The sequence below is a fragment of the Callorhinus ursinus genome, unplaced genomic scaffold, assembly GCF_003265705.2.
Source record: "Callorhinus ursinus isolate GAN/ISIS: 27379988/994484 unplaced genomic scaffold, GSC_fseal_2.0 scaffold9, whole genome shotgun sequence".
In the NCBI taxonomy this organism is placed as follows: domain Eukaryota; kingdom Metazoa; phylum Chordata; class Mammalia; order Carnivora; family Otariidae; genus Callorhinus; species Callorhinus ursinus.
The window spans coordinates 41048684-41120772 of record NW_027397071.1 but is presented as its reverse complement, the minus strand read 5'-3'; the positions used below and the strand labels follow the sequence as shown (position 1 = coordinate 41120772).

At 35.5% G+C, this 72089-nt stretch overlaps 1 protein-coding gene and 1 pseudogene across 1 annotated transcript; both read left to right on the top strand.

Annotated features, from left to right (window-relative positions):
* The first annotated feature begins 30444 nt into the window (after window positions 1–30444).
* On the top strand, window positions 30445–32246 carry LOC112824058 (ATP synthase F(1) complex subunit alpha, mitochondrial pseudogene; annotated as a pseudogene).
* A 26292-nt stretch (window positions 32247–58538) lies between these two features.
* On the top strand, window positions 58539–59172 carry LOC112823971 (large ribosomal subunit protein uL11). The gene has a single exon (XM_025871846.2). It carries the CDS (start codon window positions 58613–58615, stop codon window positions 59108–59110), a length of 498 nt encoding a protein of 165 aa, XP_025727631.1. The 5' UTR covers window positions 58539–58612; the 3' UTR covers window positions 59111–59172.
* The last annotated feature ends 12917 nt before the right edge of the window (window positions 59173–72089 follow it).

The window sequence follows — 72089 nt, the reverse complement described above, 5'->3', positions numbered from 1 at the left end:
CAAAGAGTAATGGGCAGTCATGTGCAGGAAGAGGAATATCCATATTGGTTTGACTCATATGACTTTGCTTTATGAAGTTATACATTATCATAGTAGTTGGCAAAAAAAAAAGGATTACAGTATAACTACTACATTTAAATAAATGAGTTGTTTCATTATGTACTGAATGAAAAATTAATCCAACAGGAATTGTATTTCTTTTAATGTTTTTCTGATGGTCTTTGATTTGATAAAGGTATACTCTACCAGTTAATGTGAAATCAGAATGCTCACTACTCCAAGAAGCACACCTGTCATTCTCATTTGCACATTTAAACACTTGCACATTTACTCTAAATAGAGGCAGTCGGTTCCAAATATTGTAAATGGCAGAATAAATTACAGATGTTTTGGGGATTGAATTCTAAATTTGCTTGATTTAAACTTACAAAATCAGACTAAAAACTACATCTATGCACTTTGATATTTAATTATCTAAAAGCATAGAAACATTATCATCTTGAAAGTGTTTTATTATAAAAATTCATATAAGTAATGTATGTTTTTAAATTACAAAGCTCTCTTCTAATCTTGTTTTCATAATGAAATTTATTTAAGTCTAATATAAGCATAATGTAGAGTAATGTGTCTTCTGTACCACAAAATGAATGTGGAGGATAAATTCATTATTTCTTCTTCAGCAGATCTCTTTTTAATCTCAGAGCTATAGACAGAATAATTTTTTTTCTCTGACTATACTGATGAGGATTCCAAACTAATTTTCAATAAAACGAGAAGTCTTTAAAAATATGGTTTTATCATATTCAGCCTCCACAACTTCCCAAGTGTACTCCCTTTTAATCCCCGTCTTAATTTTAATATGCTATTGTTTGCCCTGCATTATCAAATATGAGATAGTAGACATATGTATTCAAACTCTCTGAAGGTAATTTTGTAAATAATCTTTATTTGATACTTTTTATCCAGTATTCCTAGTTTTTGCATTTTGTAAATCAACTTTTTTTTATAAATGGAACAAGAATTTTATATGTAAAAACTCCTATTTGATTAAGTTTAAACTTAGTGACTTTGCAATGTAATCTCTCTTTAGTGGGACCAGTCCTTTTCAATCAATGGTCTAGAAATTGGATTAAAAATAGTCCATATGGCAATGTAAGTATTTGTGGAGGAGGTAAATAGTTGCATATGTTTTAGAGAATTGATGCAGACAAAATCAGTTGCAAATCTAAAATAAAAAGTTTATGTCTTACAAAATGTTTATTTATATTTATTTAGCATTTTAATTTATTTACATTTATTTAGGGATTGCAATTTCTGGAATTTTAACAATATGAGTATTTTTGTTTTGTTCTGTTCATTGTGATTTGATTCTCTTTATCACAAATCCTGCAATAGGTGGTTTCCAGTTAATTAGGAAATTAACACATGGAGTTTTAGACTTGCATTTTGAAAATTCTATCTAGAGTGAGACTGAAATTGAAGTGTACTTTATTCCTTTGCTTGATACAGGGGCTTCCTACTTTGTCTGAGTCTTTAGGAATGCATAGGCCTACAACCAGATATGCTTCATAAGCATATTTAATCTGATACAAGACTAAATCTCATATGTATTGCCAATGAAAATTTGTATATCCATTGTTCTTACCTTCCCACACTTCTGAATTTTTCAGTAGAAACATATTCTAAAAAATACAAATTCTAGGGATGCCTGGGTAGCTCAGTCAGTTAAGCGTCTGATTTTGGCTCAGGTCATGATCCCAGAGTCCTGGGATCGAGTCCCACATCAGGCTCCTTGCTCAGCCTGCTTCTCACTCTGCCTGCCACTCCCCCTGCTTTTGTGCATGTTCTCTCTCTCTGACAAATAAATAAAATCTTAAAAAAACAAATACAAAATACAATGACTGTATAAGAAGTCATTATTTAAGATTGATTGATTAACCTATATAATTTTCTTTCAAAAAAAGGAATTTAAGGAAAAAAAATCCATTCTCTCTCCTTGATCCTTGAGAAAAATATTAGGTACTTATTACTAGATATTTTATAAAATCAATTGATAATTTATGGAAAATATGTAATTTTAAAATTATATATCAATATGCTTCATGGTGTGTGCTCTTAAAATATACAGTTCAATGAGTTTTGATAAATATATCCAGTTATGAGTTCATATCACATTAAAACAAAATATTTTTATTACCTCCAAAAGCTAACTTATGTCTCTTTGTATGGTCAGTCCTTTCTCCATCCCCACAGTCCCTGGTAATTGGTCACTTGGTTTTGCCCCTAGGATTTTGTTGTTGTTGTTGTCTTTTGACTTTTCTATAGGATCACATAAACAGAATTATACAATGTATAGCTTTAACATAATGTTTTTGAGATGCATGAATATATATATTATTTATTAAATATCTTATTGATATTCATTTGAATTGCTTTCAGTTTGGGTTCTAATGAATAAAGCTAGTTTGAGCATTATATACAAGTCTTTCTGTAGACATAGGTTTTCACTTTTTTGGATAAAAACCAGAAGTGGACATGGTGGGTTGAATGGTAAGTTATTTATTTAACTTTATAAGAAACTTCTGAACTGTTTTCCAAAGTTGCTGTGTCATTTTGCATTGCCATTAGAAATGGGTGAGAGTTCCAATTACTCCATATCCTCAACAGGTATTTTGGTATCTTCAAACTTTTTAATTTAAAATCATTCTAGAAGGGATATAGTGACATTGCATTTGTATTTCCTTAGTGATTAATGATATTGAGCACCTATCCATATTCTTATTTCTTAGCTCTGTATCTTATTTGAACTAGTTTTTGCTCAATTTCATTCTTAGTATTAGAGTGGCTTGTCTTATTACTGACTTTTAATGATTCTTTCTATATTCTGGAGGAAACCAGTCCTTTACCAGGCATGTGTTTTGCAAACTAAAGTGTATAGCTTATCTTCTTTGTTAGTTTTTTAAAAGAAGGTTTTGATTTTGATGATGTTCATCCAATCTATTTTTTTTTCTGATTCAGTATGTTTTGTGTTTTAGTCTAATAAATTGTTGTCTAACCCAAGGTCATAAACATTTAACATACGATTTATTCGTAATATTTTATAGTTTTTGTTTTTTCCATTCATGGCTATCATCCATTTTCAGTTGTTATATATGATTTATGATTTATGTAAAAGTTAAGATTCATTATTTCCTTTTGAGATTTTATGTGCAAATTTTCCAACATAGGATGAAAAGACTTCCATCATTGAATTACGTGACAAGTTATATTGAAAATAAAATAACCATTTATGTGTGGATCTATTTATGAGCTTTCTATTCTGTTGTTTTATCATTTTTAATCCATAAGTTAAAATCATGCCATCCTGACCTCTATACATTTATGATAGGTAAAAAATAAATAAATAAATCATGTGGTATGCATTCTCCCTTTCATTCTTTTTATGCATCATCTTAAATGGCAGAATACACTTAAACATCATAAATCCAAGAGAGTACTTAAAAAATACAGAGTACCATCAGCTATATAAAAATATTGAATATAATTAAGAATACAATGAACATAATATTGATGGTTTCAAAAGGAAAACTGTAAAGGGTTCTCTAGAGAAACACAATCAATAAAATATATAGAGAGAAAGAGATCTGGAAGTCAAGATAATGGAAAGTACCCAAGATGAACAGCAAAAAGAAAAAAGAATAAAAAGGGTGCCTGGGTGGCTGAGTTGGTTGGGCGACTGCCTTCAGCTCAGGTCATGATCCTGGAGTCCCGGGATCGAGTCCCGCATCGGGCTCCCTGCACGGCAGGGAGTCTGCTTCTCCCTCTGACTCTCTTCCCTCTCGTGCTATCTCTCATTCTCTCTCTCTCTCAAATAAATAAATAAAATCTTTAAAAAAAAAAAAGAATAAAGAATAAAAAAAGAAGATAGGTTAAGGAATCTCTTGGATAGTATCAACAGAACAAATATTGACAATACAGAGATTCCAGAAGAAGAAAGAAAGAAAGAAAGAGGCAGAAAATGTTTGAAGAAACAATAGCTGAAAACTTCCCTAAGCTGGGGAAGGAAACAGACATGCAGTTGAGGACGAATGGAAAGTTCCAAACAAGATGAATCCAAGAAGGTCCACACCACACCATATAATAATTAAAATGTCAAAGATTATAGATAAAGAGAGAATTTAAAAAACCGGTAAGACTGTTGAATCACAGACCTGTACGTCTGAAACAAATAATACATTATATGTTAAGGGGGAAAAAAAAAAGAAGATAGCAGGAAGGGAAAAATGAAGGGGGGAAATCAGAGGGGGAGACAAACCATGAGAGACGATGGACTCTGAGAAACAAACTGAGGGTTCTAGAGGGGAGGGGTGTGGGGGGATGGGTTAGCCTGGTGATGGGTATTAAAGAGGGTACGTATTGAATAGAGCGCTGGGTGTTATATGCAAACAATGAATCATGGAACACTACATCAAAAACTAATGATGCAATGTATGGTGATTAACATAATAAAATAAAAAAATAATAAAATAAAATAAAAACAGCAAGTGGGAAGCAACAAGTTTTACACAAGGGAAACCCCCAAAGCAATCAGCTGATTTTCCAGCAAAAGCCTGGCAGGTCAGAAGAAAGTGGCATAATATATTCAGAATGCTAGAGGGGGAAAAAACTTACAACCAATAATACTTTATCTGGAAAGTTTATTCAGAACTGAAGGAGAGACAAACAAGTCAAAGAAGAATTAAATGAGTTCATCACCACACTCAACTAGCCTAAGCAATGTTAAAGGGAAGTCTTTCAGTAAAAAACAATAGGCCATAAACAGAAGTAAGAAAATTATCAAAGGAAGTAATTTCATGAGTAAAAGCAAACATGCAGTTAAGATAATAGAACTATCACTTATAAAGCTACTATAAAGGTTAAAAAACAAAAGTAGTAAAATGTATTATATCGAAAAAAAATAATTAAGGGAACTCACAAAGAGACATGTTAGGCCACAAAGCAATAAATTTAAGAAGATAGAAATCATCAAGCATCTTTTCCAGCCACAATGCTGTGAAACTAAATATCTATTACAAGGAAAAACTAGATAAAAAACACACGGAAGCTAAACAACATGCCACTGAACAACCAATGGATCAATGAAGAAATCAAAGAAGAAATAAAAAAAAAATTACATGGAAACAACTGAAGTGAAAAAACAATAGGCCAAAATCCTTGAGACACAGTGAAAGCAGTTCTAAGACGGAAATTTATACCTGTACAGGCAACCTCAATGAACAACAACAAAAAACTCTCAAACAATCTAAACTTTCACCTTGAGGAACTGAAAATGGAACAAAGTTAGAGAAGAAAGAAAGATTAGAACAGAAATAAATGAAACAGGGAAGTAAAATAGATACATACATACATACTAATGAATAGCTAATTCTTTCAGGAGAAAATGAACAAAATTGATAAACCTTTAACCAGACTCATCAAGAAAAGAGAGAAGAACCAAGTAAATAAAATCAGATACAAAAGAGGAGAAATAACACCACAGAAATACAAAGGACTGTAAAAGACTACTACAAAAAATAATATGCCAATAAATTGAACAACATAGAAGAAATGGATAAATTCTTAGAAACATACAATCTTCTCAAACTATTCCAAAAATGAAGAGGAAGCAAAGCTTTCAAATGCATTTTACAAGGTCACCATTACCCTGATACCTAAACTACACACACACACACACACACACACACACACACACACACACACACAAGAAGCAAGCAAACAAGAAAACTACAAGCCAATATACCTGATAAACATAGATGCAAAAATTCAGTAAAGTTGCAGGATAAAGGATACAAAATTAATATACAGAAATATCTTGTGTTTCTATATACTAATAAGGAAGTAGTAGAGACAGAAATTAAGAAAACAGCTCTATTTATAATTGTACCAAAAAGAGTAACTAGGAATAAACTTAATAAAGGAAGTGAAAGATATGATCCGAAACTATAAAACATGGATGAAAGAAATTGAAGATGACACACACACACAAAATCTAATGATTTAATGTATGGTGATTAACATAACATAATAATAAAAAAATAGAAAGATATAACATCATCATGGATTAAAAGAAATATTTTTAAAATATCCATACTATCTAAAGCAATCTACAGATTCAATGCGATCCCTATCAAAACACTGATAGTATTTTTCAGGGCACCTGGGTTACTCAGTCAGTTAAGTGTCCAACTCTTGATGTTGGCTCAGGTCATGATCTCAGGGTCATGAGATCAAGCCCTGTGTCAGGCTTTGAGCTCAGTGTGGAATGTGCTTGAGATTCTCTCTCTCCCTCTCCTTCTGCCCCCCACCCTACTCACAAGTACACTCTAAAAATAAATAAATAAAATCTTTAAAAATTACCAATAGCATTTTTCACAGAACTAGAACAAATAATCCTCAAGTTTGTATGTATGGGACCACAAAATAACCTCAAATACTCAAAGCAATTTTTTTAGGTGCTTTTACTTATTTATGAAGAGAGAAAGAGACAGGGAGAGAGTGTGGGGTGGAGCAGAGGGGGAGGGACAAGCAGGCTCTGGGCTGAGTATGGAGCCTGACACAGGACTGATCCCTGAGATCATGATCTGAGCCCAAACCAAGAGTTGGAGCTTCACTGACTGAGCCACACAGGGGCTCCTAGCCAAAGCAATAAGAAAGAACAAGAGGTATCATAATCCCAAATTTCAAAACATACTAAGGTCGGATAATCAAAACAGTATGGTACTCGCACAAAAATAGACACACAGATCAATGGAACAGAATAGAGAGCCCAGAAATAAACCTACACTTTTATGGTCAATTTACAACAAAAGAGACAAAAAAATATAATGGGAAAAAGGCATTCTCTTCAACAAATGGTTTTAGGAATATTGGACAGCTACATGCAAAACAACGAAACTGGACCACTTTCTTATAAAAATAACCTCAAAAGAAATTAAGATCTGAAACAGTAAAACTCCTAGAAGGAAACATAGGCAGTAATCTGCTGGACATCAGCCTTAGCAACATTTTTTTATATAGGTCTCCTCAAGCAAGAGGATCAAAAGCAAAACTAAATTACTGGTATTACACCAAAATAGTGAGCTTTTGCATAGTGAAGGATACCATTAACAAAAAGAAATGGCAACCCATTTCCTAATATGCAAGAAAAGATTTATAAATGATATATCGAAAATGGTTAATATTCAAAATATATAAGGAAATTATACAACTCAACACCAAAAACCACGATTAGAAAATGGACCGATGACCTGATTAGTCTTTTCTTCCAAAAAAAGACATACAGATGTCCAACAGACACATAAAAGAATGCTTGACATTACTAATCATTAGGGAAATGCAAATCAAAAGTACAATGACATATCACCTCACACCCATCAAAATGCCTAGTATCAAAAAAGACAAGATATAAAAAGTATTGGTGAGGCTGTGGAGAAAAAGAAACCTTCAATTCACTGTTGGTAGGAATGTAAATTGGGGCAGTCACTATGGAAAACAGTATGGAGTTTCCTCACAAAAATTAATGGTAGGAATATCATATAATCCAGTAATTCTGCTACTGAGTATTTATCCAAAGAAAACAGAAACACTAATTCAAGAAGATATATGCCCTCCTTTGTTTATTCAGCATTATTTATAATAGCCAAGAAATGGAAGCAACCCAAGTGTCCATCAACAGATGGATAGATACAGATGTGGTATATATACACACACACACACACACACACACACACACATATATATATAAAATTTTTTCTAGGATATTGTCACTTGCATCTCATTAATTGAACTGGTTCATATGCCTATCTAATACTCAATGGAATGTTACTTAGCCACAAAAAAGAGAGAGAGAGAGAGAGAGAGAGATCTTGCCATTTGCAACAACATGGATTGAGAGAGGGCATTAATGCTAAGTGAAATAAGTCAAACAGGGAAAGACAAACACTATGATTTCACTTATACGTGGAATCTAAAAAAAAACCAAACCAACAGGCAAACACAAAAACCAGAAACAGGCTCATAAATAAAGAGAATTAACTGGTCATTGCAAGAGAAAAGGAAGTAGGGCAATGGGCAAAATGGGTGAAGAGCAGTGGGAAGTATAGGTCTCCAGTTATGGAATAAGTCATGGGATAAAATGTACAGCATAGGGAATATAGTCAATGGTATTGTAATAACATTGTATCATGAGAGATGTAACTACACTTGTGGTGAATACAGAATAACATACGGACTTATTAAATCACTATGTTGAGTACCTGAAATTAATGTAACATTGTGTTCCCACTATACCGCAATTAAAAAACAAACAAACTACTAAATCATAGTTTTCTGCTTAGGGTTGACTGACACCATGAGGCACTGGGTTGGGAGAATCTCTTTGGAGTTGTCCCTTAATAAAAGGAGGGCTTCAATGTTATCAAATGCATCTATGGGCTCAGTGGCATTTGGAAATGATAACTGTATTTAAACAACCAACCTTCCATTTTAGTTAGGATATTTTTAAATAAAGAACAAAATTAGAAAATAACCTAAAAAATACCCTACTAACTTTACTTATATAAAATTTAATTTTTTTCCATATAATAAGGTTTCAGAAGGCAGGAGTTTCCAGTTGTTCATTGATAACATGGGTATATTTATATTCATGATTCTTTTGGTTGATCCTCATGGTTAAAGGAGAGCTGCCAGTCATTTAAGAAGGATGGAAGGTAGAGAAGGGGGTTTCTCTTCTCAATACTATTAAGGTTCAAATATATGAAATAGCCAAAGTTCAAGCATCTAGAAAATGTCCATAATGGGACTGTTACAGAGACTAACTCAAAAAATTACTACAGAATAAAAAAAATTTTTTCTAGGATATTGTCATTTGCATCTCATTAATTGAACTGGTTCATATGCCTATCTAATTTAAGGCAATCACTAGCAGTTGCAGGTTGAGCTCCCCAGGGAGTAGTTGCTGAGATAGACATTAGTATGCAGGACTTTCATCAGGGAGTCCTCTTGAAATCAACACCTATGAAAAGGCAGTGAGAGGAAACAGGATTGGACAGAGGGTGAAGTTCGGCTTCAATCAGGAGCATGAAGGCCTCTTCCGACCCATAGGAAGCTTTGGAAATGGGGTAGCCTTTTCAGAGTTTCCGATGTTGGGGTGAAGTTTCTGGGTTTTCTTACATTCAAGCTACTTAAAGGTTAATATAGGCTGACACTGGGAAAAGACCTTACATTTGGTGAGTCATCTGTCTTGAATCAAACCAATCCTCAAAGAGGGCTGATAGTTGTGGGGTATCTACAGCACATTCGACAGCTGGGAGAATCAATCCTTCATTCCCAGAGATGGTTCTGAATTCTGCATCACAAAATTGAAAAAGAGAGATGGAATTACCATAAATGGATGAAAATATTTATGATTCTTGCTGAGTGGCTACAGGAGGGTACCACTCTCTTGAAGGTAAAAGTTCTCTGTCCCATACTTACTGCAATTCTGCAACTCAGAGAGAAATTTGTTCTTTGGTAGACAACAAATGTCTCTCTTTCTTGTCGCCCTTTACCCTACTCCACTCCCTCTTTTTCTCTTTCACTCTTTCTCATTTTTTAAAAAAGATTTTATTTATTTATTTGAGAGACAGACAGAGATAGCAAGAGAGAGCATGAGCAGGGAGAGGGAGAATCTGGCTCACTGCTGAGCAGGGAGCCTGATGTATGACTCGATCCCAGGACTTGGGATCATGACCTGAGCTGAAGGCAGATGTTTAACCAATTAAGCCACCCAAGCGCCCTCACTCTTTCTCATTTATCTATACCTAACACACTACATAGCCAGAAGCAGTAGCCTTTACCCGTAGAATAAAATCCTAGGAGCTGCTCAAAAATACTCTGCATGGAGTTTTGTGGTTGGTGGGCCCTGGGAGAAAAGCAGCCCAGAGCGGTAAGTAACCTAGGATATCTACTCATCCCAGGGTAAAAAACAATTATGAGAAGGAAAATTATATAATAACTCAAAATATTATTCTAATGTAGTAATTTTTTGAGTTAGTCTCTGTAACAATCCCATTATGGACATTTTCTCGATGCTTGAACTTTGGCTATTTCATATAGTTGAACCTTAATAAATTTTTATTAATCAGAAAACATAATACTGAATTGGTAGAATCATGGTAGAAATATACATTTACATCTCACAGTGTGTACTTAACACAACAGGTTGGAGTTCTCATTACCTGGCCCCTGTATTTATTATTGGCTTCCTTTGTATTACCTCTTCATTCCTCACAGTGTAAATTTAACGAAAACCTTCACATAATTACACATGCCATACTCTGTCTTGATTCTGTTCCATTCTTCATGTACATCAATCTTATTTTTTTCAATCTTGTTTTTGATGGAAAAAAAACAAATTGTGTCTGCTTATTACCATGTGGGGCAAAGTGTGGAGACATTAAAAGGACTTTCTAAAACCATTTATGTTTAATTTGTGGTGAATACTCTTTATGAAAGTCAACTGAGATATACAGCTATAAGCAGAGTAGGATGTATAAGTAATAGAAGGTAATCACTGAATTTTAATTGTTGAGGTTTAGTTTATTTTTGCTAAGTTTCAGGAACATACTGAAGAAAAATCATTCATAAATTAATGTATTTTTAAATTTTTTATGTATGTTAATCACCATACATCATTAGTTTTTGATGTAGTGTTCCACGATTCATTGTTTGTGCATAACACCCAGTGCTCCACGCAGAACGTGCCCTCTTTAATACCCATCACCAGGCTAACCCATCCCCCCACCCCCTCCCCTCTAGAACCCTCAGTTTGTTTCTCAGAGTCCATCGTCTCTCAGGGTTTGTCTCCCCCTCCGATTTCTCCCCCTTCATTTTTCCCTTCCTACTATCTTCTTCTTTTTCTTTTCTTTAACATATCATGTATTATTTGTTTCAGAGGTACAGGTCTGTGATTCAACAGTCTTACACAATTCTTAACCTCAGGAAATAAATCAATGTATTTTTAATGGATTCTAACTTTAAAATTTGTAGCAAATTCTTAATAACTCATAAATAACAGACAACACTGAATCTTCACATTAATCCCAAACATCCCTTTCTTATTAAACCTTGAGAGATAGCATACAATTTCCAAACAGAAAGCAATTTAGCCCTTTTTGTGCTTAGAATATTACCCATCACTTTGGATAGGCAGGTTTCCTTAATTGCTTTGTTGCAAAAACAATTTATGTGCTTTCTAAATGAGTTTAATTTTCTTTTAAGTTTTTCTTATAAAAACATGCAGCATAGTAAAATCAAATTATCCACATGGCAGACTCCATTCTCTCTTCTTCTATCAATAAAACTAAATCCCTTAAGACTCCATCACCAAGGCATATTGTATAGAAAGGCATATGTTGGTGGAAATTTTAAAAAAGGAAATTATTATTACCTGTATTATAAATCTCCCCCCCTCTTCACCTGAATAGTCATTGTAAATAAATAATTTCCTAAACCTAAATTGTAAAGATTATGGCCTGGAATACTGCTAAAGATAACAGAGATTATGGTGTATTTGTAAAGAATTTTCATAACTAACTTTAGAGAAATTTTAAAGTTCTATTTAGGATTTGAATGATTTTTAAAAATCATGGACATCTTTCAGCTAACCACAAAAATGTTTTAGTCTCATTTATTTTATACTGCAGCAGTGAGAACTGGGGAAGGAAACACTGAGTATGAGATAAAAAAAGAGATCTAAGATATTCAACTACTTGATTGAGCCACTTAAGAGGATAGTCATAGCATAAACTTTTAGTTAGGCTTTGTAACATAATTAAGTTAGGATTTAGGCAAACACTTTATATCTGATATATACCATGCTCAAAATTTCCAGCTGGAGATGAAAAACACTGCTTCTCCAGTTCACCAAGGGATAGCACTGTGCTTTTCTTTTCAGGAGAAGATGATAACTTTGGACACCACTGACAGAGCTTGTGTTTTAAGATGTTTTGTTCTCACATTACGTGTGTGAGTACGCCTGCATCTCTTGCTTTTATTTAGGAGCTATACAGACCTGTATTCCTTTCAAACTTTAAAGTCTCAAAGTGGGCTAAGATATGTAAAACCTTGATGTTGGCCTTTACTGGATAGATCTGAGGCTCTGTCTAAACAATTCCTTTCTCCCTCTTACTCCTCTAATATTGTATTTTTGTTTTGTTTTGTTTTAGGGCATCAAGTTGGAGTTCACAGCCCATTAATAAATCCTACTGCACTGTGCAATTGATTAAAGCAAACTTAGGAAATCTAACAAAAAAAAAATCTCATTATGATATTTACTAGTATTATTCTTATGTATGATCTTTATTTAACCAGTATGTTCAGATAGCTTTTGCTAAGATGACTGCGTAAAGCTGCCAGCACTAAAAGTAAGATTAGCTACAACATATAACCTCAACTGACCTTCACTCCTTGGGAATAGGAGGGCCAGCAATAAAAGCCACAGATTCCCATGGGGCTCCCATGTTTAGACAGAAGAGCTACAGACCAGGTGGGAAGAGTCATCACTTAATGGATACTGAAACAGATCCTAAAACAATCTCTGGAACTTCTGGAAGCAATGTTGGTAGACAGGTCAAAATGGCTCCTTGATCCATGGGCTGAAGAATGGATATTGTATTAGCAAGCATGAAAACAGCATGATTGCAGCTGATCTCCATCAGATCTCTCAGGTGACCAGGTGCATTGTAGATGAACAGTAATATTCTAATTTTTTTTTCCCCTAAGCAGTTCTCAACCATCAGCTTAAAATATTCAGTAAATCTCATTGTAAATAGATGTGCTGTAATGCAGGCTTCGTTGTTTCGTTGATAGAGCACAGCAAGAGTAGATTTAGCATAATTCTTAAGGACCCTGGGATTTTCAGAATGGTAAATGAGCATTGGCTTCAACTTAAAATTACCAGCTGTGTTAGTCCCTCACAAGAGAGTTAGCCTGTCATTTGAAGCCAGGCACTGACTTCTCTTTAGGTAAGAAAGTCCTAGATGGTATCTTCTTCAAGTAGAAGGCTGTCTAGACTGAAAAGCTATTGTTTAGTGAAACCATTTCCCTTAATGATCTTAGCTAGATCTTATGGATAACTGTTGCAGCTTCTCCATCAGCACTTGCTGCTTCACCTTGCACTTCTGGTTATGGAAACCACTTTAAAACAAAACCAAAACCAAAAAAACCTCATAAGCCAACCTCTGCTAGCTTCCAAGTTTTCCTCTGCAACTTCCTCACCTCTCTCAGGCTTCACAGATTTGCATAGAGTCGGGCTCTAGCTTAAGGGAATATTATGGCTGGTGTGATCTTCTAACCAGACCACTAAAACTTTCGTCATATCAGCAATAAGCCTGTTTCACTTGTTCCTCATTCATGTGTTCACTGGAGTAGCTCTTTCAATTTCCTTCAATAACTTTTCATTTGCATTCGTAACTTGTCGAACTGTTTGGCACAAGAGGCCTAGCTGGCCTTTGGCCTGTCTTGGCTTTTGACATGCCTTCCTCACCAAACTAAATCATTTCTAGCTTTTGGCTCAGAGTAAGAGATGTGTGACTCTTCCTTTCACTGGAACACTTAAGTGTAGGATTATTAATTGGCCTATTTTCAACATTGTTGTGACTCAGAGGCTGGAGGAGAGGGAGAGAGAAAGGGTTAAGTTGGGTTGGTGGAACAGCCAGAACACAGAGCATTTATTATGTTCACCATCTTTTATGGTTGCAGTTCATGATGCCCCATAACAATTACATCAGTAAAATCAAAGATCACAGACAACAGATCACCATGACAAATAATGAAATATTTGAAATACTGTGAGAATTACCAAAATGTGACATAAAATGAGCAAATGCTGCTGGAAAAATGGTACAGACTTACTCTATGTAGGGTTGCCAGAAACCTTCAATTTGTACAAAACATGGTATCTGAGAAGCACAATAAAGCAAAGTGCAATAAAACGAGTTATGCCCGTATTGCTGAGGCTTATTTTCAAATTTTTCTGTTACAAAGAAGTTGGTTAAATCCATGTGTTCATTCAAATACGAATTAAAACATCGCTATCAATGGGAAATTTCCCTACTTTTTGAAGTAAAAGTTTGATCATCTGAAATTTAATAATTATGATTCTTCATATTTATTCACACTAGCTTAATTTCAATAACATTCTTAACTTGAACACTTTTTTTTCTTACCCTTCATGAACTAAAATATTTGCTTTTCTGTGCCTGCTACTTTTCAAGTAAGATTTGTTGGCAAAAGTCAGACTGGGCATGGAAGTGGGGTTTTATTACTATAAATTCATGATAAATACCCTGTCTAAATTTCCAATCTTATACTTAAACTTTGTATCTTTCTTTACTTATGTAACAAACCTGGACTAACACAAACAACAATGAAAACAAAAACAAAACTTCATGATGATTGAAATACCACCTGACAGAAACCCACAAATGACTTTGCAATATGAGGGTTGCTCAAATTAGCGCAATCCATTCTCACTTCATCTGTATTTCCCCTTTATTTTTTAATATTTCCCCTTTTGTTTTTCTTAAAATTTTCTATTTTGCCCAAATTTTCAAACTTGCTGTCATAAATATTTTGTCTTCTAATTATTTTCTGGCTCTAGTATATCTACATTTATGTCTCCCCAGTTTTATTTCCGTATTTTCTATTTGAGCCTATTTCCCCCTTTTAAATAAAAATTAAGATTTTGAATATAGTCATTCCTCTATGGTAGGAATATAAGGGATATCATTCTTTTGTCCTGCCTCCTGAATTTCCCTCTCAGACAAGAAAAATTTTGTGCTTCATCTTGAAAGACTCCCTTTCTTAAAATTAGTGATCAGTGTGTGCCTGTTGATTTTACTTTACAATTGTTTTCAGTGGGAGAGAGAATACAGAGAAACAAAGACATGCTTTCTTCTCTCATTTGAAGGGCTTGCAACTAATTATTTTGAAACATCCCACCCACGCAGATTCATGAATCACGTTAAGCAGAATGTAATTTTATACATGTTAGCAATAGGTTTGAATTATATACATTCATTCAACACATTTATTGATCTTACATTTGACAAGCATTTTCCTGGATGCTGGGGTTACAAAATACAATCTTATACTTAAGTAACTTACCAAGTCTAAAGGCAAAAAACAAAACAAAACAAAACAAAAACTATATATATATATATAAACAAACAGCATAAAGAATGTTGGGTGCCATGACAGAGATTTTTCTGTGTATATCATTGGAACCCTGAAATCAGCAGGGAACGTCTAAACCAGCCTTGGAGTATCTAAACAAGAGGCTCTCTCTCACACAGACAACCGCATCACTTGGCATTAATGTGATATACATTATATATTTAATTAAATTAAGTTTCAGAATTATATCTGAAGTCAGACTGCTTACATCTGCTGTGTCCATGCTCTGTGCCCAAATTTTCTCATATATAAATTTTAAAAAATGGTAGTATTAATAAGTTGTTAAAATAGTAATAAAAAAATACATGGTATATGCTTAGAATAGGTCCTGGCACACAATAATCAATCAATAAATCTTAGTTGCCATTACTTTTAAAATCCTAGTTTGTGACTAAAAAGCAGTATTTGATTTTAGAAAACGTGAGAATAAGTACATTAGCAAAATATTTTTAAAATATTCCCTAAAATAATTACTGTGAAAAATATTTCTATTTATCTTCATTAGGATCATTATCCAGAGATTAAGAATTCCACATATCAGTGAGGTCATATGATATATGTCTTTCTCTGATTGACTTATTTCGCTCAGCATAACACCCTCCAGTTCCATCCACGTCGTTGCAAGAAGGAAGGGGGGGAAATCGGAGGGGGAGACGAACCATGAGAGATGATGGACTCTGAAAAACAAACTGAGGGTTCTAGAGGGGAGGAGGGTGGGGGCATGGGTTAGCCTGGTGATGGGTTTAAAGAGGGCACGCTCTGCATGGAACACTGGGTGTTATACACAAGCAATGAATCATGGAACATTACATCAAAAACTGATGATGTAATGTATGGTGATTAACATAACAATAAAAATTTTAAAAAAGATTTTCCAATATATTTTTGTTTGTGCCTTTATATGCATATACTTAAGACATGTGAATTATTTCATACACTAAGGAATCTTTTTTACTTATCAAGGTATTGCAAACATTTCAAATAATAAACATTTATAAAACTTTTTTTCTTAATGACTCATTAGCATGAAGGTTGAGTAGGTGTCCATGTCCAATGATTTATTAAGCACATCTTCTATTATAGGACACTTATGTTGATTCCTTATTTTCACTTATTAAAAAAGGCTATGATGAATACCATTGTCATTTAACTCATATATAGCTAACTACTGCCTTAGGATTCATTCTTAGAAGTTGGAATTGCTCTCTCAAATGTAATGTACCTTTACAAGTCTATAGAATATTACATTTCAGCTGTAAAATGAAACTCTACTATAAAATACATTCTAAATCTGCAATGAAAAGGTTATTATAAATGATTACTTGGAATTAAAAAGAAAGTGTAAATAAACAGCTAAAATGGATAAAGAATTTTCCTACATTTGCCATGGAACTAGCCATTATTCAACACTACATATCCATCAGCTTCTATAGAAAAAGTATGCAGAAAAACTCATGGAACTTGCAAAGGCCCGCTTCCCTTCTTGTATAAAGGAAACCTATTTGTATGAATCAGTATTTCTTTTGTGATTTTGTTTCATGAACTCTTTGCATAAATTTCAACTCCAGGCTTTTTGGTGGTGGTTGTGTTGGGGGAGGGAGAGGTTTTTTGTGAAAAGCCTTTCCCAAAGTGATGACAAAAGCACTTTTTATTTCTTTGTAGGAAATAGGAATATTTAGAAACAGTCTTCATTTCTTTGTTCACTGTTGAAAAAAAAAGCTTCATAAATTTCAATATACTTATGAAGCTTTATATTTTACACCTAAGTTACTAAGTTTAAAAAGTATTTTTAAAAAATTTCCTCTTAAGGAGTGCTACATCTTTTAATTTGGATGATAACTACAATATTTGATTTGCACTCATAAATATGTATGTGCTCAGGAAGTATCTGAAAAATAACATTTCAAAGCAACTAAACTCAAAATAGCACTTTTCCTCATCTGCATATTTGGCATGAACAATGGGTCACAGGCTTTCTCTCCTGATACTGTGCCAATCCTTGATCTCGGTATGGAGAACAGCCCTAATGAAGTTGGGACTAGGGGAATCTTCAGAGCTGTAGTTATTCTTCTTCCCCTAAATTGAGTACTTATGCCCTACCAAGAGCTATACTGAGTGATTTAAAGTTATCTGTTTTCATTCTCACAACAGCCCTGTGATTTTAGTATTTTATCTCCATTTTTCAGATAAGAAAAAGGAAAATCAAGGGTTGAGCTCAATTTTGAAATCTAGTATCTTGAGCTGGAAATCCTTGGATTTCCACTTCTAGCTTGCTGATTCTCATTTTCCTCCTTGACTTACTCCTAGACATTTTTTTTTTTTAATATCTTAGATAACATTCTCCAGCTGAGCACAATGTCACCATGTGTCTTTGCTGGCCATGGTGAAGACACCTTGGCCCCTCTAGCCAATGTAGTAGTCTAAGTTTTGCCTGTGTGATTCATTAAACCTTTATATATTTATAGATCATGCATTCTTTCCTAGAAAGAACAGATCACTTTTATGTCACCAGGCTCTCCTGCTCCACCCTGGGCACCAAGGAACCAGACCCCCTTGTACAAACTCCGAGCACCACGACAATGTCGGTAGCTGGCATCATGGAGACTTGTCACAGACCTCTGTACTCCTTTAACTGATTTTTATTTTTAAGTAGGCTCCACGCCCAGCACGGAGCCCAACAAGGGGCTTGAACTCACAACCTTGAGATCAAGACCTGCACTGAAATCTAGAGTCCCACGCTTAACCCACTGAGCCACCCACGTGCCCCACCTTTAACTGATTAACTGCCCTAAACCCTTTTAAAAATCTTTGGGCCAGGGGCGCCTGGGCGGCTCAGTTGGTTGAGCGACTGCCTTCGGCTCAGGTCATGATCCTGGAGTCCCGGGATCGAGTCCCACGTCGGGCTTCCTGTTCGGCGGGGAGTCTGCTTCTCCCTCTGACCCTCTGACCTTCTTCCCTCTCGTGCTTTCTCTCTCTCTTTCTCTCTCTCAAATAAATAAATAAAATCTTTAAAAAAAAAATCTTTGGGCCAGGGAGAAACCTTGGAGTTCAATTTGAATAAGAGTCCACCTTCTTCCCAGGTAGCCAGCCTCTTAAATAAAGCTCATACTCCTTTCCAATCAAAACTCATCTAAAAAAATCCACAAACACACAAAAAGATAAAACCTCATCTCTTGAATACTGACCTTTCAAGCTATGGGCAGCTATACTTGGATTTCGGTAATAATGATATCAACATTGGCTCCCCTGCCTTGATCTGCTATTTTTAATTTCTGTCTTTTTGAGTTTTCCTTTTATACCAAAATCAATACAATATTCTTTGTACTATACTGATATTTGGGGTTTCATAATTTCCCATTTTTTTTTAAATTTCCTGTTTAAGGATCTTTATAGAGAAGTACTTTTGTTTATAAGAAAGATTCTAAAAAGACTTTTAAGACTACAGATTATATGCCTTACATTTTATAAGGTTATAGCAAAATTATAGCAACTCACATTCCCAGACTGACCTATCAGAGAACCCAATTCTATACATTGTTGCCAGAATAAATGTCTTTGATGTGTTCTGTTTTAATTTAAAAGGTAGATGACTTTTCCTTGTTTTTTGATTGTACTTTCCTGTCACATAATTAGAGCTTTTCATTTGATTATTGACCATTCCTATTTCCTCTTTGTGAATAGACTACTTATAATCTTTGACATTGTTTTCCCATGGGCTTATCTTTTTTTAATCAAATATAGAACCCTATCAAATATTAAAGAGATATTAAATGAGCATTTATTATAACTATCATAACTACATCTTCTCAATCTATTGTCTTTCTATTTTGTTTGGGTATAATTGTCATACAGACATTCTAACTTGCATGTTGTCCAATCTATCAGTCTTTTTATGGTTTCTGGGTTTTTGTTCTGCTTAAAACATTCCCACCAGAGGGCATTCACACATTCTTCTACATTTTTTCTAAAATTCATATTATTTGAGATATTACCATTTGAATATATACACTAAACTGCTCATCCTGCAGAAAGCAACTTATAGCCACTTGTAGTCATGTAATTAAAACCTGCCTTCCTGTTCAAATCCCTTTTTCTATTTGGTCTTGTATGCAGCTCTCCCGGGAAGTATATCCTGAGATCATGCTTTTTTACCAAATGTAATCTCCAGTTCTTTTCTTCTAAACAAGAATGATGAAAAAAGAGGGAGCCATTAATTCAATTTGTGCAAATTCAAACCTTTTTTCTAAGTAGCTATAATAAAATTGGCATTTAGAATAAACATAATGACAATAAGTCTGCCTCCCTTCTATCTTATTGCCTTTGGGAGAGCTTTTCTTTAAGGATTCCCAAAAACAGATGTAAGCTTCATGTGCATGTGTACTTATCACATTATTCCTGAGCAATTCTTCTTATCTCCAAACAAAAATATATTTTAACATTCATTTTTGGATGTTTAACTCCACCCCCATCCATACATTTCAGTTGTATTTGTGTGAATTTCAGTTCTCTTTTCCCACCCTCTCCAACCTGGCTTATTGTCCAGGAGATGTTGTGTGAACTTCCTCATACATCTTTTCTCACTGATATTTCTCCTAGTCAAGCATTCAGGTCTTGTCCCATGATCCTGAATACTTTCTTACTGACCATTGCGAATACTGCTTTATCTTTTTTTTTTTTTTTTCAACTTTCTAAGTCAAGCAAGTCTCATTAAATATACTGAATTTTGCAAAATTTGTTTGGGTACCCACAAAAACAGAACTCTTCCATTCCTTCCTGGAAATGGGACAGTGACATTTTTCTTGCTCTTTGTTACTCCCTATCAACTTACAGTTCCCTCTTCTCCAGAAGATAATTAATGAAGCATGAGCCAGCTATCACCAATCAGTCACCCTATAAAAACATTTCTAACTCCAAAGTGAAAGAACACAGATCAAAATAACAATGAGACATATCAAACTGTTAAAAATATGTCTAAAATAGGGGCGCCTGGGTAGCTCAGTCGGTTAAGCGGCTGCCTTCGGCTCAGGTCATCATCCCAGGGTCCTGGGATCAAGCCCCACATCGGGCTCCCTGCGCGGCGGGGAGCCTGCTTCTCCCTCTCCCTCTGCCTGCCTCTCTGCCTACTTGTTCTCTCTCTGTATCTCTCTGCCAAATAAATAAATAAAATCTTTAAAAAAAAAAGAAATATATCTAAAATAAATGCTATAAGCAAGCAGTGACAGTATCAAAATAAGATCTCACTGGCAACCCCAGGAGCAAATAAACATTTTCAATTTTACATAATTTTTGTATAACAAAATAGGACATTTTTCCTTCTTTTGGCACCTCTTTCTTTGGAGAGGCAGATAAGAAAGGCAATAGAACAAATTACCAAACAGGGCTGGCTAGATCCCGAGTTCTATAAAAGATCAAGGGATTATTAAAGAGGAATGCCTGATGTTCCATTTTAGGATATTTGTTCCCCTAAGGCATAAATTCCAAAACCTCTCAAGGACAACTCTTAGCACTTACTGTGCATGCACTGCATGCCTAGCACAATTATAAATATTTATATAATGTCTTATTATAAATTAGTTATCTATGATAACTATTAATCATAACAATAGTTTTTAAAGATAGGTGTCATTATTGTGTCATCTTTACAGGTACTGATAATGAACAGAAAGTTTAAGTTATTTACTCAATGTCACACAGGTAGTAAGTATGGAGGTAAATTAGTGAAGTGAGTTGACTCCTGTAGCCCACGACATTAGCAGCATAACAAGCGTTTGTTCATTAAAGGGTGAGCTACACCAAAAAGTAGAGAAGTGTTTTTTAGTTGGGTGGGTGGGCACTGAATTCTACGGTGGATCAATCTGTAGCAAACCATGGAGCATACTGAGGATATTATGCATACGGTGGATCAATCTGTAGCAAACCACGGAGCATACTGAGGATATGATTTCTTCATTGTCACTTCCTTGGTCCAAGGTCCAAGACACCACCTTTTTCTCTATGGACTAGACAGCTGTCTGTACTTTCTCTCTGGTTTCTCCATTTCCACTCTTACATTTCCTTCTTTCCTTTAGTAATATAACCACAAGTTTTTGCTGGGTATGTGGACACACAATTCTAGTCAGTGAAATGTGAGAAGTAGAAGTAACGTGTGTTACCTTCATTTAAAAGAGAAATTGCTTACCCTTCATTTTCTTTCTTTTCATCCTCTGTTGGCTGAAATATTGATCTGATGCATGTGAACAGTGTCAGTGGAGGTAATGGAGATATTATAATAGAGATAATGGAGAATGACAACATCTACCTCCCTCTCTGAGAAATAAACTTTCATTTTATATGCTCTACTGAATTTGGTGATTCTCAATTACAGACATTATTCTCTACCCTAAGGAATGTATTTCCCTGAAATTCATTCACCTTAGTAAAGTGGCCAGAATAAACTTTTAAAATACCTTTCAGACATCTCTGTGCCTTAAAATCTTCCAGTAGCTTCTAATGTATTTTATTTGAAATGAAATTTTTTTTTTTTTTTTAACCACAGCTCACAAGGCTCTTCAAAGGAAGTACTTTCCTTTCTTTCTCTTACCTTACTCTTTCAACGTGGGCCATACTGGCCTTTTTTGCTGTTCCTTGAATAGCTTGTTCCTGCCTTTGGTCTTTGACAGTTAATGTTCCTCTGGCTAAGGTCTCAATGTTCTTTGCCTAGACAAATCCTCTTCCTCATGTAGATCTCCTAAGAGAGGTCTTCCATAGAGTTACTACTCATTCTCTTACATTTCTACAAGTTATTAGGTTTAGAACACTTTTCAATTTCTCAAAGTATTGTGTTTATATATTTTCTTGTTCATTACCTCCTTCTTCCTCCCAGAAGGCAAGTTACTTGAAGGCAGGAACCTCTGCTCTCTTGTTAGTTCTGTATATTGCCATCTAGGACAGGGTTTGCCTCCTTATAAACATTCAAAAAAATAATTCAGTAGATGGAGGCACTGAGGGGTGTGCATGAGAATGTTCCCTTCTTGTTCATCTTTTGCCATCCATTGTTTCCATGATTCTTGATAGTACATTGGATTATGATAGTTTATAAAGGGAAAGGAGTAATATATGGAGCCAAATATATATTAAAACATAGTAAACCCAGCTGACAATGAATTTCAAGTGAATTTCAAATCTATATTAAATACTTTAATGTTGTATCCAATAGAATGCAATTTTCTAAAGAAATTGAGTTTCCTAGTGTAATCAAACTCTTAAATTCTAGTTTAGGGAGATAGTTGCTTGATTATTTAGGATAGATAATTAAGGAGAAGGGATACAGAAGCAAATATAGTTCAATGGAATTTTGGAATATTTAAAGAATTTTAGTTTTACAGGTCAGAAAAATATTTCTAATGAACATCTATACCATTCAATCTTTCTTTTCAAGAATGAACTGCTTACCACAAATCCCAGATGGGAATACTAATCCAGATTTAATCCTAGTGTTTTCAGAATATGGGAACTTCTTGGTTGAACTTTACAAAAATGAACTTAAAATCAGAACAAACAAAAACAAAACCTTGAAACTAAAAGTTCCTACAAACTCCAGGTTTGCTTGGGAGCTAAAGAGCAGAAATTATGTAACTGGTCTTTAAATTCCTCCTAACAGCACAGTATGATGAAAATATGTATATTGGCAAGAGAACCGTTAGTAGGCTAAGTAGGACTAGTTATTTGGACAAGATTTATTTTCTATCTTGAGAGATGGTAGAATTTTTATACTTTCATTGAAGCTATGGAGCACTGAGGACTAATGTTTCACAATTTACACAGCTAATTTCATTTACCTTTGATGTTTCCATCACATTTTCAAACATAATTTTCTTCCTCTCTAATGCCATACTTCTGTCCTGATAGCACTTAACATGGAGTTTTGCATATAGTAAGTGCTAAAAAATTTTGTTGAATAAGTTGTCATCAGGAAACATATCTTACATATAAATTACATTTTCCCAGAGGCTGTGTATAAAAAAGAAAACCTTTTGTCTGCGGGAGTTTAAAATCTACACCTTTTCAACACTTGTTCTCCAAACTCAATACAGCCTATATTGTTATCTGTGTGGAACCATGGTGTGTGTGTGTGTGTGTGTGTGTGTGTGTGTGTGTGTGTGTGTGTGTTTAATATATTAACTTCACATGACCTTAATGCTGATGAATTATATTAAAAAGAAAAAGAAAAGCAACCAAGCTTGAAGCAAATATTATAAATTCATACATCCAAGATTTCAAATGTTTAATTAGCTATCCCAGTGTGAGCCCTTCCAGGTATAGTATTGTTTAATTTTGTGGCAATATACAGCTTTCTTCTTTTCTCTTTTTGGTGTTAAGATTTTTATTGAACTATTTGATTCATTTTACTGCAGGAAACAAAAGAAAGTCAAGAGAAATCTTTGAATGTCTTCTCCAACATTTTAGCAAAAAAAAAAAAAGAAAAAAGAGAGAGACAAAATTCACATTTAAATTGTCTTTGAAACAGGAGGTTTGCAAAGAAAAGTCCACTTAGATGTTTTATTTTAATGCAGTGTATTTGGGAGATGACTTTGATTGTGTTACATTCACTCTATTTTGGGATAGCTAGGTTTATGAGCTACAGTTCAGTTTCTTAAACTGTATATGCAGTGGATTTATACACTAAATATGCCCACTAGGCTAGTAATGGGAGGAAAATCTCAGCAACTTGCCTCTGACAGCTAAAATTGACCCTAAGAGAATAACTTCTACAAGCTTGATAACCAATGTGGCTATGGAAATCACTGGTAATTTTTGGAATGGTAGCATTGTGTGGGAATTTAGTGTGTGAATGCCAGCTACTCTCACTGAGTACAAGGAGAAGAAATAGGAATAGTAGCATCATCTAGCATGGGATGTGAGTGCCCTTCAAGAAGATGAAGGAATGAAGTGACACCAAATCCCTTTTCAAATGTAAAATGTCCTTATTTTATACACACAAAGCACAATAAACAACTATAAAAGCTATAACTGGAATGCATACAAAACAAGAGAAAGATAAATGAGCCACCTGGTGTGGTTTCTCCTCTAGAATAGTTATGGTTTGAAGTGTGTCCCCAAAAAGTGGTATGTTGAAGTCTTAACACCAAGTATCTCTAAATACAATCTTATTTGCAAACAGTCTTGACAGATTTAATCAAGAGGACATAATGAGGATAGGCCTTAATCCAATATGACTGGTATCCTATCAGAGGGAAAACAGAACACAGACACACAGGTAGAACACCATGTGGCAACAGAGTTAGAGACTGGATGGATATATCTACAAGGCAAGGAACACCATGAATCGATGGGAACAACTGAAAGCTAATGAGGCAAGAAAGGATCCCTCCCTAGAGGCTTCAGAGGGAGCATGGACATATGAACATTTTGATTTCATTTCAGTCTCCTAACATCCAGAATTGTGAGGGAATGCATTTCTATTTTTTTAAGCCCCCCAACTTGTGGTTCTTTGCTATTGCAAACCCCAGGGAACTAATACAAGATTATTTTTACTTAGAACGTTATGGTGAAATCCATCTAAAATTACTCACATAATCCCCATTCTAACAATCTACCGGGAATAATAAGATACTTATCCAAAAACCCAGGTTACTATTTTGGTTCATTTCTTTCTTTTTTTCTTTTTTTTCCCCCTCAATTAATTGCCCCAACCTTGTGTACCTAGGATTTTTTTTTAATTGGGATATTTTATATGTACATTCTTTACATGAATGTGTGTTTACATTAATATTTACATGCTATAATAAAAATGTGGCAGAGAGTAGATTTTTAGGTTATACATAGTAACAGTATACTGCCATATATCAATATTTTAAATGTTTGTTATTAGTGACACCTGGATTAAAGGGTGTATTCCTGACTCATGGCTCCCTATTATAAAACATTGCTGGTCAAACACTACTTTCAGGATCATTGTTGACTGGTTCTTAAAACCTAGATTCTTACCGGTCTTCATTACAGTGCTAACAGTTAAGCTTTCTGTAATCAACGGTGATCTTTCTTCCTTCTATAACCCAAGCTCAACCCCTCACATGCAGTACTCATATGCACTGTTAGAGAAGCAAAATAATGTTTGAAAAATCTATTTCCCATAATGCTGCATCACCTCTCCTTTTCTTCCTTTCTTTTTCCTACTTTGACAATGGAGGCCTCTGCTCTTTTTAAGTTCAAAGTCACAAAACTTATTTTCACATCCTGCTTAGTGATTCTAATGGGTTTCAGATGAATTTTCTATAATTACCTGAGATATATTTGAATAACATTATTTCATACATCACTCACTCACAAGTATTTATCATATACCTACTATATGTCAGATATGATAGTTAATTGCTAGAGATAAAAAGATAAATGAAACATAGCCTCTTCTAAGAAGTGAGAGTTCCCCAAAAGAAGTAAATATGCAAATAAATTTCAATACAATATGGCATATAGCACTATAGGGACAAAAACTGTGCCATCATCAAGAACAGAGTAGATGTTTCTGTCTGAGACACATTTTGTGAAGTGAATGTGATAACCACCACACTATGGAAACACTCTACTTAAGAAACATTTTGGAGGACACACTGAAGTCATACCATTTAGCCTGTTGTGGCACAACTTCCCAAAGTGTTTACCAGTTTTTCTGTAGTTTCTCTGTTGAAACTTTCTGCCAAGCTGCATTTTCTGGGCCTTTGCTTCTAGGTGAAAATGTGTGACTACTTCTCACCAGTGGAAGCAGAAATGATATGTCCTATTTCAGGAGGGGCTTTTAAAAATCTCTCAAATGATCTTTATTTCAACACATGGTTGAATATAGAAGATCCAGTGGAGGACACTGAGGCCTTTCTTAGAAAATCACACAAGAGCCTGGATCCCTGAAATACCATGTGGAAGGCAGCCTCCCAAATACTCAATGGTGTGAATACATTTTTTGTATTATGCTTACTTAGTAAATGATATTTGGGGGCTATTTGTTATAACAATTAGTCCACCCTTACTAATATACTACCCTTACTATATGCTGTTAATATATTGGAAAATGAAAGTTTAATGAACAAAGACAGACAAAAAAAGATGAACATTCTAGGCATAAGCAACACCATGTACCAACAGACTGAGTCACAAAAAGTCGAATATCCAGGGAAGAGTGATAATCAGTGAAGAGTGATAGATCATTCTCTGGAAACACAGAGTGAGCCCAAGGGGGAATGTCAGGAAATGGGACAGTAAGTTAGATAGATTTTACAGGATTTTATATACCAAAAAGGAAACAGAAACCAGGAACAGAAAGGTTTTTAAAGCCAAAGAATGAATGACATGAGCAAGTCTAATTTACTTCTACCTTCCTTCCTTTATCCTCTTCCTCTGATGGAGAAGGATAACCCTATAAATAGTGTAGTTAATGATCTTAAAAGTGAGAAAGGTTGGGTGGGTGGGAAATCAGAATACCACTAAAGCAGTTTAGAAGTGATATTATTAGGGCTTATGTATATAGTAGGGAATTTGGCCTTGCCCAAAGAAAATCTGGCCTTTGTTCCCAGCTCCTAGGAGGCAACTTCTAAATCCTTGTAATTTCTTGAGTGATAGGAGTATTTTTTTTTTCTCAGTTTTTCATGGCAGGCCTATTGGACCACACTGATAGTTTAAAGAGATAAATCAGGGTGGAGCCAGCCACATCAGAAAGCCCAAACACATGATTTAGGATAGGAGCTTTGGGTCATGCACTATTAGTTAACCTAGAGACTGAATTCAGTTGAAAAAACAAGCATATTTTAAAGTTAAAACAAGGGTAATCAATCATGCCTACATAATAAAGCCTCAAAAACTCTGCTCACCAAAATTTGTATGTTTCCAGAGTTGGCAGTGCTCTATGTGTACTATCACACATTGATGTTGATAGAGTAACATATCTGGAGGACAACAGAAGTCTTCCATCTGGTATGCTCCTAGACTCTGCCCTCTGTATTTCTTCATTTGGTGGATTTCTCATGCTTTTCCTGTAATCATTGTAACCATGAGTTTAAGATGCTTCAGTAAGTTCTATAAGACTTTCTATCAAATTATCAAACCTGAGGGTGGTTTTGAGAAACCCTCAGACTTCCAGTTGGTGTCAGAAGTGAGCATGAACTTGTGTGAACTCTGCCCTCTTTGTGGTTGAAACTTAACTGCTTGCAGATGGGGTTAAAAGTCTTAGATAAACATGGCCATATGGAAGATTGTGTCCTTAACTACACAGTGTGGCCAACTCCAGGTAATCTGGACTAGGAGTTGAGTCATCTTTAGTCATGATATTAGTGGAACACTTCCTTCCCCTATTCCTCTAAGTAATCCCAGCTTCTATGTGCTATCCCTTAGGCAGGTGCCCAGGTATCCACTGCCCAGGGAAGTAGAATAAGATAACTAAACATCTTGGGAGAGAAACAGTAATTCAGCCCACTTGGTCTTCCTTCTTTCTCTTCAAAAACAGCTTCCTGCAGGAAACAAACATACTCTTTTGTTGCTTTCCACTATAAGTTACTGGGCTGGCTGCAGTGGGGTGTTTGACAAACAGATTTCTAATATAGTAGTCAACCTACTTCTGAGATTCAGTATTAGGAAGTCCATTGTTAGCACACATATAAGCCTGTTCCTCCTATCTACCATTAGTTATTAATAAGTTTTCAAATTGATTTCCATCTACTGAGTTTGTCCATCTTTCAGTTCATCCAGAATTTGAGCAGGATAAATGAAGTTATTTATTGCTCCTCTGTCATCTACTTCTATTATTAAAATTTGGGACAGGATATCTGGGGAAAAATTTTCTTAATGAGAAAGAATGTAAGCTAGATTAATGATATCTATATGATGTTTGATGGCAAATTTCCACCTGCCTCTCTACCAGACATTTTTTGAAAGTATTTACTATTGTCTATTAAGATAATGGCAATAAAGATGTACAAGAATGGCTAGTTTGGGAAAATATTTTTGAAATTAGAATTAACATGATCTGAAAGCTATTAGGTTTGAGGAATTGAAGAGATATAGGAGTTTATGGCTTGAGATTTGGGGTATGGTAAATTAAAAATCCAATGTGAATCTGGGGAAAAGATGATAATTTCACTTGTGAACGTATTAATTTTAAGAATATATGTAGCACATATTGGTGTCTGGAAGATAGTCTAGAAACCTGGAATATATAGCTATTAACCAATGCTAAGAAACCTGCATTTTTTCTTCATCTTTAGAAACCTATACTTTCATATTCCTATATTGTTTACACAAATTGTTTTTGACATTACTCTTAAATTAGGAAGAACATATAGAGTTTGCTCATGCTTAGAGACCAGGAATGTCTTTAAGAAATTTCTATCTATCCATGGCATGGTATGTTAGTTCTATTAAAGACTCATATCGGAGAAGTAATGACAGTGAGGTGGTAGAGTAGGAGTTTACAATGCTTGTCCCCTCACAGAAACATCAATTTGAACAACTATCCACACTCAAAAATACCTTTACCAGAGTTAAAACTTCCAGGTGAGAGATTATAGCATCTCAGTGGAGAACAGAAATAAAGAAGAAGAAAAAAAAAAAAAAGCACTGAAAAAGGTGGGAAGGACAATCTCATATTACTCATATCACTCCTCCCCCAAGTCCAGGGAGCCCAGTGCCAAGAGAGACGTATTCTCATGGGAGAAGGAAATGAGCCCTTGACTTTGATGTGGACCTGAGCACCACAGCACCAGTTTGCCCCAGTAAATCCCAAGCCTAGGCCAGCCCCTGTAGACTCAGGACTCAGCCCATAACCCTGGACCAAGGCATCAGCCCCAGGCCAGTAGTAAGCCAGCCCCCATGGACTCACGCTCAAGGGCCTCCCCAGCACCAGGCTATCTCCTGTGGACATAGGCTTCAGATTGACCCCCATGAACACCAGGCCCAGGCCCACCTTTTTGTATCTAGTCACCAGGCCTGACCTCACAGACCCACGTAAAGGGCTCATTCCAGTGGTCCCTGGTGCCAGGATGGCACCCACAGACTCATCCAAGCCCACCTATAGACTCACATGTTAGGCCTGTCACCACAGAATCAAGTGACAGGCGTGCCCTTTATATGGAAGCATCAGACTTGCCCCAGTGGACCCAGGCTGTAGACCCACTCCCATGGACCCAGGCATCAGATCAGCCTACTTGTAGACCCCACCAAATGGTCCTCCCAGAATCTCTGATGGGCTGACTGGTGAAGGGCTTTCCCTGCCAAAGCCAGCTAGTAAAGATTTAGAGATGCCTACTTCTTCAAATGTGCAGACACCAATGCAAAGCCACAAGTATCACAAATAATCAGAGAAACACACTATCAATGGAACAAAATAAAGCACCAGTAACTGACCCTAAAGAAATAGAGATCTAGGGGCACTTGGGTAGCTCAGTCAGTTAAGTGTCCAACTCTTGATTTCACCTCAGGTCATGATCTCAGGGTTGAGATCAAGCCCCAGTGTGGGCTCTGAGCTGAGTGTGGAGCCTACTTAAGATTCTGCCCCTCCTCCACCTCTCTCTCTCTCTCTCTCTCTCTCTCTCCTGCTCTCTAAAAAGAAAAAAATAAAACAGAACTGTGAACTATCAGACAAAAATTTCAAAATAATTATCTTAAAAGAGTTCAATGAGTTACAACAAAATCAGTAAAAATACATGAACAACATGAGAAGTTAAAGAGATAGAAGATTCCAGACAAACAAAAGCTGTATGAGTTCATCACCACTAGACCTACCTTACCTTATACTAAAAGGAGTTCTTTAAGTTGAAATGAAAGGATATTAACCAAAAATGTAATAACATATGAAAATATAAAACAGTAAAGGTAAGAATATAGTCAAATTCAGAATATTCTTTTTTTGTTACTCTAATACTGTAGTGGTGGTGTGCAAATCACTTCACTTTGATATAAAAGTTAAAAGATAAAAATTTTCAAAATAACTATAGCTATAATAATTTATTAATGGATAAACAATATATAAAACGTAAACTATGATATAAATAACAAATTGTACTGGGAGGATAAGTTGAAGTATTAATTTTTCTATATGGTCAATTTAACTTGTTCTCAGCTTACAATAGACTTATAAGATGTTTTCTGTAAGACTATTAAAAAACTGGTAACAGAGTCCAGAGGCTGCGGCTGCAGAGAAACAACCCAAGGAGAACCTGCAAAGATGCTGTCCGTGCACGTCGCCGCGGCCGTGGCCTGCGCCCTCCCTCAGCGGGCCGGACTGGTCTCCAAAAATGCTTTGGGATCCTCCTTCATTGCTGCAAGGAACCTCCATGCCTCTAACACGCGTCTTCAGAAGATTGGCCCTGCTGAAGTGTCCTCTATCCTTGAAGAGCGTATTCTTGGAGCTGATATCTCTGTTGACCTTGAAGAGACGGGGCGTGTCCTAAGCATTGGTGATGGTATCGACCGTGTACATGGGCTGAGAAATGTTCAGGCAGAAGAAATGGTAGTTTTCTTCATGTTTAAAGGGTATGTCTTTGAACTTGGAATCTGACAATGTTGGTGTTGTCGTGTTTGGAAATGATTAATTAAGGAAGGAGATATTGTGAAGAGAACAGGAGCCATTGTGGATGTTCCAGTTGGCGGGGAGCTATTGGGCTGTGTTGTAGATGCCCTTGGTAATGCCATTGATGGAAAGGGTCCAATTGGTTCCAAGACCCGTAGGTGAGTTGGCCTGAAAGCCCCTGGGATCATTCCTTGAATCTCTGTGCGCGAACCAATGCAGACTGGTATTAAGGCTGTGGATAGCTTGGTGCCAAATGGTCGTGGTCAGCGTGAGCTGATTATTGGTGACTGACAGACTGGCAAAACATCAATTGCTATTGACACAATCATTAACCAGAAACGTTTCAATGATGGAACTGATGAAAAGAAGAAGCTATACTGTATCTACATTGCTATTGGTCAGAAGAGATCCACTGTTGCCCAGTTGGTGAAGAGACTTACAGATGCAGATGCCATGAAGTACACCATGGGGTTTCAGCTACTGCTTCTGATGCTGCTCCCCTTCAGTACCTGGCTCCTTATTCTGGCTGTTCTATGGGAGAATATTTTAGAGATAATGGCAAACATGCTTTGATCATCTACGATGACTTATCCAAACAGGCTGTTGCTTATCATCAGATGTCTCTGCTGCTCTGCCGGCCCCCTGATCGTGAGGCCTATCCTGGTGATGTGTTCTACCTACACTCCCGTCTGCTAGAAAGAGCAGCCAAAATGAACGATTCTTTTGGTGGTGGCTCCTTGACTGCTTTACCATAGAAACACAAGCTGATGAGGTGTCTGCTTACATTCCAACAAATGCCATTTCCATCACTAATGGACAGATCTTCTTGGAAACAGAATTGTTCTACAAAGGTATCGATTCTGCCATTAACATTGGTTTGTCTGTGTCCCGTGTTGAATCTGCTGCCCAAACCAGGGCCACGAAACAGGTGGCAGAGACCATGAAGCTGGAATTGGCTCAGTATCCTGAGGTTGCTGCTTATGCCCAGTTCGGTTCTGACCTCGATGCTGCCACTCAGCTACTCTTGAGTTGTGGTGTACGACTGACTGAGCTGCTGAAGCAAAGACAGTATTCTCCCATGGCTATTGAAGAACAAGTAGCTGTTATTTATGCTGGTGTAAGAGGGTATCTTGATAAATTGGAGCCCAGCAAGATCACAAAGTTTGAGCATGCTTTCCTGGCTCATGTTATCAGCTAGCACCAGGCCCTGTTGGGCAATATAAGGACTGATGGAAAGACGTCAGAACAGTCAGATGCTAAGCTAAAAGAGATTGTAACAAACTTCTTGGCTGGATTTGAAGCTTAAACTCCTGTGGATTCACATGAAATAACCAGTTATGGTTTTGTCATCGTTTATTCTAGTAATCAGTTCCATTTGTAAAAGGATTACTCTCATACTCCAGATGTACAGAAATTACCTTAATCGCTTCTCGGCCTTTTGGCTAAGATCAAGTGCAGAAATTACCTTAAAAATAAAGGTTCCATATTGGTTAAAAATAAATAAATAATTAATAAATAAAATAAAAATAAAAAAACTGGTAACAATTAAAAACCTGTAGTAAAGACACAAAAGATAATGAAAAAGGGAAGCATACTACCTCCAAAAAAAAAAAAAATCACAAGGGAACAAGGAAGGAAGGGAGGGAGGGAGGGAGGGAGGGAGGGAGGAAGGGAGGGAGAAAGAGGGAGAGAAGAGAGAAAAAGAAAGAGAGCGAGAGAGAGAAAGAAACTAGAAAACAAAACAATTTAAAAAATGGAGTAGGTTGAATGGATAAAAAAAAAATTAAGCTCCAATAATATGTTGCCTATAAGAGACTCACTTCTACTTTAAGGAAACATATATGCTGTAAATGAAGGGATGGGAAAAAATATTGAATGCTGAGGGTAAACAAGAAAGAGTAGGGGTATAATTTTTCAGACAAAATAAACTTTAAGCCACAAACTGTCATGAGACAAGGAAAGTCACTACATAATGCTAAAGGGGTCAATTCATCAAGAAGATAAACCATAAATATAGATGCACCCTAAATTGAAGCACCTAAATATATAAAGCAAATATTACAGAATGGAGGGGAGAAATAGATCAAAATAATAATAAGGGACTGATACCTCACTCTCATAATGAATAGATCATACAGACAAAATATGAAAGATGAAACAGCAGACATAAACGATATTATGGGATGAAATGGATCTAACAGAGATTACATAATGGTGCATCCAATAGCAATAAGATGCACATTCTTCTCCACTACACATGGAATAATCTCCAAGATAGGGTAAATGTTAGGCAAAAAAACAGGTCTTAACAAATTTAAGAAGCCTGAAAACATATTAAGGATCTTTTTCAGCCACACTGGTATGAAACTAGACATAGTAAGAGGAGGAAAACTTAAAAATTCATAAATATATGGAACTTAACATAGTATGGAACAAATGAGTTAAAGAAGAAATCAAAAGGGAAATCAAAAATATGTGTAGACAAATTTAAATGTAAGGACAACATACCAACTACTATGGGATGCAACAAAAATAGTTATAAGAGGGAGGTTTATAGCAAGAAGTGCCTACATGAAGGAAAAAAAAAAAAAGGCCTCAAATAAACAACCTAGCCTTACACCTCAACAACAAAAAGAACACCCTAAACCTAAAGTTATCAGAAGGAAGGAAATAATAAAGATCATAACAGAAACAAATAGAGGCTAGAAAAAGAATAAGAAAAAGAATATGAAACTGAAAGTTGGTTTTGAAAACAAAAATAAATTTGACAGAACTTTAGCTAAACTAAGAAAAGAAAGAAAATTGTAAATAAATTATGAGTGGCAGAAGAGACATTACAACAGGTAATACAGATATGCAAATGATCACAAGAGACTACCATAAACATTTATACACCAACAAATAGGATAACTTAGAATAAATGGATAAATTCCTAGAAGCATACGAAGTACTAAGACAGAATCATGAGGAGGTAGGAAGTTTAATTTTTTAAAATATTTTATTTATTTATTTGAAAGTGAGGGAGTGAGAGAGGGAGAGAGAAAGAGAGTGGACACAAGTCAGGGGGAGGGGCAGAGAGAAAGGGAGAAGCAGACTCCCTGCTGAGCATGGACCCGCCCCCCATGCAGGGCTCAATCCTAGGACCTTGGGATCATGACCTGAGCTGAAGGCAGATGCTTAACCAACTGAGCTACTCAGGCACCCCCAAACGGTAGGAAGTTTAAACAGGCATATATCAAGTAAGGAGACTGAACCAGTATGGGAAAGCCTCCCAACAGACAACAACAAAATCCCAAGCCTTAGAGCTTCATTGGTGAATTCTACCAAACATTTAAATAAGAGCTAATGCTAATCTTATTCAAACTCTTCCAAAATGTTGAAATGCAGATACTTTTGAACTCATTTTACAAGGCCAGGATTATTCTCATACCAAAGCTGGACAAATACACTACCAGAAAAGAAAATTCTACACCAATATGCCTGATGAATATGAATTCAAATACCCTCAACAAAATTCTAGCAAACCAAACTCAATGGCATGTTAAAAGGATCATACACCATCACCACGTGTGATTTATCCCTGGATGCAAGGATGGATAAATATATGCAAACCATAATTGTGATACATCTCACTAACTGAAGTATAGCATATGATTATTGCAATAGATGAAAAAAGTTTAACAAAATTCAATACTCTTTCATAAAAACTCTCAATGAGAGAGGTATAGATTGATAACTTCAACATAATAAAGGCCATGTATGACAAGTCCATAGCTAACATGATACTCAAGTTTGAAAAGCTGAATCCTTTCCCTTAAGATCAAGAAAAATACAAGGATGCCCATTCAGGCCATTCATGTTCAATATAGTGCTGAAAATACAAGCCAGAGCAATTAGGCTAGAAAATAAAGTGCATCCACATCACAGAGAAGAGTAAATTTACTTCTGTTTGTATAAGACATAGTCTTCTATATAGAAAACCCCAAAGACACCACTAAAATACTTTCAGAACTAATAAATTCAGTAAAGTTGCAAGGATATGAAATCAATATACAAAAATTTAGTTGTATTTCTATACACTAACATTGAATTCTCCAAAAAAGAAATTATGAAAACAATTTCAATAATTTCATCAAAAAAAATACCTAGGAATAAATTTAACCAGAGATGTTAAAGACCTGTACATGAAAAACTATGAGACATTCATGAAAGATATTGAAGAATGCACAAATAGATATCCCCTGTTCATGGATTAGAAAAATTAATATTATTAAAATCTATACTACCCAGAGAGATCAACAGATTCAATACAATCCCTATCAAAATCTCAATGGAATAACATTTTTCACAGAACTAGAACAAATTATACTAAAATTCATATGAGAACACAAAAGACCATCAAAAGCCAAAGTAATCTTGAGCAAAAAGTACAAAGCTAGAGGCATCACACAACCTGATTTGAAAATAAACTACAAATCAATAGCAATCAAAACATCATGGTATTGGCATAAAAACAGACATACAGACCAGTGGAATAGAATAGAGAATCCAGAGGCACCTGAGTGGCTCAGTCATTTAAGTGTCTGCCTTGGGCTCAGGTCATGATCCCAGGGTCCTGGGATCGAGTCCCTGTCAGGCTCCCTGCTCAGCAGAGCCTATTTCTCCCTCTCCCTCTACTTCTCCCCTGCTTGTCTGCTCTCTCTGTCAAATAAATAAAATCTTGGAAAAAAAAATAGAGAAGACACATTTACGGTCAATTGATTTTTGACAAAGGTGCTAAAAATACATGATGGGGAAATGGCAATCACTTCAGTAAGTGTTGGGAAAACTGATTATTCACATGCAGAAAAATAAAATTGGACCCATATCTCACTCCCACCAAAATCAACTCAAAATAAATTAAAGACTTAAATGTAATACTTGAAACTGTAAATCTACCAGAGGAAAACATAGGGGAAAAGCTTTATTTTTTTTTGGTGGTGGGGGGAAGCTTTATGACATTTGTCTTGGCAATGAATTCATAGGTATGACACCAAAAGCACAGGCAACAAAAGCAAAAATCAACAAGTGGACTACATCAAACTAAAATCTTCTGCACAGCATAGAAAACAAACAGAGTGAAATGGCAACCTACAGAATGGGAGAATATATTTGCAAACCATGTATCTGATAAGGGGTTAATTTCCAAAATATATAAGGAACACAAAGAACTCAATAGTAAGAAAACAAACAAAACCCAATTAAAAAAATGAGCAAAGGACCTGGATATTTCTCAAAAGAAAACATACAAATGGTTAACAGGTACAGAAGAAGATGCCCAAAGTCACTAATCATCATGGAAGTGTAAATCAAAACCACAATGAGAGATCACCTCACATCTATTAGAATGACTATTATCAAAAGGACAAATGATAACAAGCGGTGAGTATATGGAGAAAAAGAAACCCTTGTGCAACTAAGTGTTTATCAATGGATGAAAGGATAAAGAAGTGATAAATACATAAAATAGAACATTATTCAGGCTTAAGAAAAGAGAGTCCTATCATTTGAGACATGAATGAACCTGGAGGACATTATGCTAAGTGAAGTAAACCAGGCACAGAAAGACAAATACTGCATGATCTCAGTGATATGTAGACTCTAAAAAAGCTGAACTCAAAGGAACAGACAGTAGAATTGTACTGGTACTGGGTGTATGGGGAAATGGGTATATGTTGCTCAAAGGGCATAAAGGGTATAAAGTTGCAGTTATGTGGGATTAATAGGTCTAGAAATATAATGGATAACATGTTGGCTATAATTAATATTGTATTGAACACTGAAAATATGTTGAGAGTAGATTTTAGTTGTTCTTATCTCTCTCTCTCTCTCTCTCTCTCTCACACTCACACACACACACACACACACACACACACACAATGGGTAAAAAACGTGAAGGGGAGTAAGAGGTACAAAATTCCAGTTATAAAATAAATAAGTCACTGGGATAAAAACCATAGCATGGGGAAAATAGTCAATATTATTGTACTGTTGGTCTATGGTGGCATATCATAACTACACTCATCACAGTAAGCAATAGCTTAATGTATAGAGTTGTTGATTCACGATGTTGTATACCTCAAGCTAACATAACATTGTATGTCAACTATAATTTTTAAAAAAGGGCAATTATGTATGAAGACATTAATTAGCTTCACTGTAGTCTTTTCACTATATATATGAAACCATGTTGTACATCTGAAATACTATTTTTATGTAAAAATATGAACCTAGATTTATATATGTAATTAGATATACACACAAAATCTCATATCCATATAACTTTGGCATAAGTTCAGAGAAGATGAAAAATATAACCAAAAACTGTTTTTTCTTTATATCCAAATTTTCAGGGGAAAGGTTCAAAAAGGTACCAGGCAAAGATAGAGGATTTAAAAAATGAATGATCTGAAAGACAACAAATAAAGGACTAATTAACAATGATACAATCAATTTTCCTACTTTAAAAGAAGTAGATAGTATAACTCACTTGGAAGTATAGGCAACCCAAGGTTTTTTGTTTTTTTTTTTCACTTTCTGATCCTTATTTGACTTTTTCAAAGTTTTAGTTAGAAAACTAGCTCAGGGAACATAGGTTTTTCACTAAGTGCTCTTATAAACCATCAATCACTTTAAGTTCTTCAAACTGTGTCATACTTTTTCATCTGGAAATAAAACCACTGTGTGCATCTAATTTCAATATGCTGATTACTCTCACTAAAGGCCCTGTGTAGAGTTAGGAAAAGTAAAAAAAACTCAAGTTTTTAATTTTTAGGCAGTCTATTTGGGTTGCGAATGTGTGATTATATGTTAGAAGATGTCAGGCAGGAGAAGAAATAAGAAAATGCTTAAGGGATTGGGGTAAGTAAAGAAACGAATGCAATGTATAAGTTCGTATTTAACATCAAGGACCTCAGATTTTAAGATCCATATTCTCAGCAAAAAATGGCTGTTTTACTGTGATAGGATTTCTCTGGAGGAAATTGCTGAGCAGGCAGCAGGCAGTTTGGAACAGGAAGCATGTTCCAAAATGTTTTGCAATAATACTAAACACACACATAGCACTTAACTATAAGCCTTCCTCTGTTCTAGATATGCTAAAAATATACAAACAATACCAATGAAGTCTATGATTTTCCCATTTAATATATGAGTGAGCTTAGACAAAGAGTGATTTGATAACTTGACCAAGGTCATATAGCTAGTGTATTTTTCAGAGCTCTCCACAGAAACAGAGCCAATTGGATGTGTGTGTATAGTACATTATAAATATATATCTGTGTACATATGGAGAGATTTTAAGGAATTGACTCCTACAATTATGGGGATCGGCAGGACAGTGTGAAAGGCTAGAGACCCAGGAAAGAGCTTGTTATTGCAGCTTGAGTCAAAAGTAAGTCCAGAAGCAGAATTCATTTTTCCTTAGGAGAAAAAGACTGAGGTCCCCCAAAGCCTTAACTGATTGTACAAAGCTCACCCATATTATGGAGGGTAATTTGCTTTATTCAAAGTCTACCAATTAAAATAATTTCATTTTAGGGGTGCCTGTGTGGTTCAGTTGTTTAAGCAAACAACTCTTGATTTCAGCTCAGGTCATGCTTTCAGGGTCCTGAGATAGAGCCCTGCTTTGGGCTCTGCACCAGGTGTGGAACCTACTTAAGATTCTCTCTCTCTCCCTCTGTCCCTCCCTACACCCCCCACTCACACATGTGCACGGTCAAAAATAATTAAAAAAATAAAATATTTCATTAAAAAAATACCTTTTCAGCAACATCTAGGTATTGTAGTCTAGCCAAGCTGACAGATAACATTAACCATTATATCTAAGTAGTAGAGTCAAAATATAAACTCAAACAGTGCTCAAACTTTGAAAAGTTCCGATTAAGACTAGGAAAAAATGGTGACTGTGTGGCCCAAAAGAAAATTAAGTGTTTGCCATGTTGATTTTATTTCCTTTCTATAGTCCATTTTTTCGAGAAGTCTCTTATTTTTTTTTTAACATTTTATTTATTTATTTGAGAGAGAGAGAGAGAAAGAAAGAGCATGAGAAGGGAGAAGGTCAGAGGGAGAAGCAGGCTCCCCGCCGAGCCGGGAGCCTGATGTGGGACTCGATCCCAGGACTCCGGGATCATGACCCGAGCCGAAGGCAGTCGCTTAACCAACTGAGCCACCCAGGCGCCCTAAAAGTCTCTTATTTTTATCATCTCTTTGGTTAATGGTACCAAAGTGTCCATTGACAGTAAATGAAGGCTTACCATTTCAAATGATTTTGTTTTCACCATGGGATAGCATGATAGAATAAGAAGGCACAGGCACCTGGGTGGCTCAGTCGTTAAGTGCCTGCCTTCAGCTCAGGTCATGGTCCCAGGGTCCTGGGGTCGAGTCCCACATCAGGCTCCCTGCTCCGAGGGAAGTCTGCTTCTCCCTCTCCCACTCCCCCTGTTTGTGTTCCCTCTCTCACTGTGTCTTTTTCTGTCAAATAAATAAATAAAATCTTAAAAAAAAAAAAGAATAAGAAGGCACATGCAGATTTGTGGTGAGTCCCCATTTCTACTCTAGTTTCGAGACTTATAGCACATCTGTAGGACCCTAGGCAAGATAGCAAGCCTTAGTTTCAGATGTTTTAAAAGAGTGTAATAACATAAAATTTTAAATTTAAGTCAAAAAAGTCAAATATGCTCAATTCAGTATGTCTCATACATATAGTTATCCAATAAATGCTGTTATTCTTCCCTCGAAGCACATATAATTGCCAAAATTATTTCAAAACTCAAATGAAACTTTCTATTGGTAGAATTTTTAATGGAAGTACTAGAGATGATTTAGACAAAGAGGGATCCTACTTTTTCAGTCTCCTCCCTTTATCTATGTATTTATCTACTTTTCTATTTTCCACCTTAAAAAACTATATTGATATAGTACTGATTCCATTATATGAAGTACTATGTTGGACGACAATATTACATCATTTTATTTGACAATTCAAAAATATTTATTGAATATAAACGTGTGCCAGGTGCATTTTATATCCATGTTCAATGGTCTTTTGTAGTTTTTATCTTTATTTAATAATATTTTATCCATAGGAGATGGGTAGGAAATAACAAAGATGGTTAGAACCCATGACTATCTACTCTCAATGGCCTCACTTTTCCAACCATGTAACTTATAGTAGCACTAAACAAATCTACATAAATTTAGTCCTAGAGAAATGACTCCAGGACCAAGAAAGTCAGAAATATTTGTTGGTCTAGTCAGTTCTCTTTCAGACTAGTTCTAATTTTCTCTTTTATTGATTTGCTTGCTCCACTGTGAAAGGTAAAATTATAATACTGTTTATGTGCCAGAGTACCAGTATTAGTTAAAATCATATTCTGAATGCAAATGGAGTTCACTTTAAACAGCACGCTGGGGTAACAGTAAAGATAATTGTTGTTACCTGATGCACTAACCATGAAGATTAATTAAATAAATCTCCCAATTGTCCAGCCTATTAATATTGAATAACTCATCTGTGAACAGATGGACCACACTTGGCAGTTTTTTTCCACATTCTCTAAAAAAATATATATCCTGACAGAATTTGTGCAGTCCTGCCATATTCCATTTCAGCCAGGCTTGTTTTAGCTAATCAAGCTTTCCAAAAACTTAAAAGCGTTAGTCATAACTTGAAGCAAACAGAGTATTTTTTATAGTACAAATGGCATATGAACCAGTGGTCACATGGACTATGTACGTGATTCAAACTGCTACATCATGTTTCAAACACAGGCAGGAGTGTGGCTTGAGTCTAATTGCTCTTGGTTCTAGGGTTTAAACCAAATCACCATCATAATCCAATAAAATGACATTTCCATTGCATTATGCATCATGAGTGGGGATATAAAAGGTCCTAGTCATTTATACTTGAAATTCACTATTCTCAGTAACTTAATATGTCTACTCAGTAGGTAGGCACAACAAATAATGCAAGTGTCAAAGAGAGAAGCTTTAAATATATTATGGGGACTTTTTAAAAATGTTCTCTCCAAGCGCTCTAAGAATAATTTTTTTTTTCCTTTGGTGTATGTAGAGTATGCCATGTAGCTGGCAGTGAAATTTTAATATTTTATCCCATTTAACCCTAGGACAACATAGAAATGTTGGCATTTCTATCCCCATGTTACAGATTAGGATACTGAAGCTTAGAAAGTTTAAGTAACTCACCATTATCAAATAGTGCTTGGTAGAGCCAGGAATTGAGCTCATTTTGTCTAACTCAAAGACCAAACTCTTATCCACTAAGCCATAGTATCTCTCTGTATATGGGTTGGGGAAAATAAAGGTAGAAAATGGATAAGGGCTAATTTTTATAGTGTCTGATGCTGTCCACTAGAAGTTGTGGTTGGTACTTTATGGATATGCTAATATTGATACACAACCATATTAAGTAGTTAATATTTTCTTCATTCTGCAGTCAAGAAATTGTTTCAAACAGGCTAAGCAATGTATCTTAGGGAATGCAGTTCATAGGAGATGAGGCCAGGATCCAAAACCAGATCAGTTCTCTTCTCTACATTGCAGTCTCATTACTATGAAACTAGGCATCCAAAACTAAGCCCAGAACTAGGGACACGCTTTCAACTTCTCCCTCTGTCCTATTACACACAACCAAGTAAAATCTAAATACCACTTATTTTAACTTCTAAATAAGCACAGACTCCATTTTCCCTTCCCCCAATCTTCCAAACTGTTCTGTTTCAGAACTTCCTTATATTTGACCAGAAAAATTCCATCTGTCAAGAGTATGACTATTTGTTGAAAGTCTTATTCTTCATGAATGCCGTCAGACCATTACAAAACCACATCTTTAAAACACACAAGCAAAAAACAAATAAACTTAGTTCTTAAGGTTTATGACATCTTTTAAAACCCTCCTCTCTCCATCTCTGTTGCTGATATTCTCTGACCTTATAATCTCTTTCCTTATTTATTGTTCTGACATATGATCACAGTATCTATTGCAATATGTAAATGATTGTGGGTAACTTCTGCATTCACATAGATGCCTTATGTATTGCTCTAACCTCTCAATCTCATAACTACATTATTATATAGTCAGAATACTGTGTCATGTTATCAAACCCTCAGTGCCTTCTTAACATTAACAGAATAAAGCCCATATTTCTTTATATGTTATAGATGGCCCTTCGTGACTTGGCCCATCTATTCATTTCCACATTCAGCTTTAATCACTACCTGCTCTGCACTTTACATTCTAGCAATACTGAACTAATTATAGTGTTTCTTATAAACACCAGACTCTTCCTCATTTGTATGTTTTTGCATGCAATATTGACTCTGCTTGGAACATATTTTTACTTTTATTCACCTTATTCAATCTTACACATCCTCAAGATTTGTTTCAATATCATCTTCTCCACCTTTCCTATATCAATGTTGAAGTTCAAGTTCTTTGTATTATACCATGATGACCCTAGGTTAGAAAAAACTTAGGACTTTTCATCTATTATGCTGTGAATGTGCTTGCCCTAAAGCCCTAGTATTGCTGTAGTCTCTGGATATTCCAGAGTTCAGGCTGCTAGCAAGTCTCATGTCTTCAGGATGGGAAACTGGATTACTATATTTAAAAAAAACCTTGAAAATCAGGATGCCTGGGTGGCTTAGTCAGTTAAGTGTCTGCCTTCAGCTCAGGTCATGATCCCAGGGTCCTGGGATCGAGTCCGATGCCGGGCTCCCTAGTCAGTAGGAAGTCTGCTTCTCCCTCTCCTTCTGCCTGCCACTCCCCTCTGCTTGTGCTTTCTAACAAATAAAAAATCTTAAAACAAAACAAAACATGAAAACAGGGCTAGAATTACAAATAGCTGAGTTGGAGGAAAATCTTATTTTAATACTTCTGCTGTATTATGGGATATGTTGACTTAGAGACTTGTTAGAAACAGTGGTTTCTGAATCAGTACAAAATTCTTGCCTACTTATAATGCTGTCACATACACCACACTCACTTTAATTCCATATATTTGTTAATTCAACATTTACTGATTACATTATATATATATAAAATCAGTGAACGATTGCACATTAAAATTTAAATATTATGGCCAATATTTCAAAACCTTACCCTTTTAAGAAGTAGAATAGTTGCATACAACTGTATCACCAAAAAAAGAAAAGTTTGTATATCTCAGAAGAAAATGCCAAATTAAACGCTGTTACAGTTTTATTATCTTAATCACCATACATTACATTAGTTTTTGATGTAGTGTTCCATGATTCATTTTTTGCGTATAACATCCAGTGCTCCTTTCAGTGCGTGCCCTCTTTAATACCAGTTTTGAGAAAAAGAAACACTTCTGGGTGAAAAGTCAGGAAGTGTGTCATGGGGTATGTACTATTTGTGCTGGACCTTCCTTAAACAGTTACCAGGATTTGGCTATATAGAATCTGGAAAGGGGGTGCCTGGGTGGCTCAGATGGTTAAGCATCTGCCTTCAGCTCAGGTCATGATTTCAGGGTCCTGGGATCAAGCCCCACATCAGGCTCCCTGCTTGGCGGGGAGCCTGATTCTCCTTCTCCCTCTACTGTTCCCCTGCTTATGCTCTCTCGCTCTCTCTGTCAAATAAATAAATAAAATCTTAAAAAAAAGAATCTGGGAAGTTGGAATGACTTTGTCTTATTAAGCATCTTAAAAAAAAACCAAAAAACAAAAAACAATTTTCTTTCTTAGATCAAAAGATAAAGTGAAGAGTAAATTTGTGTAGTCATAGAACAGAGGCTTAGAGATATTAATACATCAGTTAATTGTGAATTAATTGCTATTGATATATAATATACATCGATATAATTATAATTATATGTTAATAGCAATTTAAAATTTCATAATGATTAAAATGTCTGGACTTCTTTTAGTCTTTCTACCAGTAAAGGCAAATACTCTTTATCATTGGGGTAGATCATAGAAAGTAATCTATAAACATTTGCAGAATGAAATGAGTGAATGGGCAAATAGAGTCTGTCACTTTTCCTCCCTTTATTGGGAAGTTGATTTAGCATATAAAAGACTTTGGGGAACTTGGAAAGGAAGGTGATCATTGGGATTTAAAAGTAATTAAGAGAAATTTCAATTAGTAAAACTATTCCAGAGCTTTGAGTATCTTTGTAAGGAAGGTGTCGTTTGTTTTCATAACAATACAAGTTCATAGAAATTGATTCAGAAATATGTCAGACTTTTTCGGGATCCTTATTATGGATGAGTTCTGTGGGTAGAAATCAGTGCTTTAAAAGCTAGCCCTTCCTATCGGTTAGTCAGCCTATACCATGCAGGGACTGGGCATCTGGGCAGATAATTATCTTCAGGCAGCCATTCTAAGCAGAATTCATTTATATGCCACAGGAGTCCAAGTTAGCTACTTTCATAATTCAGATAATTTAGAAAATATTTACTTTAATGTTACACAAATAAAAGTAACATGGCTAAAATATGTTTTTAATCAGCATCTCTTACATTGTCAAATATTTTTGAAAATATTAATGATAGTCTATCATATGTATATACCATTTTTAACCAATCAAATATATTATTGGATATTAGATTGTTTTTGTTTCTCTCACTATAAAAATAATTCTGAGTACCCTTTTATATAAAAAGTACAACACTTTATGATTATCTACTTAGAAGTTCTAGAGTCTCAAAGGGATATAAGTCTATTGATGTGCATTGCCAAATTGCTTTCAGAAAATATGTACTAAAAACAGAATGGGAAAATATCCTGTAAAATACAGGAGTACATTAAATGGGCTCTACCTTTCTAAAAGAGTTTTTTTAGCTGACTGAAGAAAAAAGGGTTTTACTTTTAACGTAGAGTATATTTTCATTGCTGAGGTTTATATTCTGCTATATTTATTGACAATTTATATTTAATCTTTTACAAATGACTTACCTTAGTTCATTTTTAAATTAAGTTCATTGGTCTTGCCATTGTTTTGTGTGTGTGTATGTGTATTATTTGTAAGGTCTTATTTCTTAAAGATATTAACTATTTGATTAATTTGTTACAAAAACTTAACCCAAGGGGTACCTAGGTGGCTCAGTTGGTTAAGCATCCAATTCTTGATTTTGGTTGATGTCATGATCTCAGGGTTATGAGGTCGAGCCCTGCATTGGGCTCTGTGCTGTGCATGGAGCCTGCTTAAGATTCTCTCCTTCTCCCTCTCCCTCTCCCCCGACCTAAAAAATAATAATAATAAACAAAATTTTTAAAAACCTAGTTTATCATTTTCTTAAAATATACTTTAAAATACTGAATTTCATCTGGATAAATGAATGGCAAATTCCTAAGGAATGATTCAAACAGTAAATATCATTAATTCATAAACTAGTCTATTGTGGATAGCTTATCCATAAAGTTGAAATACCAGATTTAGGAATCACTTACATTGGTCATCTGCAATGATCCAATTAGCTAAATGATTGCTAGCCTTTATTACTTGAACTTCCATAGTTCTGCCTGAAAAATGGCTGTATAACTAAAGATGAATATACATAAAAAATATTTAGGTTTCTGATAATCAAATTTTAGACTAACGGGTAATCAAATTTTAGAATATGGTTCAGCAATAAAAAAAAGTGAAATAGATACTAGAAATTACAGGATACATTTGATCTATAAGAGGCCAATATAAATGAGTCACTTCTAAGATTAAATTGCTATTTTTTTCGTCAGTCAAAACTTTCCACCTTGAGTGACTTTTTTTTAAGATTGTATTTGAAAGCAAGCAAGAGTGAGTGAGCAAGAGCAAGCACAGGTGTGGGGTGAGGAGCAGAAGGAGGAGACTCCCTGCTGAGCTGGGAGCCTGATGTGGGGCTCAATCCCAGGACTCTAGGATTATGACTTGAGCCAGAGGCAGATGTTAAACCAATGAGCCACCCAGGTGCCCCAATTGACCTTATTTCAATTAGTTTTAGGCTTTACTATTAATGTTTATCTAAAAAAAAACTCTTATTAAAAATTGTATAAGTATGAACCCGTATAAAAGTGTAGAAAAAAGGGAACATATAAATAAGCACATACACACACATGGAATTACAATATTGCAGTACTTTATTCTTTGCTCCCATCCATACACTCTACTTTAGAAACTTTAGTTTCAGCCTTATGTATCCTTCTTACTCTATTTTCCCTACTGGTTATCAAATCCTATCATCTTTGTTTTTTAAAACACTCTCCAACTTTTTTAATTCCTCTCAAGCTTAATGTCACAAATAGAGTCTAGGATTACTTCCAAACTTGATTCCCTTCTTCTGATTTGAGTATTCTCAATTATATTACCCATATTACATCATGAGCTATCTTCTTCAAACAATTCTGATCAGACTGATCTCTTTTATAAAAACTTCATGTTTCTTCTTCATGTTATTTCTCTTCTCCTTAGGATAAAATCCAAACATTCTGAAGTGGTTATAAGACCTTCAAGATCGTGCCCTGCTTTCTTCAGTATAATTTGCCCAAAATATATGTTCCCTTTTATTTATATCCCAAATACACAGGGCATATTTCCTCAAATATACCATTATTTTTCTTATCTGAGTTCTTCCAGAAAAAAAAAATTGAGAAAATAATGAATGTCAATGGTTTATTTGGGAGTAAATACCAAGAAACCAGTGCAGTTGTATTAATGAGTGAGTTACTATCATGAAGCAATGGACCCGGAGCCTCCGGGGGACTATAGGTAACATTCTAAGTATTCTCACCTTAGTGGAGAGGAGTTGGGGTATTTGTCTACCATCTCTGATCATTTTTGTGGGCTGCTCACAAGACTCCCTAGCAACTCTGTCCTGCCCTGAATGTGGGTCAAACTAGGGCTGACTTATACATTAAGTAGTGTCTATGACCCATAATACTTTTAGAGACCTTCAAAAGTTTTAATTTTCTTTAAACTCATAACAATGAATATAATATAGTACAGATTTTGTCTTTATATAAATAAAGGCATGAAATATAATACTTAATACATTTTTTTATGGATGGGGTGCCTGGGTGGCCCAGTCCATTAAGCATCTGCCTTTTGGCTCAGGTAATGATCTCAGGGTCCTGGGATCAAGGCCCATTGTAGGGCTCCCTTCTCAGCAGGGAGTCTGCTTCTCCCTATCCTTCTGCCCCTCCCCCACCTTGCACGTGCATGTGTGTGCTCTCAGATAAAATCTTATATTTTTTTATGGAGAAAAGGGCCCCATGATGACTAATTTAGGGTCCACAGAAGTTGTAATATGGACCTAGGATAAACGTGCTCATGTAGCCAGAAAGCTTTCAGGCAGACAGACATGGTTACAAAAATAAGGGCATCACAGCATCTTTCCAGAGTATCTGCAAGTGTTAAAATATTTGTTTTCTGTGGAACACTCACTCTGTGTCATTTACTCCATACCCTGTCCCTGCAATAATCCCCTAATATGCACACATACATTCTCAAAAATGCTTCTGAAAAATTGCATTAACTCAATTCCAAATTCAAAAGTCACTGTATCTGGGAAGTGTTCCCTGATCCCCATGTCTGGATTAGATGCAGTTTTTATGCACTTTGAGATCTCCTTTTATTTCCCCATCACTGTGTTTTTCCCATAGGGGTCTCATCTTTACTTACATTCCTCCCCTCTACTAGATTACATGATCTGTGAGAGTAGGATCCATTTTTGTGTCTACATGCACCATACCATGCAAGCAGTGATTAGCACATAGCAGGTAATCAGTTATTATCAGGTAAATTAAACTGATTAGTCATGAACTTAAACTGTTGAGTTATATTTGAAGTCAAGTTGTTTAGAGAGAGTGCACTGGATCATGTTATGTCAAGTTGGCTAAGGCTGGACACTTTTCCAGAATCACTTCCCTTGTACACTTCTGAGTGAAAAACCAAAGAAGAAAGTACATGAGATTTGGCAGACAAAGCAAAAATCATTACTCTCAAAAGGTTATCACAATCAGCCATGGTGATGGACAGAGGTGCCCAGCGATTCCTCATTCTTCTCTGTTGCATATTCAGCTTATCTTCCTGACTACTGGCCATGCTAATTAAAAGTAGATTCAAGCCTGCCATTAAGATCTTGGCTGTGGACCTCAAGTATGATGACTACACACAAAGAATAATTCCCTAGAGGTGGCAGTTTCAATCGATCTGTGTGTGTGTGTGTGTGTGTGTGTGTGTGTGTGTGTGTGTGTGTCAGGGAGGGTCCTTCTTCACAGTTCCTCTCTGGTATCCACATGTACTCAGCTTCTTGCTTTAGATATTATTTCTAGATATTATTTCTGATTCTCCCATTCCCAACTTCCAGATTTTCACTGTTCCAGTTTTTCTATATTTGTTATATCTAATTCCTATAATAAATCTATTATTCCCATAATATGTATAATGGATCTGCTTTTATCCCCTGAACTCTGATGGAGGCAGTACAATATTTAATTGCATGGATGTACCACAATATTTTAAACTGTAGCCGCATTGCCATATATTTAGTTGGTTCTCATCTTTTCAATCTTAACAGTATGATGAACAATCTTACCTATAAATATTAACATCATGATACTTTGCAGTCGATATGTTTTTCAGGCTTGTCATGTGTCTTGTTCTTTTGGTGAGCATTCTTGAAAAGGAATTGAAAGAATTATTTATGTTCTGTTTTTAACAAATATTTGTGTAATAGGATGTCACTGTAAACATTTTTCTATCAGCTTTGGCTGAGACACAGCAACTAGAGAACTAAATAAATGTCAACCGTTCCTTCAGTCCAAAGTGAGATGCTGGACTACTGTTGCTGGACCTACTAGGAATGAAAAAAAAAGTAATTCTGTCATAACTTTGAACTTGAAGATCTAAAAAAGCTGAGGTTGAATAAGTCTGGCCCAATTAAGTGTAGATAATTTTTTCTCTCTGAGCCTTCCTGATGCTATGAAGAATGTGAGGTGGGCTCAGTGTAGTGTGAAGGCAGTCTTTCCATTCACCTCAAGTCTCGTGAAAAAAAATTTCAGAGGGCCACATGGAAAATTTTATATTTATTATCTGGAGTCATTTTGGAGGGAAAGGTGATGGGGCAGAAGAGGCTGAAAATAATGGTAACAGACCAACATCCAAAAGACTAAGATAAAAACCTTTATCTAGAACAGTCCATGTAGTGGCAGAAGGAGAAAGGCAGCTACAATGTGAAGAAGCTCTGCATGGCAGACTTAAGTAAGGCCCATGAACTAGATGTGGGTCACTTTGTAGGGAGCCAGCTAGGAATCATCTTTAAAGGGAATTTGCCCATGAGTCACTTAGAGATATGGTAGGGCTCCATTAGAATTGGTTGTGTTGAATAAATTATAGGACACTAGAAACTGAGGACTAGGGGTGGGGGGTGGAGGGAGGGTGGTAAGCCATAGAAAATCCAGCTCTCACAACATTTTTTGTTGGATGTTCCCAGTGAGAAAATCTGAGAAACCCACAGAAGCATTCATGAGTGAAAGTCAACTTTCAAATCCACTATTTTCAGTCTATGCCAAACCAGATCACATATGTACCAGTCAAATAAGACCTTTTTTAGTCCCTTATTTCATCTCCTCTGTTCTTCTCACAGCTACAAAATAGAGGGTGGGAAACAGAGAATGGGGCAGAGGTAGGCGGAAAGGGGGTATTAAAAATTATATGGAGGGAGAGAGAGAAAAAAGGGAAAAGAGATTGATGAGGCCCTTCCTTCCACTATTGCAGCCTCCCCCGACCCAAGCCATTTCACATTGGGGGAGATGAAAAGATACAATTTTAAAAGATATTTGGATTTTCCTTATTAAAGTCTATTGGGTATTGTAACAGCTAAACTGTGAGTTTTCATTTGGCTAAAGTGATCAGAAATAAGTTTTAATATATAAAACTGACCAAAAGGTTTTGGCAGACTGAGATGCAAAAAAAAAATGAGTCACAGATTTAGATTTAAAATTAAAAAAAAAAATGCTTTCTATTGAGCCCTACAGAATCGTGTACTTTCAACACAGTTGATTTTAGTTATAAAAAAACAAAACCATCGAGCATGATGATCAACTCTACATATACAGAAAGATTATGTTCCTTCAACTATTACAAAATAGAAATCACCAAAAGGAGAAACAAAAACCAGGATGCCCTATGTATTATATGAAAAATCAAAGTTTAACATAATTGCTTCATTTTATGTTTTTAAATATACAATATATTCAACAACCCTTTAAATTTATGGATTTCTTTGTAAAGGCTATCTATAATAATCTGGCCATGTAATTCTTGGTCAAGAAATAAATCTTTATTCCCACCTATACACTAAATGTATAATACAGAATGTGAACTTTGTTGTGAGAGCATAATATAAATATATAATGGCATCAAGTTCTGACTGAAAATATTATGACCAATATTATTGTTGTGCACTGACAAAGAGATATTTTGTTTTTGTTTTAGACAAAATTGTATTCAATGACTATCAATGTTATGTGCCAAAAGACATGCATTTTAAAATGAAATACTCCTCTCTCCTTGACAAAGAAAAGGACTCTCAATTACCTATGAGGAAATGCATATGTAAAGGACATAATTTCTAAAAATATATTTATAAATAGAAGATATTATTGGACACAAAGTAGAAAGAATATTGGTCATAGAAGCCACTGGACTTAAATTTTAGTTCACTTGTTTACTAGCTGTTGGTCTTGCGCAAGCCATTTAATCTTTCTCTATATGGCAATTTATCAGAAAAACAAAATCAAAAACAAAAAGGAGGTAATGTGTAGAGATTACTGTAGGGCTAAAAACAATTTGCTCACATAATATCTTATTCTATTCTATTACTGTTCAAATACTATTTTCTCTGTTCCACAGATTTTTGAAGAATGAAGGTTATATAAGTTTAGTGATTTTTATAAGACACATAAAAAGAGACATAGTCAGATTTTCTGGCTATCTTGGTTATTTACTTCTGCATAAAAACCTTACCTCCCCAACTCCACCCCAGAATTCTATGTTTTGAAAGAGCAATGGTTTTGCTAGCTTTCATGGTTTGGTGCCCTGACTGGCATTAGCTGTTCCACATGGTGTCAGCTGGTGCTACAATCATCTGGTGGACACTTGGACCATAGTTTCAAAGATGGTTCTCCTAAAAGGAAGAGCTGATATAGACTGTTGACTGGGCATTCAGCATGGGCTCTGAAACAGAATGTCTACACATTGTTTCTCCATGTGGCCTGGGTTTATCATAACATGGTGGTTGATTTCTAAGAGGAAGATTCTCAAAAGCAAGAGTTCCAAAAGACCAAGAAGGAAGCTTCAAGATCTTTTATGTTCCAGCCTTGGAAGCCAAGCGGTACCATTTCCACCATATTTTATGATTACAGAGGACCAGCCCAGATTTAGTATGTAGGGGAACTACACAAGGGCATGAATAGTTGGAGACTGGGGTCACTGGACGGGGGCATCTTGTAGATTAGCTATTGCATTGATTATAAGGCCACTGCATCAGATTATTTTTATGTAATGTTATCTGTTCTAATGACTTCAAAATGTGGTTGGATAAATATAAAATGTGGAAAAATGACTCACTAAAATATTATTTGTCATCTTTGTCTATTCTACTCCTAGGGCATTCTAAGCATATGACATGCTTATAGATATCTAAAATAAAAATTATCTGTTTGCACCTCTAACTACCCTCCTACTGAACACTCCTTATATTTAAAATAGAGCGTAAGAACATAAATATCAATGTCAATTTGACCTGTGTCAAAATGCTAACTCCAACAATGACTAGCTGTATAGCTTTCATATAAATGGATGTTACAGACATTTAATATACTTGTTAGTAAAATAGAGTAATAATAAGTGGTTAGGAAGTAGCTACTCCTCTGTTGGTTGTGAGGATTAAATAATATAGTGCAATGAGAACGCTTAGTATGAGGGCTGAAAGGTAATAAGTTGTTAAATATATGGTAGCTACTTCTATTATATCCAAAGAACAATTAAATGTAGCAAATATAAATTTTAGTCTATAAACTTAGGGAGCAGGAAATGTAACTATTTTCTTTATAATGGAATTTAATTTCTATTTCAATGCTCCATTCTACAAAGGATGGCTTTATCTCAGTTAATGCAAGTAAATTTCAATAAATGTAGGCCTTGCCAACCTTTCACTAGGTCAAAGTCTAAGAGTATGAGGTGAACAAAGAAATATTAAATAACCTTAGGGAAACTGGAGAGCAGAGAAATCCATGTTGTGTTCTAAGTAAGATCCCCCAAAAATGTAAGATGCCGTTTTTCTCACTCCTACCTAGCATGTAATGCACCTGAGTTAAAAATTTTTAAGTGTTGCTAGTTGCCTCATGATCTTAGACTGATTTGGAAACAGGAAATGTTTGCCACATGCTAGAGAGGAGTAAGGAAGTAGCTGAGAGAACAAACCAGACCAGGAGAGATCTTCTATTTAGGTTCAGGGATTGCAACAATGCTCGCACCTGAGGGAGGGTATTTTTGCACATGACAATACAGTTATGTAACCAGAGGCTGGGAAGCCCTCCTCTACACACACCCTGCACCACTCCTTGAGGTTCCAGAACCAAAGATATAATACAGGGAAATAAAGTGGTAAGGTAAAGTACTAAATTGATAGAGATTACAATTCTCTTCCTCATTAGAATAAGATTTCAAAAAATAATTTTTATTTAATTATGAAAGGAATGTAACATTTTTTCAACTTTAATTTCTGCCTTAGACTTTATCAGATACATATGCATCAAAAAGAAATCACAGCCTACCACAAAATCAGTTTAAGAAGTCATCGTCATTGTTGGATAAACTAGCTTGTTGATATAATTGGAAATGTACTAAATTGAGCACTCTGAATGACTTCCATGTGTAACTTTATGAAAATTCATGTTAAATTTCAATCTAGGGTGTTTTGTTGGTTTTTAGATAATTGAGTCAATTCTCAGGAAATAAAATAAAATATAGCCATAGACTATCAGTCAGCATAAGCAGAGGATACTTATGCACAGGATATCAAAGTGCCTTAGAGTCTACAGAGATCTTCCTGGCAGTTGCTCAAAAGGCCATTTTCAAGTAAAAAGGGCAGCAATATTCACTTCTAATGAGTCTTCATTTGTCTTGCTATGGCATGGGACTTAAGATCTCAAAAAAATTGGACCACAGTGACTTAATATATCATTTTCTCTTGTTTTCCAAGTAGCATAGTGTTGCATTTATAGAAAGCTATGTCACACTTCATAAATCAACCTCTGAGACAGAGGATAAACAGTCACATAACAAAAAGCATGTGGACAAATGCTTGAGCTCACAAGTCACAGCTCACTGAGCAGCCTTCCCAAAAGCATCTACCTAAACTCCTGTCAGCTACTTGCCCAGAACTTACTGCATTTTGCATCTTTCCTTTCACTAAAATCACCCAGGCTGATGACATGTGATCAAAGCATCAGAAACAAATCAATGAATGCCTTACTTTCCAAGGTCTTTGTTCTTGTTTGGTGATTGGTCACGGTGGATCCAGCATCTAAAGAAAAGTGTAGCATGGCCAAACCATGTGTGTTTTCTGTTTCAGTGCTTGCTGAGCAGGATATAGCATGATTTTTTTTCAAGTCTATATGCAGTGCCTTTTGGTAGAATACCGTAAAAACAAAACAGCAACTGCACCTTTTGCAGTCACTTTATAATTAGTTCTTAGAAAATGGCAGAGTGAAATGTTCATCTACTCATGCAAATATATCACCATGTAAACTTCTGACTTAATATGGAGACAACTGGACTAACACACCTGGACCACAGTGGGAGAAAGTGATACTAGTCAAAGTATTCTTAGGAATTTCATCTGTTTAATTGCCCAACTGCTTGCTGTCTACTTTATCCATTAAAGCCTTTAGCATATCAATCATAGTTTGCTTTAAATTCCTGATGGTATGATTCCAATATCCCCACCATTTCTGGTTCTGATGCTTCCTTTATCTCTTCAAATTAGGCTGACTTTAGGTAATTTTTTTTTGATAGCCAGACATGATATACCAGGTAAAAGGATTGCTGAAAATAGGCCTTTAGCCATGTGATGATGAGGTGTTGAGGAGGGAAAGAATTCTACTGCCCTATGATTAGGTCTCAGTTCATTAGTGAGTATGCCTCTGGATAGTGAACTTCACAGTTTTTTTTTTTTTTTTTTAATCACCCCTTATGAGGGAAGGAATAGCTAGAGTGGGCTGGAGTTGGGTATTTCCCTTCCTCTGGGTCAGTCAGGATTGGATAGTACCCAAACTAGGCTCTGGTTAAGTAGCTTCCTACCCACCCCAAGGCAGGCCTTGTTTAGAGTGCCCCATATATTAACATGTGGTTCCTTTTCCCCTCCCACTGCCAGAAACAGAGGGAAATTTTTTCTGACATTTACTGTGGGAACCCAGTTCAGCTCCTGGTACCTCATTGAGCTCGTGGAGCTCACAAAATTGTGCCTCCCACCCCCACCGACTTTCCTTGGAGTGTTTAATACTTAAGAGTTGTCCAGGGGCACCTGGGTGGCTCAGTCGTTAAGCGTCTGCCTTCCGCTCAGATCATGATCCCAGGGTCCTTGGATCAAGCCCCACGTTCCCTCTCCCACTCCCCCTGCTTGTGTTCCCTCTCTCTGTGTCTCTGTCAAATAAATAAATAAAAACTTAAAAAAAAAATGTTGTCCATAATGAGCCTCCAGCAATTCATCAAGTACAGTATTGGGTTCCCAAGGTAGTTACTACTCTTGAGTCTCTGCTACATTAAGTCGTTAGTATCTGTAGTCTGTTAGCCTCTCCAGTCTTGGGTGCTATGGTTTGCCCTTTGTCCTCACCTCTACTATGAATCCTAGATGAGTTGTTAAATTTTTCAATCTGTTTAGCTTTTTACTTATTGCTAGGATGAAGTGGCAACTTCCAAGCTCCTTACATCCAGAATTAGAAATTATGAATTACTCAAAGGATTTTTAAGGCAGTGAAAATACTCCGTATATTATAATGATAGATACTGGTCATCATGCATTTGCCCAGTCTATGTAATATACAACAGCAAAATTGAATCTTTTGGTATATGACTGGCTTTGGTTGATTATATGTCAATGTAAATAAGAAAAGCAAGAGGTATATGATAAATCTCTGTACCTTCCTCAATGTGCTGTGAATTCTAAAACTACTGTTAAAAAAAAAAGTCTTTTTTTTTTTTTTAAAGATTTTATTTATTTATTTGAGAGAGAGAGCACATGAGAGGGGGTAGGGTCAGAGGGTGAAGCAGACTCCCCGCTGAGCAGGGAGCCCAATGCGGGACTCGATCCAGGGACTCCAGTATCATGACCTGAGCCGAAGGCAGTCGCTTAACCAACTGAGCCACCCAGGCACCCAAAAAAAAAAAAAAAAAAAAAAGTCTTAAATAGAAGGTTGGAATCATACAAAGTATGTAAAAGTGTGTTCTTTTTTTATTAGGATGAAATTTGTTTAAATTTGTTTATAAGAACAACAGAAGAAAATGTGGGAAAAACCAAATTCACAATTATGTGGAAATTACTAACTAACCAAAGGATCAAAAAAGATATCATTAAAGAAATTAGAAAATGCTTTAAAATGAATGAAAGCAAAAATAAAACTTGTAGGATATAGCTAAAGCTTAGAGAGAAATTAAAAGATATAATTGCCTATGATAGGCATCTCAATAAATTGATACCTACCTTAATAAACAAGGAAAAATAAGCCAATCCCAAAATTAGCAGAAGGAAGAAAATCTAGAGGGAAATAAATGAAATAGAGAACATAAAACAAAAGGGGGAGGCGGTCAATGAAACCAAAAGTTGATTCTTTTAAATATCAATGCAATTTAGAGACCTTTAGCTAGTCTACCTCCTCCTCTCCAAAAAGTAGACTCATGAGTAAAATCATGAAGGAAATAGGAGTATCACTTCTGTCATTACAAAAATAAAAGAATTACAAAATGCTATGGAAAACCACATGACTAAATTAGGTAACCTAAGTGAAACAAATTCTAGAAAAACACATGTCTAAAACTAAGAACAGATAATCTAAACAGATCTCTAACAAGGTATTAGATTACTAATTTTAAAACTTCTAAAGAAATTCTATCTCTAGATGGCTTCACTGATTTCCAAACATTTAAAAAAATTAATTCCAATCCTTCATAAACCCTGACACAAAACAGAATAGGAGGGAACTCTTCCCAGCCTATTCTATTAACCCATTACCCTTATTTAAAAACAAAAACAAAAACATCACAAGAGAAGAAACTACATATCAATACCTCTTATTAATATAGACATAAAAAAAATCCTTAACAAAATACCAGCAAATTGAATTCATCATATAAAAAAGATAATATACAATGACCAAGTGGAATTTATCCTAGAAATCTAGTTGGTTCAAAATATGAAAATCAATGAAATAGACCATATTAGCAAAATGAAGGATACAAAATGCTTTATTATTTAGATAGACTCAAGGAAAGTACTTGACCATCTTATACCTATTAGAATAGCTAAAACCAGAAAGACAATCATTAGCGTTGGCTAGATGTAGAGAAGTTGGAACCCTTATATATTGCTGTGGGATAGAAAATGTGATATCATTTTGTGAAAAAATCTGGCAGTTTCTAAATATGCTCAACATAGAGTTACCATTTGACCCAGAAATTTTACTTGTCAATATATAGCCACATGAAATGAAAACCTGTCCAAATGAAAGGCTTGTACATGAATGTTTTTTTTCTAAGATTTTACTTATTTGAGAGAGAGAGAGAGAATGAGTAGGGGAAGGGCTGAGGAAGAAGCAGACTCCCTACTGAGCAGAATGCGGGGCTTGATCCCAGGACTCTGGGATCATGACCTAAGCCAAAGGCAGACACTTAACTGACTGAGCCACCCAGGCACCCCTACATGAATGCTCTTAACAGCATTATTCCCAGTAGCCAAAAGTGGAAATAATCTAAGTATCTACCAACTAATGTTGGACAAACAAAGAGTGGTATATCCACACAATGGAATATTATTTCATGCATACACACACACACACACCAATGTGCTGATACATGAAATATGGGTAAATCTTGAGATCATGGTTACTGAAAGAAGCCAGACAGGAAGAACCACAATACTGTAGGATTCTATATATAAGAAATCTCTAAAATAGGCAAATCAATAGAAATGGACAGAATAATGGTTGCCTTTTGCTGTGGGATTAGTAGTAGTGAGTGGCTGCCTAGAAGCTCAGGGTTTTGTTTTATGTTTTGTGGTTTTTTTTTTTTTTTGGCTGTTGAAAATATTATAAAATTAGATTGCAAAGGTAGTTCCATAACCCTAGGAATATACTAAAAAGCAGTGAATTATACATTTTACATGAATGAATCTTATGTTATATGAAATGTATCTCAATAAAACTATAAAAAAGAAGAAGACAGACAATAGAGCAAATGAAACACATCAAGGAAAAAAGGTATGGTTGGGAAGAAGACCTTCCTGGGCAGCTAGCAATGGGTTTAGAGGTTAACAACAAAAAAGTGGCCAAGAGAAAATTATTCACAATTCTGGTACTAATTATGTGCCATTTTCTGTTAAAGAATGTAGGTAAGCTACATTTGTGGAATAGATGGTAAAAACAGTCTAATTAGAAATATTTCCATAGTTGATGATTCTGAATGTTAAGTCTGGACACATGACAATATAAACAAATTGTGTCAGAATTCTTAACACAAAGTAATAAAAAGTGTTAATAGAGACACATTTATTGTTGTTATTGAATATGCTAGCCTTTGTACCTGAACCACCACTGTGTGTTTTTATTGGCTTCTTGAAAACTTTAATATACATGTAAACTGTTTAGTAACTGTGCACAATTAACCATAAATTATAGATTCACTGGGTCATGAATCAGGACTCAACAAGTACAAAATATTGAGATCATACCATGCATATTTTAAGACCTTATGAAACATGAAGTCAACCACAAAAAGAATTTGGAAAATGCACAATTACCTGGAGGTTAAAGAACATCCTTCTAAAGAATGAATGGGTTAACCAGGAAATTAAAGAATAAAAAAAACACATGGAAGCAAATGAACATTAAAACATGACAGTTCAAAACCTTTGGGATTTAGCAAAGGCAGTCATAAGAGGGAAGTATATAGCAACCCAGGCCTTTCTCAAAAAACAAGAAATGTCTCAAATACACAATCTAGCCGTACACCTAAAGGAGCTAGAAAAAGAACAGCAAAAAAACCCTAAAATCAGAAGAAGGGAAATAATTAGGATTAGAGCAGAAATGATACAGAAATTTAAAAAACAAACAAACAGAACAGATAGACAAAACTAGGACATGGTTCTTTGAAAGAATAAAACTGATAAACCCCTATCCAGGCTTATGAAAAAGAAAAGAGAAAGGACCCAAATAAATAAAATCATGAATGAAAGAAAAGAGATCACAGCCAACACTGCAGAAATACAAACAATTCCTATTTTGCCAACAAACAGCGATCTGGAAGAAATGGATAAATTCCTAGAAATATACAATGAAAAATGAAACAGAGGTAATAGAAAATTTGAACAGACCCATAACCAGAAAAGAAATTGAATCAGTAATCAAAAATCTACCAACAACTTTTGGCTTTCGGCTCGGGGAGGCAAAGGTGCAACTTTCTTCGGTCGTCCCGAATCTGGGTTCATCCGACACCAGCCGCCTCCGCCATGCCGCCTAAGTTCGACCCCAACGAGATCAAAGTCGTGTACCTGAGGTGCACCGGTGGCGAAGTCGGTGCCACGTCTGCCCTGGCCCCGAAGATAGGCCCGCTGGGTCTGTCTCCAAAAAAGGTTGGTGATGACATCGCCAAGGCAACCGGTGATTGGAAGGGTCTAAGGATTACGGTGAAACTGACCATTCAGAACAGACAGGCCCAGATTGAAGTGGTACCTTCTGCCTCTGCCCTGATTATCAAAGCCCTCAAGGAACCACCAAGAGACAGAAAGAAGCAGAAAAACATTAAGCACAGTGGAAATATCACTTTTGATGAGATTGTCAATATTGCCCGACAGATGCGACACCGATCTTTAGCGAGAGAACTCTCTGGAACCATTAAAGAGATCCTGGGGACTGCCCAGTCTGTGGGCTGCAATGTAGATGGCCGCCACCCTCATGACATCATAGATGACATCAACAGTGGTGCGCTGGAATGCCCGGCTAGTTAACTACAAAGGAAAATGTTTCAATAAAGGATCATTTGACAACCAAAAAAAAAAAAAAAAAAAAAAAAATCTACCAACAAATAAGAATCCAGGGCCAGATGGCATTCCAGGGCAATTCTACCAGACATTTAAAGAAGAGTTAATACCTATTCTTCTCAAACTGTTCCAAAACATAGAAATTTAAGGAATACTTCCAAACTGATTCTAGGAGGCCAGCATTGCCTTGATTCCAAAACCAAAGATCCCACTAAGAAGAATTACAGGCCAATATCTCTGATGAACATAATGCAAAAATTCTCAACAAGATACTAGCAAATCAAATCCAACAGTACATTAAAAAAAATTATTTATTCACCTCAACCAAGTAGGATTTATTCCTGGGCTTCAGGGATGGTTCAATATTCACAAATCAATGTGATACACCACATTAATAAAAGAAAGGCAAAAACCATATCATATGGGCGCCTGGGTGGCTCAGTTGGTTAAGCGACTGCCTTCGGCTCAGGTCATGATCCTGGGGTCCCGGGATCAAGTCCCGCATCGGGCTCCCTGCTCAGCAGGGAGTCTGTTTCTCCCTCTGACCCTCCCCCCACCATGTGCTTTCTCTCTCTCATTCTCTCTCTCTCAAATAAATAAATAAAATCTATTAAAAAAAATTAAAAAAAAACCATATCATATGAATAGATGTGGAAAAAGCATTTGACAAAATACAGCATTCATTCTTGATAAAAACCCTCAACAAAGTATAGATTGAACATACCTCAACATCCTAAAGGCAATACATGAAAGACCCACAGCTAATATCATCCTCAATGGGAAAAAACTGAGAGCTTTTCCTCTACTGTCAGGAAGACAGGTGTGTCCACTCTTACCATTGTTATTTAACAAAGTACTAGAAATCTAGCTTCAGCTATCAGACAATAGAAAGAAAGAAAAGGCATCCAAATTGTCAAAGAAGAAATCAAACTTTCACTATTTGCAGATGACATGATACTCTATGTAGAAAACCCAAAAGATTCCACCAAAAAATTGCTAGAACTAATACATGAATTCAGCAAAGTTGCAGGATATAAAATCAGTGTACAGAAATCTGTTGCATTTCTATACACCAGTAATGAAGCAGCAGAAAAATAAATCAAGGAATCAATCCCATTTACAATTATGCCAAGAATTGTAAGATACCTAAACAAATAAGTAAAAGATCTGTACACTGAGAACTATAAAACACTGATGAAATTGAAGAGGACACAAAGAAATGGAAAATCTTCCATGCTCATGGACATTGTTAAAATGCCTATATTATCAAAAACCATCTACACATTTAATGCAATCCCTGTCAAAATACCACCAGCATTTTTCACAGAGCTAGAACAATCCTAAAATTCATATGGAACCACAAAAGATGCTGAAGAGCCAAAGCAGTCCTTAAAAAGAAAAGCAAAACTGGATGCATCAGGATTCTGGACTTTGAGCTATATTACAAAGTTGTGGTCACCAAGACAGTATGGTACTGGCACAAAAACACATCAATCAATGGCACAGAATAGAAAACTGAGAAGCGGACTCACAACTATATGGTCAACTAAACTTCAACAAAGCAGGAAAGGATATCCAATGGAAAAAAAGGCCATCTCTTCAACAAATGGTGTTGAGAAAATGGACAGCAACATGCAAAAGAATGCAAATGGACCACTTTCTCACACCATATACAAAAATAAATTTGAAATGGATTAAAGACCTAAACATGAGACAGGAAACTATCAAAATCCTAGAGGCGAAAACAGGCAGCAACCTCTTTGACCTTGGCCATGGCAACTTCTTACTAGGCAGGTCTTTGGAGGCAAAGAAAACAAAAACAAAAAATGAACTATTGAGAGTTCACCCAGATAAAAAGCTTCTGCTCAGCAAAGGAAACCATCAATAAAACTAGAAGGCAGTCTATGGAATGGGGGAAGATATTTGCAAAAGACATATCTGACAAAGGGATAGTATCCAAAATATTAGAGAACTTATCAATCTCAACAGCTAAAAAATAATCCAGTTAAGAAATGAGCAGAAAACATGAACAGACATAGACATTTTTCTAAAGAAGACATACAAATGGCTAACAGACACCTCCTACTAATTGCACTACTAGGTATTTACCCAAAAGATACAAAAATACAATTCGAAGGGGCACGTGCACCTTGATGTTTATAGCAGCATTATCAACAATAGTGGAACTATGGAAAGAGCCCAAATGTCCATTGACTGATGAATGGATAAAGAAGTGGGGTGTGTGTGTGTGTGTGTGTGTGTGTATATACACACTATATATACATATATATATATATTTTACTGTGCCATCAAGAAAATAGTGAAATCTTGACATTTGCAATGATGTGGTTGGAGCTAGAGTGTATTATGCTAAGTGGAATAAGTCAGGTAGAAAGAAATTCCATACGATTTCCCTCATGTGGAATTTTTTTTTAAGATTTATTTGAAAGAGAGAGTGTACATGAGCAGGGGGAGGGGCAAAGTGAGAGGGAAAGGTGAAGGAGAGCCACTACCGTGTGCAGAGCCCTTTGCAGGGCTTGATCTCAGGATCCTGAGATCATGACCTGAGCTGAAACCAAGAGTGGAAGGCTTCACCAAATGAGCCACCCAGGCACACCAATAGATGGAATTTAAGAAACAAAACAGATGAACATATGGGAAGGAAAAAAAGAGAGAGGGAAGCAAACCATAAGAGACTCTTAACTACAGAGAACAAACAGGGTTGATGGAGGGAGGTGGGTGAGGGATGAGCTAAATGGGTGATGGGTATTAAGAGGGGGCTCTCCTTTTGATGAGCACTGGCTGTTCTATGTAAGTGATGAATCACTAAATTCTACCCCTGGAATCAATTTTACCATATATGGTAACTAATTAGAATTTAAATAAAAACTGGAAAAAATAAATTCTCTCTATAAATAAATAAAAATAAATTACAGATTCAACTGCTTTTAGGAGTAAAATTCTCAAGTAGGTAGCCCTTAGGTGAAAATACAGTCAAAATTCAGGGTGGTTTTTTGTTTTTGTTTTTGTTTTTAAATAGACCAGATAAACTATAATCGGATAATGGTGATATACCAAGTTTCTGCATTTTCTGACTAAAGGTATTATACCAGTAAACCGTATATCACCCAGTACTGTGAAATAAAAACTCACCTTAGCTACTAAGAAAGTAATAAAGCTTTGATAGTTAAAATGAATTCTTGAATCTTGAGTGCATTCCTGAACGGATACAGGCGTTTCAATTACCTTCTTGCAAGATGGTGCAGAGAGAACATTCACTCAGTAAGTATGAATTATATTCTTAGCAACTACAAATTATTTTTCTATTTTAGTGCCAGAGGACAGGTTTCTAAGCCAATATTGGCAAAAGCCTTTGTCTTTTAAGTTTTGTTGCAATTTAAAATATATCTTTAATATAACTAAATAAATCCTTAAATACAGAGATAGAAAAGCAATTAATACCAAAGAACATTATAACAAGCATGTGATTAAGAGGTTGTATTCCAAGAATGACAGCAATGAAGTTTCTAGAGAAGCATTTTGTCATGTCCCTTACTGACCACTGACTTCTTGCCATTTCTCAGAATAGCTTCCCGATAATAACTGTGAGGATAACCCTCTCTCTTTTCTCTATCCCTCTATACTCTGAATAATCAGACTCAATCCTTCGTTTTAATAACAACTCCTTATCTTACGAAGTGAAGATTATGAAAGTAAAACAACCATGCAGCATGGGCATGCAGGTTGGGTTCAGGTACGATTTTAGAAATTGTCACCTGAACTAAAATCTCTTTCCAGTTTCTTTGTCATTTTTCTTCCTGGTATAGAAAAAAATTCACAAACTTAAATTCTTCATCTACTCATTCATTAACTTTCTCAACAAGTATTAAGTCCACAGTATATAACAAACCCTATAATGGCATAAACCAGATAGATATGCTCATAGCCTTATGAAACTTAAAATATAGTAATTTACATGTTTAAAATTTTGATGAGTAATATGAGGTATATTCATAGGATATCATGGGAGAACATAATGGGGCTTTGGGCTCAAGGGAGACAAGAAATGATGTTCTCCTAGACCAACTTAGTAGCAACAGTGAGTAGAGAGAAGTAGAGAAGAGATTCGAGATATAATTAGGAAGTATAACTGACAAAATTTGAATGGACATTTTTAGAATGGACACAGAGCAGGAGGGAAAAAAGATGAATCAAGGTTTTTGTCACCAAGAATATACAGGCTGAGGAGTAAATGTGTTGTCAGATGTTATAAATCCACATTCATATCTGCTGTGTTTGAGATGTCTAAGGTCTTTCTGAGGTGGGTATTCAGAACTGAGGTAACTGGAAGAGATTAGTGTATTCAGCCTGAAATATAGGGGAGATTCTGCAGATAGGATTTTGGAGTCACATTATGGACACTGAAACCATGAGAATGGGTGACTTCATTCAAAAAGAGTGCACAGAATGAGATAATTTCAGGAAAAGGCAAAAATCCTGAGTGTACAAACTTAAGGCAGAGGACAAAGATGTTTCACAGGAGACATGAAGATGTACTAAGAGTTACTGGAGTCTTAGAAGTCAAACAAATAATGTACTAAGGAGAGACTGGTCATTCTTGTCAAATTCCAACAGTAGGAAAATGAGATAGGGAGTAAATTGTGCCTAGTAGAAATGATAACAGGGAAAATAGTTCTGACATGGCAGGAGGTTCTTTCAGGAAAGTGATAAAGGCAGAAGTAGGATTGCTCCAGATTGCAGAGTAGGTTACAGCAACCAGACTGATCTTTTAAAGATGCACATATTAATCATTCTTTCATAAAAAAATGCGGTAGCTTTCCATTACACATGAAATAAAACACTGTTTCTTCACCGTGGCCTCCCCAAACTCATCCTAAACCATTGTCTTGTACCTTATATGCTTCTTACTAATCTCTTTACATTCCTATAAAACAAGAAAAGTTTTACTCTAGTAAGTTCTTTGAAATTTCATTTTCCTTTCAAAGTTTTCTAAGTTTTCTCTTTATTTTAAAAAGCTCTTTACATCTAATGTATCTTAATTATATGTCTATAACAGATATTACAAGTATTTTTCTAGTATCTATGTTCTATTTTCAAAATGCAAAGATGTTCTGAAATGTTTCAGTTACCAACAGAAAAATGAGAAAAAAACATTAAAAAAAAACCTCTCATTTTGTAAGGCCAAAATATGGTCTTTTACATATGTAAATGAGACCATAAAATGTTAACTTAAAACTTTCCAGTGGGTTTCCATTATACTTGCAGGAAAAATCAATCTGCAGCCCATAAAAGGTAGCCCCTTTTAGTTCCTCCCTCTCTCTCCCAGCTCACCTTGTACTAAGCTTCCTCTTGCTTGCTGTACTCCAATCACAATCAGTGCCTAAAATACTCCAAGTTCCTTTAGCTGTTTTTGTCTTTGAATTTATTGTTCCTTACTAACTTCTTGGTCGCTCAGGTCTCAGTTCAAAGGACACTCCTCAAATACTACTCTATTTTCCTTGGAATTTTATTTGCTATTCTAGTTATCTTCTCTTTTGTTGTTTCCCCTGCCAGAGTGAAGTTCCATGAGGGCAGAGGTTTTGTTTTCTCCCCTGCTGTAGTCCATCATATTGCACAGTGCTGGGGTTTGCTTTTTTTCTTGAGTCAATGAATTCATAGATAAATGAGGGCAGTACCTGAGGGGGTTGTTGATTATATAAAAGGGTTTTGTTGGTTTGTTTTTTAAACTAAGAGAAATTTGAGCATTTTCATTGTTGCTGGGAAGCAGGCTATATATATGAGGACAGGTTAAATATATAGAAGACAGAAAGGATAACTGACAGAATAAAACCCCGGGAAGATTTAAAACACAACACCATTCTCTGCAGTAATTTACACTTTCTAGTTCAGATAAGCTACTTATACTTCCTTTAAGATGATAATTTTTCAAGCCCTGTGGTAACAATTTGAAGACAACAATTACATTTTTGAAATATACTATTTCTCGGAGAAAAAAAAACTCCAAAACTAGTGCTTGAAAATGAGGTCAATAAGGAAGACAATTTCAGAATTCTTCACACACACTAACGTACATCATTCAGCACGAGGCAAATGGGACCAAGGCAATATCACGGGAACTCCAGAGAAAATTATTTCTCCCATTTATAAGAGCTAAAAGATATAGGTATATTTCTTTTGTTGACTTTCTGTACCTCTCACATCAGAACATTTTCAACAGTCTTTTGACTATGCTACAGCTAAACTGTAATTCTTAAAGACCACAAAATGACCCCAGGAGTTCTTCAAGGAAAACTCACTGATTTCTCATTCTATTTCATTAACTGTATTAAGCACTGTAAAAGGGCAAGTAAAAAGATGAATTTATGTATGCGTGTATTTTATATATTATATATATAAACATTAAATAGGTCACCTATACCATGATTAACTCTTCTATCAAAAACAAAGATGCAGTATGGAATGGGAAGACATAAAGGAGAGCTGATTTTTTAGAAGGTAAAACAAAGGAACAGTTGATTTCATATCTAGACAATTATAGTAACTTCTCAGTCACCTAAAAGTCATCTTACTTTTCACTCCATAAACCCAGAATTACTATTCTAAAATATAAATTGAATCAAAGTAACAAAGTGATTTCCACCTTCCATTGGCTAAAACACTTCATTGATTCACCAGGATTAATTTGCCAGGCCCCTTCTGCTTGATCTCTTTTCTCCTTTCTCAACTTTATCCATCCCTCCTCCCAACATGCATCTTATGTCCCAGTCATGGTAAACTGCTTACATTAATTTGACATAAGCCATGCATTTGTGTCTCTGAAACATTCTACACATACATTCTCATTTCCTGAAATCCTAGACTCTCTATTCTTGTAATATAGGTGACAATCCACTATATGTTCCCAGACTAACACCTCCACCTTCATCCTTACCCAACACTTTAGCTAGCCTTCCTCTTACTGATTTTTGTAGCACACTGAAATGGTCACATTTTACCTTAACCATTGGTAGATTTCTGTGAAGAGACTGCATTTGGAAACAAACAGTCTTATAAAATGTAGATCCACTAAGTATTAGATGTGAACTTTTGAGCAAATTATAGGTAGGCTTTCTCAGCCTCCGTCTTTCATCTGAATTGTTGGATTAATAATCATGAAATCATTAATTTGTCACAGAACATGGCATATAAGACATTAATAAAAACTCAATCTGTATTAATTTCTGTCCCTCTATTCTCCATTGATACACAAGCTGCCAGAGAACAGTGACTGCCATATGTCTCTCTCTATTCCAACATTTGACTTAGCATTAGAACATCACAGTTCTCAATAAATGTTACTGGATAGTGAATTAATTGTGATCATTATAACCATGTGGTGAGATATGGAAATTTTTTAGAATATTGTCATAACAGGCTGCAAAGTATATTTGCTTCATTATACAAAGACCGATTTGGTATTTCAAAGTAGAAATTCCACATTTTTACCTACTGTAAAAACTTTATATGATTTATTCTAAAGACTGAAGTAATTTATTTTCCTTATGAAGAACTCTTAAATATTATACTGCATGTTATCAGAAAAGAAAGATCTTAGTTTTAGGGCCAGTACATGTCTTCAAATGGGTGTGCCATAAATAGTTTAAAAAGTTAAAATTACATATGTGGCTTTGTTGTAGTATTTCTGGGATGTATATAATTATGTTCATCTTACAGACTACTTGAAACAGTAGAGTCAAAGCAACAATGTGTAAACAAAAGCATACCAGCATCAAGGGGAAAACCGTAGTTTATTTCTTAGGACATAGACAATCTGGCTTCTAGATACAGATTAGCTACATTCTTGTTCAGTGACTTTAAGCAACTCTCTGACTCTTCTTCCCTCACTACCCTTGACTATGTAACAGGACTAACTACTTTCGGCTAATACATGAATTATCATTAGGTCCAAATGTGATAAAAGTTAACACAGATGTTAACAAGGAGGTGAAAAAAGGGGAACCATCTTACACTGTTGGTGAGAATGCAAACTGGGGCAGCCACGCTGGAAAACAGTTTGGAGGTTTTTCAAAAAGTTAAAAATAGAACTACTCTATGACCCAGCAATTGCACTACTTGGTGTTTATCCAAAGGATACAAACATAGTGACTCGAAGAGGCACATGCACCCCAATGTTCATAGAAGCAATGTCCACAATAGTCAAAATATGGAAAGAGCCCAGATGTCCACCGACAGATGAATGGATAAAGTAGTATATATACACACACAAAGCAATATTACTCGGCCATCAAAAACAATGAAATCTTGACATTTGCAAGGACATGGATGGAACTAGAGGGTTATGCCGAGTGAAACAAGTAAGACAAATACCATATGATTTCACTCATATGTGGAATTTAAGAAATAAAACAGATGAACATAGGGAAAGAGAAGGAAAAATAAATTAAGAGTAAAACAAAGAGGGAAGCAAACCATAAGAGACTTAACTGCATGGAATAAACTGAGGTTTGTTGGAGGGGAGGTGGGTGGGGGATGGGGTAACTGGGTGATGGGCATTAAGGAGGCATTTGAAGTAATGAGCACTGGGTATAGTGTGCAACTGATGAATCACTGAATTCTACCTCTGAAACTCATAATATAGTATATGTTAATTAAATTGAATTTAGGGGCACCTGAGTGGCTTAGCCAGTTAAGCTTCTGACTTTGGCTCAGGTCATGATCCCAGGGTCCCAGCAGCCCCCACCCCCCACGGGGCTTCCTGCTCAGCAGGCATCTGCTTCTCCCTCTGCTCCTCCCCCTACTTGTGCTCTATCATGCTCTAATAAAATCTTTTAAAAAATAAAACAATTGAATTTAAGTAAAAAATTTAAAAATAAACACGGTTTGAATTTTTTTTAAAGCATACAAATTTAAAGGACTCTTTTAAGTGTTCATAAAAGTGTAGCACTTGAGATGTATAAATGCATTCATTTACAGATTTATTCTTACTAACAGTGAAAGCAAGTTAAAAAAAAAGTCATTAATGGCTACTTTGGCTACCCTTGTTTTTGTAAGGGTAGGTGTATTTTTGAACAGGTTCGAGAATAGTTTTTCTTTGTTTAAACATGTACCACGATAAATGGCTCTATGTTATGTGTTAGATGAGTAAGAAAAAATTGTACCTAAAATGATGGTCATTCAGCAGATGAAGGATCGGTATACAGTTTTAAAGAATGAGCAGTTTTTACCTCAATCCCTCTAACACCTGTGTACGTGGTATGTGTGTCAAGGTATTTACTCATTGCAATAAATGAAAGGGCAAAGCTAATGGGAATGTACAGGGTGTTTTTGTTACTTGGCTTTTCTCTTCTGCTCACAGGTTTATATTCGATGGCTTTGTGTTTGATTCCTCAATTGCATCACTGCTAAAAAGAACAAAATTAGACTTACAAGGGTTTTCTATTTAAGAAAAAATTTAAGGGTTTTTTTGTAAACTCATTCTAGAGATTTTGAGGTACAAAACCTTAAGCATTTTTTTTAGAATAAAGACAACTTTTCTTCAAGAAAAATAGTTGTTGATAGACATTGGACTTATTTCAAGGTTTGAGATTTTGGGATGCAATTATTCACGAACCACTCCCTTTTTCATATAGCTAGTCATTAATAGTCAATTTACTTTGAATGGTTTTTCAAAAATATAAGCAAACAACTATGGAGAAAAGGAGACACTGACTCCCTCTGGAACAGATTCATTTACTTTCCAGAGAAAGAGAGATCTCTTTTTCCCTTGGAATAAATTTACTTACACTGCAGGATAATAATGTTTTTCTCTAGAGGGGAAGATGGACCAGTTTGCTAGCAGCCGCTTTGCAAGATCAGGGACTACTAATCCCAAGGGTTCTCTCTTCTAGTACAGCCCACTACATAGGCAGGCAACATCTCACCTTGTGGGAATTCCCACTCAAAGAACCTGGGCCAAGATATTACCCTGGCTAATGTTATTACTGTAAGTAATAAACTATCTTTTGTCTCTAATCAAAGGACCTGTCTTCTTTCCAGTGTCCCTGAAACTGTAGAAGACTAGCTCACAGATAAGGTAAAATCCAAACCCTTCATGGTTCTTGACAATTTAGCACTTTTATTTATATATCAAGTGGGTACAAATATTCTTGTGCACATCTTTTTTGTGATTAAGTTCTCATTTCTTGTTTTTTAAATAAAGTTTAACACATTTATCTACCAAACAATTCCCAGAGTAGTTACACAGTATTATACTTTCATGCACAAACTAGGAAGGTTCCTTGTGTTCTTCATGCTAAACTCACATTTAGTGTTTTTTTTTTTTTTCATCTTAGCAACTCAAGTGGGTGGGGAGTGATATTGTATTATGCTGTTTAGAACTTTGTTTTAAAGTAAACTCAAATTTAAAGAAAATTCACAAATAACACAAAGAACTATTATATATGCTTCAACCACACTCTCCAATTATAACATTTAAGCACATGTTCCCTTTCTGTCTTTCTCAAATGTCTGAATGATTTGAAATAAGTTAGATATGATGTCCCAATTGTCCTTAGCACATTTTCTTTAAAATATTTCCCCATATTAGAATAAACCATTAAAACAAAATTAATACTAATACAATATTACCCCCAATACAGATCCTTATTCAGATTTTGCTCTGCCCTAGTAATTTCCTTTATAGGTCCAAGATCCTATCCAAGACTAAACATATTTTGTTGTTAGGTCTCTTTAGTTTCTTTTATTATGAAATTGTTTCTTAGTTTCTCCTCAGTGTTCATAATCTCAATATTTGGAAGGGGCAGGGAAATTATTTTGTAGATTATCAGTTTCAGTTTATCTGATGTTTCCTCACAGCTTTGACATTTTTTTCAGAAATAGTAAAAATTTTGTTGAGTATTCTCAGTGAATCCCATCAGGAAACCTATAATGTCAATTTGTGTCACTATGAGTGATAGTAACTTTTAGCAATTCATTAAGATGCTTAAAATGATGTCTGTAAGTTTTTTCTACTGAAACCTAACAAATATTTTATATGTATTAATTAGTAGGAATAGAATATTAATAAGTATAATTTTATCCATACAATATTTTAGAGATATACTTTAAATTTTTAAAATAGCCTGTCCTCCAAACATTTAGCCATCAGTTTGACATTTGTTAAAGATTCTTGCTTGAATTAATCACTTTTCATTGTTGTTCAGTAGTATTTAACTTAATTCCATCATTCCTTCCACATTTATGAGATGCTATTCTGCTATAGTGCAGAACTTGCCCTTCTCCTTGATTGGCTGATTGATTCATTCATTCACGTATATAAATGGGGATTGATGTAATTCTATTAAGCTCTTACTTTATTCGGATCTTCAAATTGTTCCAGACTTAGCTAGTGGAAAATCACTCAAGCTAGATACAGTGTTCTCTTAAGTGCCCTCCATTATTCTTTGCATATTTCATTACATTGGGAACAAGATGCCCCATGTTCATCTCATCTCTAATTTCCCTGTTTCAGCCTAAACTATGTCATTTCTCTAAGATACCCTTGTTGATTTTAGAAGAAAAAGTATTTCAAACCCAAAATCTAGTGTTAAGTATACTAATAGAGCTGTGATCGTCTCTAGAATTTCTCAGCAGAGAAAGCTAGGAAGTATATATTCATGTATAACCCCTCCGCCTGGCCTCTCCACTCTCATTCAGTCTCTAATGTACGTACAATTTTTAGACATATACCAAAATATACTGAAAGCCTCGCAGTCACACTATTTCCAATCCCAATTCAAAACCACAAGCTTTAGTTTAACTTTTTCTCATAATTTCCATATAAAGAAACTTGGCTTACTGTCTCAGTAGGTTTACTTATTTCCTTAATCCTCCTATATATTGTTAATTTCTGGGCTATACAGACCATTTCTTTAACTCAGCCAAACAATCTCTATACTGCCCAGATTATTTGGCAAAATTATTTTGAAATAAAAGGAGAAGGATGAAGAAGCCTATAATTTCTTTGGAAAATATTATTTTCTTTTAAGTAAATTCTCTGTGTGTACACATGCTCACCTGTGATGGCTAGAATTCATCAAAGTAGCTTTCCTTATGTGTTATGAATTTTAATATCCAGACTTACTTACAATGGAAAATTTTAGTTTTTTTTTTACTTTGTTTTTCTCTTCTCCTGCTCATATTTTTATATCTGATGGTTTTGTGTTCAATTCTATTTTTTAGAAGACAATTTTTTCAAGAAAAATAAAACATGTAAGCATAGCCACCCTAAAAATAGAGGATTTGTAAAATAAAATTTACCTAGCAAGATAATACAAATACGTTATGAAGCAATAGCAATTAAAGTCTCATATTGGCATAACTACTGCCTACACCATAAATCTAAATGTTTTGTTATGACATTTTAATATTATTCTGTCACAGGCATTTGTTAATTTTTATTATTTTTGTTCTATATTTTAAATTATACATAAAAAGAGTATGTCTAACTACTCATAATTTGCAGACCCTATTTCTTTAAACACATAAAATATACATATTTTATTATCTGAGCACGATAATTCCAATATTTGAAACTTTGTGCTTGGCTTCATACAAACTATAGTTCTTTTTATTGATAATTCTGTTTCCCAAGTGTTTTATTTTTTATTTTTTTCCTCATATACACAGTTATTTTATTCCCAATGTGTACTCCTGATGCTGAGGTAGCTTGCTCAAGAGCTGATTCAAGCCTCAGGACATTCTGAGGCTGGAATAACCAACTTAACCTTCCTGGGCACTAGACTCTGGCACGGAACCGTGATACTTTTAGAGACCTCTTTCCTTTAATTAAGAGTTTTCTCATGGGGAAATTTGGTTTCCTTTCTGTCAGTTGATCTCAGCAGTATAATTTAATTCCTTTACAGAGGCACTGAAAATATTGCACCTC

Excerpts from the sequence above, each read along its gene's own strand:
- LOC112823971 (XM_025871846.2), top strand. The coding sequence starts at position 58,613 with ATGCCGCCTAAGTTCGACCCCAACGAGATCAAAGTCGTGTACCTGAGG.